The sequence below is a fragment of the Notamacropus eugenii genome, chromosome 6 (genome assembly GCF_028372415.1).
Source record: "Notamacropus eugenii isolate mMacEug1 chromosome 6, mMacEug1.pri_v2, whole genome shotgun sequence".
Taxonomy (NCBI): domain Eukaryota; kingdom Metazoa; phylum Chordata; class Mammalia; order Diprotodontia; family Macropodidae; genus Notamacropus; species Notamacropus eugenii.
This window is the reverse complement of record NC_092877.1, coordinates 1,643,742-1,715,830: the sequence shown is the minus strand read 5'-3', so window position 1 is coordinate 1,715,830 and position 72,089 is coordinate 1,643,742. Positions and strand designations below refer to the sequence as shown.

Below are 72,089 nucleotides of genomic sequence, written 5' to 3'. Positions count from 1 at the left end.
CTCAAGACTGCAGGTTCCCCACTCCTGATTTAAAACCTATAGTCACTGCTTGTTAGTTAGCCTGTAGAATTCCTCAGTCTTTAGTTAAACCTATCTCTCTGTCTTCCTTTATTCTAAGTTCTTACATTATGAATTCAGTCTTTTTCTGTGATTTAAAAAAAATTCTTTCAAATTCTTGCTAATTCTTGGGTGACATCATAGTCTATGCAAATCTGTAGTCTGGATCTTTCATTTAGGAAACTAGAGGAGCAGCCAGAAGCTAACAACATTTTATTGGTGGTGGTGGTGTCCCATTTTTTCTTCAACAGAAATGTTGGTAGTCATCCTAAATATCTAGATAACTCAATCTGCCAAATGTTTTTCCTCATGAAGACATAAGGATACAAAATGAATATAAATCCATCAACACTTTAGCAGGTATAAAACTCATTCTACAGTGTTTAGTAAAGTACTAACAAGTATAATTGTGTCATTGACAAGTTTATCTAATTAGGGGAATATGCTCCTGAGGTCTCATTATTAAAGATGATAATACTTCACAGAATTTACTCTTAAATATGACAAATGATAAAATGGCTAAGAGTCAAGAGGAACACATGTTCTAAATGTGCCATATTAATCAGCAGGAATTTATTGTAGGTGAACCATTCAGTCTCACTATGCAGACCATAACGTCTCTCTTCTCTTCTTCATGTCTCATTTAGTCGACTACCTACTCTCCAAACTAGAGACAAGGGACTCATAGGTGAGAATTTGGGGACAGAAGATGCTTCTTGCTTCAATCATTTAGTTTTAATCTATGATTTAATCTATGACTCCCAATTTCCAATTACATCCCATCTTATCTTTTCATCATTTTTCACTTTTTTGTATAATTAAATTTTCTCTTCTTTTTGTTATATTCTTCAACGTAATGTAGAGAGGAAAAGAAATTAGAGCAGGAGAAAGATGAAGCTGCTTTCAAATGATCACTTGCTAGGTGTTTGATTTTGGAAAAAGTGCTTTATCACTCTGCGGGGAGATGCCTGTATCTCTGAGGTGCCTGTTAATCCAGATAATGTAGCTAACTCCTTCTGAATCAATCAAGCCTGTTCAAATTTCCATTTGCTGGGAAATAATCAAACTGACAGAATTCTCCTAGTATTTACCTAAATTTTTTTTCTTTTTCCTTTTCAAGCACAGAATTACACTTGACAATTTAGGAACAGTTTATTAACTCCTTTTCGGTTTTCTTTGTCATTTGGTCTGAGTGGAAGCTTCTCAGAGACTACTTCATAAATAGGCAAAACTTGATAAAGCCAAGAGCCATCCTTTCATCTCCTGTGCTTAAATAATTCCCCAGAACAAGGAAGAGATGGTAAATGAGCTAAATGGATACAATGTCATATGAATGTCTGTTACAAAACACCTGGAATTTTGAAAAAGTATTTCTTACTTTACATAATAAATATACCACATGAAGATTAGCTATATTTCTATATTCTGTAAGTAATAACATCTTTCCTCTTTCTATATATCTATATCTATAGAGTGTGTGTGTATTTATGTATATATATATATGTATGTCATGCATGTGTATATGCATATATGTATTTGTGTATTGCTATGTGAAAGTAAAATGGTGGGTATTTGGGGTAATCTTAAGAGTCAGTTATGAACTTGTGCTAAGAACACAAAATATCCTTATTAACACCCTGTATTATGCATATTGGGGGTTACCATATTTTGCCTTTGCTTATATCTCTATTTCTATAGCTACCATCCATTCTTCCACCCAGCCATCCAGCCATCCATCATCCATCATCCATCTCTGTTTCTCTCTCTCTCTGTCTCTGTCTCTGTCTCTGTCTCTGTCTCTGTCTCTCTCTCTCTCTCTCTCTCTCTCTCTCTCTCTCTCTCTCTCTCTCTCTCTCTCTCTCTCTCTCCATCTATCTGTTTCTTTGTGTATCATGGCATGGGATTGTGAGTAGAGTGACCCTTGTCATCAGAAAGACCTGTGTCCAAGTCCCACTTCTGACATATACTATCTGGATGAGATTCTAAAAGTTATTTAACTCTTCTTGCCCCCAGACAACACCCAAACAATTTAAGCTACATTAGTACAGGGAGTTTCTGTACCACACAGAAACTTGCTTATATGCTAGTTCCATAAGTCAAGAAAGCCACAGGTCCACTTTGATAGACAGATATACACACATATACATACATCTATATACACCCATATACGTTTTCTATTTATTTGTGATTTTTTTTCTGCATAACAATGTAAAATCCCAAAGGGTAGGGACCTCTTTGTTTACTCGAAATCATATCCCCAAGAGTTAGCACAGGCTAATATTAAACACTTTATCTATGTATCTATCTATCTATCTATCTATCTATCTATCTATCTATCTATCTATCTATCTATCTAGTCATCCATCATCTGTCATTTTCCATCTAAATAACATCTATACTTATGTACCTTCTCTCTGCCTCTTTATCTCTTTGTCTCTATATTTTGTGTTTCTCTGTCTGTGTCTGTTTTCCTCCTTGTTCCCCTCTCCCTCTTCTCTTATCTATCATATAAGTATGTACCATTTTCAATTTAAGTCTCCTAGAACATAACTTTAAATAGTCCCTTGCAAACTGCTCATGTTCTTGTTCACCTTGGCAACACTTTGACATATTTCTTATTTATTTCTCTTTTCTTATGCAGTGTTCTCTGGAGAGATTAAATGATGTGGGAGGCCAGACTCAAATCTCTCCAGAAATGAATTATCAATGGTGGCAGTTGAAATTGGGTGTGGTGAAGAAGAAAGAATTCGATGTTCCAATGGGTTCTGACCAGGTTTATTGGATAATGTAGTATTCTACTTGTTGGGATTGACTGAATTTGACATCAGAAAACTTGGTTCTGTCACCCATGAGCTATATGATCTTGTTTTCTGCATACAGGTATAGTGTGGAAAAAATGGACTGATAAAAGTAGAAAACTTGGGTTCATTAGGAGCTATCTACACTCAGAACCAGCTGACATTTATCTCTGAGCTCTGCACTGGTAAAAAATGTGACATGGAAAACAGGAACAATGTGACTGAATTCATCTTATTAGGTCTTGTAAAGAATCCTGAGGTGCAGAAAGTGTTATTTGTTATATTTTTAATCACTTATATCATCACTGTGTTGGGCAATATTCTCATTGTAATCACCATAACCTCTAGCCAGACTCTCAGTTCTCCAATGTATTTCTTCCTTTCTTTTTTATCTTTAATTGATGCCTGCTATTCATCTTCAATTGTCCCAAAAATGCTTGCAGATTTACTGTGTGAGAAGAAAATAATTTCTTTCAATGGGTGTATGACACAAGTATTTATTGAACATGTTTTGGGTGCCTCTGAGATTGCCCTCCTCATAGTAATGGCCTTTGACAGATATGTGGCTATCTGCAAGCCCTTGCAGTACACTAGTATAATGAATCATCAATTATGTTCTCTCCTGGTAGTATTGGCTTGGACAGTGGGCTTCCTTCATTCAACAGGACAAATTCTCATCACACTGTGGCTCCCATTCTGTGGACCTAATGTCATAGATCACTTCTTATGTGACATTGTCCCTGTTATTCAACTTGCCTGCACAGATACCTTCATTGTTGGTCTGCTAATTGCTGCAAATGGAGGGTTAATATCTATGATTAGTTTTGTTATGTTGATGTGCTCTTATGTTATCATCCTGTACTCCCTGAAAAGTTACAGTTCTGCAGGGAGACGCAAAGCTCTTTCTACCTGTAGTTCCCACATCACTGTTGTCATCTTGTTTTTTGTTCCATGCATTTTCATGTATCTTCGACCAGTGACCACCTTCCCAATGGATAAAGCTGTGACTATATTTTTCACTCTCATCACTCCCATGCTAAATCCACTTATCTATACAGTGAGGAATGCAGAGGTAAAAAATGCCATGAGAAAGTTGTGGAGCAGAAAAGTTGTTTCAGAGTACAAATGAGATAACATAGTCAATCTGAGTTATCCACAGATTCACAGTTGTATATGAATGCGTGTGGGCTGGAGGGTAAAGAGGGAATAAGGCCTATATGGGACCAGCCCAGAAATAACAAAACAGTCAAAGCAATGACAGGATAGACCCAAGGTCATTTCCCAAGGAGTTTACACATGTAGTGCAGATGAGCATGGCTATTGGATATTTAAGGGTTCGTTGTATGTAACATCAACATGTGACAGATGTCTGGTCTAGTTCATGCAACTCTTTGGATTCATATTAATTACATAATTGGGATAAATTCAGGGGAATATGCTATTTGTGAAATAACGAATGTATATGAGAACCTTCAATTATGTTCGTACACCTAGACAGGTTTCTCAAAGCTGTAACATTTTTTAACCAGAGAGACCATACAGAGGAAGTCAAGAATGTCTCTAATGCTTCATTTCCGATAGTGCATCAGTTTCAAGAAATGTTGTTCATTAGGGAGGAAAGTCTACTCTTCTCAGAAGGCTATACATTTGGATGCATAACAGTTGCAGCATGAGGTGAAGATCACACTTGATATAGGCCACTCTACAAGAAAAAGAAATTAAAAGTCAGGGTTGTCATAACTTGGAAAACTGAAATGGGGAATCAGAAGAGGGGGGAAAAAGGAGTAAGAACAGGAGTAGGGGGACAAGAGAAAAGAAGATAGTCAAGGTCGCTGGTTGTGATCAGAGTAGGAGAGGGAAATGAATAAAATTCAAGGTATTACATTTCTACAACACCGGTAGTTATGGGAGAATCCTTCTGACCTGTAACTAAGAGAAGAAGCTACATAAGTTTACAACTTGCTTTATGAAGCTTGCTAAGTGAAACCAAAGTTTCACAATATCAAAGAATTTGAGAGTTGGAGGAAATCTCAACAACTATTGCGAAGTCAAAGACTCCCCCCTTGCGTATATTATCCTAGAAGTTTTCTAATTCTAACCCACCGGTATTCTAAGAAAATATAAGAGATTGAACTTATTTCTCTAATGGTTCAGACGAAACATTAACCATTTTATTCATTTATATATTATTTGTATAGTTTTATGTCTTAATTAAATACTTTTCTTATTGAATCCAAGAGTCTTTGTATGGCATGGTAATAGAAAATGGACTTGATAGGAATGTGAATCAAAGAGATTTAAGAAATCTGCTATAATATATGAAAGGTTCCTGGGCCATAAAAGACCTATGTTACAAGGAGTTGGGGATTTATATACTATTATTTAGGGAAATAACCACACAGAATGATAATTAGGAGAATCATTACTTTTTGAGAATTTGAGAATTCTAGCACAGAAATTTTATCTATTTGTCTTAGAGTTTCTACAGTGAACACAAATTTAATGAAATAAAATTGAATGAAGGGATATCATGCCAAATTTATTTTGCTCTACATTTGATGATCAAAAGAATAATAAATCAACTTCATTTATCTTCTTTGGTTTCAAATTTTATAGAAAGAAATAGACAAGTCATCAGATTACATTTATCATGGACTTTTAAAAATGGTTATTAAAAAAGGTACACAGTTATGAAATGAAGAAAACTTAAAAAAAACACATGCCCAGAATGTTTCATCCAAATGGGGTTTTCCCCTTTAAGTTCTTTAAGGATACTATGTATTTTTTGATGAAGGTGACAGGGGTAACAACATTTCTAGGCTTCTTTTCTAAGTTAATGAAGCACTCTAAAATCTTTGATGGTTTTTAAATACCTTTCATCCTTTGAGATATGATTTGACCTTTGGAATTATCCAAACTTATTTTGGAGCCAATGGATACAATGGGAGTTTCAAATTTGGGAGTCATGTTATTGCTTGATAAAAAAGATATGATTATTAAAAAAGTAGGTACATGCTAAGAGAAGACTTGCACAAACATTGTCTAGTATTACTGAGTGAGAAAAGGCCACTTTTGGGGAGTGGATTATAGACTGACCCCCCAAAAGACTCAAAACATCTAGAGATATGCTGAGAAGTAATTATATCAAGGCAATATTAGGATGGCTTATCAAGGTGATTTATTTAATTTTAAGCAAAATTATTTTCCAAAAACTACAGATAAACAATACTTAAAGAGAATGTATTTGCAAATAAAATCATAAACACTTACACTACTCTACATTTAAAAATATACAGTTTCAATTTGAGATCACAAATCTATAGTATTCATTTAGCAATTATACTATTATAAGATTCAGAACAAGAAGGGAGTTTATATATCACTTAGTACAATCTCCTCATTTTACAAATTAAGGACTCCAATAACTAAAGGGATTTCCCCAAGGTTTCAAGCTAGAAAGTACAGGATCTGGTTGTGGAACACAATTTGAATCTCATTGCACCACTATGTCACCAAAGGTGACTTTCTGGCTCTTCGTTTCCAGGAATTGCTGGAATAGGTGAAAATGCATACACACACTCACACACACACACACACACACACACACACACACATACACATATACAGTATGTATGAATGTGTGTATAATATCTACAATATGAGTGATATGATTTATGGGAAATTAGATAACAATGGATAATTTTATGACAATGATGCTCTTTATGATCATGCTATAACAGAATTTCACCTGATGATTGTCTTTTTGATAGAATGCAATTTGGTCAGAAAAAAGCAGTATGATAATTTTATTGTTGTAAAGACAAGCACATAATTAGAATTATGATGTATTTTTATTTTTAAAAAGAAGAAAAATCAACAATTAATGCTATGACATTTTATCATAACAGTTATAATACTATACTCTTTAACAAGGACACCCTGCATTGCATTTCCCTCCTTTTGAGATGCTCTGTACCCCCAAGTATTCAAACATCTTCTTTAAGCTGTAAAATTTATTATGATAAAACCCTGAAGAGTACTTTCTGCTAATTTTATTGTTTGTAGTTACATTTGTTATGATCTCTTTCTCATTTCCAATTTTGTTCATGTCAGTTTTGTTTCTACCAAATTTCTCATTTCTTAATTATATCACCCAGCCTGCATTGCTCTGCCACCTCTTCTCTGCCTTTTTGTATCTTGTTAGGGGAAGATCTTCTGGAGGCTTGTCTCTCTCTCTTCTAAAATTACTCCATAAAAGAATAAGAGCCCTAGTAACTTAAATTCATTAACATCCATGCATTAGCAATCTGAGTGTATGTTATTGAAACTGCAAAAGTGACCGTAATAACTTTAAGAAAGTATCCTCTTAAAAACTCTTATAACTTCAAAATAGCATAGGGACAATCACTTCATGAAATTCATAAAAAACATCAACCAAAAAGAAGGAAGAAGATTGAGAGTTTCAGAGAACAAGATAAACTGATTAACAAACTACAAAAATTAGAAATCAGCAATAAGTAGACATGGTTTAACTAAGCTACACTAGTGGATGATTAGCTGATACACATCATTGGCTTTGCTCACTGCAACCCAAAGTGTTTTCCCTCTGGAGAGGGACTATGAAACAGTGAAAATACGATAAACAAATCAAATAAACTTTTTGATTAGAATCTCAAGCAAAAGAAGCATTGGTCAAATGAATAAGCCACATAGATTAATTTGTAGAAAAACAGTGATATATAATGAAAATTCAGTCATATAACATCCAAAAGAAACTGTAAAAAGGGCTATCTTGATGCATGTGTGTTTAAATCTTATGTTTAACACTTATTGGTTTTGTGACCCTGAGCCAGTCACTTAACGGTTGAGTGTTTGGGGCAAGTCACTAAGACTTAATTTTCAGAGAATGTTCCAACCTACATCGATAGGAATTTCTTCATGCAGGAGCTGGCTGTATGTACCAAAAGAAAAATAAAATCTTGTCCCGATATCCAGATGTAAATGTGTGTGTGCATGTGTGAAAATGTGTGTTTATGCATGTCTGTATAAGTATGTATGTATAGGTTTCTTTGTGCAAGGGGCGAGGGCCTTGGAGGTGCTAAACAGATGTTCATCAGTCTAGGATAAACGCTGATTATAATAACAACAATAATATGATAATATAGGTTATAACCTTTACATAGCATTTTAAGTTTTGCAAAATGTTTTACATATTGTAACACTTTTTGTCATTGTACTATGATATACACGCTATTATTATACTATTTTGCAGATGGTCAAAGTGAGCCCAAGGAAAACTTGTTGACTTGCCCAGTGTCACATTGCTGTCAAATTTCCCTGTTAGAATTTGCACTAAAATCTGATTTTTTTCCTTAGAATTTCAAGTTATTATTTGCTAAATATACTTACAGACCCCTGGAGATTTCCTTTTAATCAAAGTACATAGACAATAACAACCAAGTAGAACAAAAGTGACTGTTATTTTCACAGATTTCCCAGAAAACTGGGAAGATATTACAGCATAATACAAAAGCTTTCTAACTAAAGTGTGAGGGAAATGCAAAAATCTCTATTTATGGCATGTGGCTATCAAACCAAAATTTGATGCAATTTATTCTAAGACTTGTCATATGCATAAATATGGAGGTTGTCACTCCCTTTAACTCAAAACACTGGTGTTTTTGCACTTGGACTAGATTCATAATCCAGAAAAGATTGTCAGTAACACTGACCAAAGTAGTCTATTGCCTCACTGTTGAACCATAAATCATGACCATAAAAGAATGACCAATTTAATTCAGAAATGTGGGGGTCAATCTACTCATGCTTCTATCTCTTCACATTCATATAAAAAGAAATGAAATAACAGCGATTTTTTTCTTTCAAAAATTCATTGAATGTTTAAATCCTTACTACATAAAATACACAGATTTAAGAACCTCAAAAGGAGTTTAAAATCTAATAAGTGGGACAGCATATGTACAAAAGTGAAAAAGTCACACTTTTGTTGTTGTTGTTCAGTCATTCAGTTGTTTCTGACTCTTTCATGATAGTATATATCTATCTCATCCTTTACAAGCCCCTTTTCTTTTGGCCTTTGCTCTTTCCAAATATCAGGGTCTTTTCTAATGAATCCTGTCTTCTCATTATGTGGCTAAGGTACTTTAAGTTTCAGCTTCAGTATTTGACCTTGCAGTGAATAGTCTAAATGAATTTACTTAAATATCCACTAACTTGATCTCCTTGCTATGCAAGGGATTCTCAAAAGTCTTCAGTACCACAATTTGAAAGATGAATTCTGCAGCTCTAAGGTTTCCTTATAGTCCAACTCTCACAGTCATACCTTGCTGTTGGGGGAAAAAAAAAAAAACCTAAATTTTTGACTACATGAACCTTTGTCAGCAACGTTCTGTCTCTGTTTTTGAGTATGCTGTTTTGATTTGGCATAGCTTTCCTTACAAAGAGGAAACATCAGATCTAAGTTTTTGAAGTTTTTATTTTATTTCATTTTCTCAATTATATGTAAACCAAAGTTTTTAACACTCTTTTTAAAAATTTTTTTACCCCAAATTCCCTTCCTCCTTTCTCCCCTCCTTGAAAAGGCAAGAAATTTATAAAGGTTACATATGTACAGTCATGCAAAACATTTCCATATTAGCCATGCTGCAAAAGAAAATGCAAACCAAAAAAATTCAAAAATATTTTAAAAGTATGTTTTAGTTTCTATTTAAATGCCATCACTTATTTCTCAAGTTGGATACCATGTTTTTATCCTTTATGATTGTCTGGGGTCACTGCATTGCTGAGAAGAGCTAAGTCATTCAGAGCTAATTATCACACAATATTGTCATTACTTTGTACAATGTTCTCCTAAGTTTTGATTCACTTTGCATCAGTTCACGCAAATCTTCCCAGGTTTTTCTGAACGTGTTCTACTCATTTATTATAGCCCATAGTACCACTGCATATACCACAACTGACTCATTCATTCCCCAATTAATTGGCGTCTCCTCAGTTTCCAACTCTTTGCCATCACAAAAGGAGGTGACACAAATATTTTTGTACATATAGGTTTCTTTTTCCCATTTTTCTTTGATCTCTTTAGAGTACAGAACTAACAATGGTATTGCTGGGCTATAGAGTATGTACAGTTTTCTAGTCCTTTGGACATATGGACTCAGATATCTTTGACTCATTTTTGAAAATGCATTGTTCTCGGGGGGCGGAGCCAAGATGGTGAAGTAGAAAGACGCACATACACATAGCTCCGAACCTACAAACCACAGAACGGCAGAGGGGACTAACCCAGGGCGAATTCTGCACCCAGAGACCATGGAATATTGGAGCGAGGGAGATTTCTGTTCCGGAGAGACCTGCAAACCTCTCACGGGGGGTCCTTCGCACCGTGGACTAGGCGCCAGGGCGGGTAGCAGAGATCAACCATACCGCAGCAGCGACACTGTGAGAAAAAGATCCGAGAGGGCTACGGGATGGGATCTCCAGCGGCCACGCGGGTCCCCCCACCCACAGAGGGACCAGCAAACTTCTCGCAAAAGGTCCGTCGCGCTGCAGACGCGGTGCCCAGCCCGGACCTGCGGCGGCGGCGACGGCCGCGGCTCTGAGAGACACAGTTCAGAAAGGGCTCTGGAGGCGGGATCTTCAGCAGCGGCACGGGCCCCCCCACCAACAGGTGACTGACGGGGGTAGGTGAGAGAGTCTCTTTGGCGGGTTGAGAGGGGAGTGAGGTGCCCCCATGGCTCGGGCCCCCCCAGGAGGTGGGGGCTGAGAGGCGGCTGCGGACGGGGTCTCCCCAAGCGAGCGGGAGCCTGGATCCATTGTGGAAGGTCTGTGCAAAAACCACCTGAGGGAATTGAGCCAGAGAGGCAGCCTTGCCCCTGACCTCAGCACCTGAGCTTAATTTAACACTAAATAACAGCCCTGCCCCCGCCAAAAATCCTAAGGTGGGAAGCAGCATTTGAATCTCAGTCCCCAAACGCTGGCTGGGAGGACCAGGAGGCGAGGTGGGTGTGAGGAGAACATTCAGAGGTCAGGCCACTAGGTGGAGAAAATGCCAAGAAAAGGGAAAAGAAATAAAACTATTGAAGGGTACTTTATAGGAGAAAAAAAACTTCCTCCCTTCCTTTCTGATGGGGAAGAACAAGGCTTGCCATCAGGCAAAGACACAGAAATCGAGGACTCTGTGTCCCAGCCCACCCAATGGGCTTGGGCCATGGAAGAGCTCAAGAGGAATTTTGAAAATCAAGTTAGAGAGGTGGAGGAAAGACTGGGAAGGGAAATGAGAGGGATAAGAGAGAAGCATGAAAAGCAGATCAGCTCCCTGCTAAAGGAGAACCAAAAAAATCTTGAAGAAATTGGCACCTTGAGAACTAGCCTAACTCAGCTGGCAAGGGAGGTGCAAGGGGCCAATGAGGAGAAGAATGTTTTCAAAAGCAGAATTAACCAAATGGAAAAGGAGATTCAAAAGCTCACTGAAGAAAATAGATCTTTCAAATCTGGAATGGTACGGATGGATGCTTTGGACTTTTCGAGAAAGACAGATATCTCAGAACATACCGCACAGATTCGAAAAATGGAAGATAATATGAAATATCTTATTGGAAAAACAACTGACCTGGAAAATAGAATCAGGAGAGACAATGTAAAAATTCTGGGACTACCTGAAAACCATGATCAAAAGAAGAGCCTAGACATCATCTTCCATGAAATTGTCAAGGAAAACTGCCCTGAGATTCTAGAACCAGAAGGCAAAATAAATATTCAAGGAATCCGCAGAACACCGCATGAAAGAGATCCAAAAAGAGAAACTCCTAGGAGCATTGTGGCCAAATTCCAGAATTCCCAGATGAAAGAGAAAATATTGCAAGCAGCTAGAAAGAAACAATTCAAGTATTGTGGAAATACAATCAGGATAGTACAAGACCTGGCACCTTCTACATTGAGGGATAGAAGGGAATGGAATAGGATATTCCAGAAGTCAAAGGAACTAGGACTGAAGCCAAGAATCACCTACCCAGCAAAACTGAGTATAATACTTCAGGAGAAAAAATGGTCTTTCAATGAAATAGAAGACTTTCAAATTTTCCTGATGAAAAGACCAGAGCTGGAAAGAAAATTTGACTTTCTAACACAAGAATGAAGAGAACCATGAAAAGGCGAACAGCAAAGAGAAATCATAAGGGACTTACTAAAGTTGAACTTTTTACATTCCTACATGGAAAGACAATATTTGTAACTCTTGAAACATTTCAGTATCTGGGCACTGGGTGGGAGTACACACACACACACATGCACACACGCACACATACATAGAGACAGAGTGCACAGAGTGAATTGAAGAGGATGGGATCATATATTAAAAAAAATGAAATCAAGCAGTGAGAGAGAAATATTGGGAGGAGAAAGGGAGAAGTTATATGGGGCAAATTATCTCTCATAAAAGAGGCAAGCAAAAGACTTATTAGTGGTGGGATAAAGAGGGGAGGCAAGAGAAAAACATGAGGTCTACTCTCATCACATTCCACTAAAGGAAAGAATATAATGCACACTCATTTTGATAGGAAAACCTATCTCATAATACAGGAGAGTGGGGGACAGGGGCACAAGCAGGATTGGGGGGAGGATAGAGGGGAGAGCATGGGGAGGAGAATGCAATACGAGGTCGACACTCATGGGGAGGGAAAGGACCATAAGAAAATAGAAGTAATGGGGGACAGGACAGGATGGAGGGAAATATAGTTAGTCCTATACAACACAACTAGTATGGAAATCATTTGCAAAACTAAACAGATATGGCCTATATTGAACTGCCTGTCTTCCAAGGGGAAGGGGTAGAGAGGGAGGGAGCTAAAGAAGTCGGAACTCAAAGTGTTAGGACCAAATGTAATGTTCTTACCACTGGGTAACAAGAAATGCAGGTTAAGGGGTCAAGAAAGCTATCTGGCCCTACAGGACAAAAGAGAAGACGGAGACAAGGGCAGGGAGGGAGGATAGAGGAGAGAGCAGATAGGTCACAGGGGCAATTAGAAAGCTTGGGTCTGGGGGGGGGGAAGGGGAGAAAATTTGTAACCCAAAATTGTGTGAAAATAAATGTTAAAAGTCTAATAAAAAAAAAAAGAAAATTAAAGAATGCAAATTCTAAGATCAGCCTCACAGAGTGACCAGGAACCTTAGAACAACTCAGATTTGACTTTTTTGTCTCTCAGCCAAGTATCTGATGTTTATCTTCACCTCTGTAAATCAAGCAAAGGTTCTTGTGAAAATCTAATGTTTAAAGACATAAAACAAATTAGAATCATAGCTTTGAGTTTTTGAAATTAGGTATCCATGCAGAATCCTTTTTTTCCCAATGTTGCCCAGTCTCAATCATACATTGGATTTGATTTTGTCAAAATAAAACATCTCTTTTCATTCCAGCAAAAAAAAAAAAAAAGAAAAAGAAAAAAAAAGAAAATGCATTGTTCTCTTCTAGACATAAGCAAAATAGGAAACCCCAATATTTTAGCACTTCCAAAATTCTAGTCTAATGTTTAGTGAAGTAATAAGAACATTTACACGTTCACCAAGTTTATCTAATTAGATTGAAATGCTCTGGAGAACTCATTACCTACAACAGATGAAGATACTTCAAAAAAACTTATTCTGCAAAACAACACGTGTTCTGAAACTCCATAGAAAGACATTTTCTGAAGAAGCCCTTAAAGGTTATGTTCATTAATGAACAGAAGAATTGTAGCTGAGACATCCAACTCTTCATGGGTCACATTTTTTTTCTTCCCACTGTTCACTATAACTCTATCATAGTCAGGTGGCTATCTGGGTAGTGGGCCTAACTGAGGAGCACGGTACGACAGTCTCACAGGTGAAACTTAGAATTAACAAAAGGTAATACGTTTTGACCCTCTAGAGTGAAGATGTAACCGAGCAGATTCTTTACAAGAGACTAGGTAGACACGGTGGTGGATATACAATATTATCCCAGAATATTACAGAGCATTTTATCTTTGCAGGTCTCTCTCCCAGTCTGCTCAGTGATGTTAACAATTCATTAACTGGTGAAGATGTGTGAACAGATAAACATATAAATGTAACCTGAAAGGAGAATTCTTATGTCTTGGGGGTTATATCATATATTTATTTAAAAAGTTTCTTTGTTTTTGTCTTCAGTCAGTACACTTATACCTCTCCTCAGACTGGAAATTCTGGAAACATCACTACCCAAGCACACACACATAGACACCCATACACACATATTTATAATTCTGCTGCTGTAAAAATGTCATCGGTCGAGCTTTGTCATATTACTCAATGATGTGATGTGTGTGTATGTAAGAGAGACAAAGAGAGAGAGAGAGAGAGAGAGAGGGAGAGAGAAAGAGAGAGAGAGAGAGAGAGAGAGAGAGAGAGAGAGAGAGAGAGAGAGAGAGAGAGACATAAAGTGAGTGAGAGAGAGAAGAATGCATGGGGGCATAGGGCAGAAGATCCAATTAAAATCGTTTGTCCAAGGTGACCTTGACAAGTCGTTTTTCGCTGAATCACCTTTTCGTCATCTATACAATTGAGGTAGCCAAACTTATACTTATCTATATTGATCACAGAATTTCAAGACAGAAGGGCACTTAGAGATCATTTATTCATTTAAAAGATGAGGAAGGAGAAGCCCAGAGAGATGAAATGATTTTTTCCCAAAGATATAAAGTTACACAGTCATTGTTTAAACCCTTTAAGGCTTCTAATTTGAGTCTACTTTTTTTCTTTTCAATCCCTATTTCTACTGTTAAAGTGACTGAAAGACTTTGTAAATTATTAGAAAAAATAACAACTACAAAATGCCAGTAGCTGATCAGTATTATTGTTTTGAACTTCTAAACACTGTTTTATACTTAATGCAGAAAGGACCTGTTTGGAAGCCAAAAAGAGAATGAAAAAAGTGCGTGTATGAGCATGAATTTAATCATGATTGATATCCAGTTAGTTCTTTGTTCATTTGTCTTTGAAAGGCAAAAGAATAGCAAAAAAAATAATAACTTTTTAATAAAAAGTTAATTTTAACTCTGCCTTGCTTTGAGAAAAAGAGGGAAATTGATTAAATGAATTGGTTACTTGACTATATTGGGTTTTCTCCACTCTAATCTCAAGCTGGAATTACCCAAGAGACAGAAATGGTAGAGTATTGATGATAAGGAAAGGCAGAGAAGAGAAGGTTTGAAAACAAACAGTGCAGAGACAAGAAAGGAGTGGGGTTGCAGGCTGAGAACTTGTCTGATGGATAAGATGGTTGATTCATAAAATAGTACAGCAAATAATTAAAAAACAGTTAGTGTGTGTATTGGGGGCAGCTAGGCAGTGCAGTGGACAGAGCTTCAGACCTGGAGTCAGGAAAACCCCACTTCGGTATCTTTGCAAAGAAAACACGAAATGAGGTCACAGAAAGTCAGACAATATGGAAATAATTCAAAAGTATATAGAACTCTTCTATAAGTAATCATATTTAGACATAAAAAAGTACCAAAAACCCGTTAGAGAATGTCCTTCCACTGGAAGGAGTAACAATTCAATATTTAGGTATTGCAATTCTATTGTACAATGTAATTTAGGGTATTGTATCGTACAATACAATTTAGTAAATACATTTTTATTTAAATATAATTATGTTAAAAAGGAAATTTTGCAATAGAGTTCAAAGAGTTGTAATCTTGTGTAAACAGAATTTATCCACATTTTCCTCATGATGTTCTCTTTTCTTATTAAACTGAAATTAAAAACTCAGCAGATAGTGACTACATTCAGTTTTATTTTTATGTATCTGCAAAGAAACACAATAATGAGCTACCAGTTTACTTCTGAGAATAAAACTGAAAATGGGAGGTTTCTATGTATTCTTTTCTTAAAGTATATTAACTCTTTAATCTCCTTATGATTCTCTAAAACTAAAATAAATGCTTAGGACTCCACTGGCTTGAAAGAAACACTTGAAGAATTGGGAAGCACTTCACCTTATTTGATTCTGGGAACAACTATGAGATTATCCTACATTTCCAGATGAGGAAACTTACATGGAGATATAGAAAATCACTTTAATATGTACCTCATACGTGTCTGACACAGTATTTGAACCCAGGTCATCCTGACTACAGGTCTCTCCACTATGCCATCTAGCTGGTGGATTAGTGTCTTACTTTTAGACCAGAAACTAGGGTGCAAGATTCTCTTAAAGGTCAAGCTAAGAGCAAATGATAAATTGGGAGAATTTTCCTCATCCTTTATTGCTTTAGTTCACTCTTAAACTCATATATTATCCCTAAGAGATGCTGTAAACCAAATGGTTTTGTTTAAGAGATCAAGAAACTGAGGCTCAGAGAGACCAGCTTAATTTTCCAAGATTTCAATGCTAGTTAATGGAAACCAAGGTCCACACTTAGCTTCTCTGGTTTTAAGGCCAGTGTACTTTCAATTGTGACAAAGTAAGTGCCATACTTTTCAAGGAGTGCCACAGAATGAAAGCATGAAGGGTAGTGAATGTAAGCAGGAGAAGAATGGTGTATAAAAACTAAGAAACAAAACTCTTCCTACTTCAGAATTTAGAGATTGACATAACGCACTGGAAAAAGTGAGGATTTAAGAATCACACATCCACAGTTCAAATGTCAACTCTGTGTAACTTACTGGTTTGAATTAACTTGCTTAAGTTGCATAATGTATTGGGCACCCAATTTCCTCTTCTACAAAATGAAGTTAGGCTCCATGCTTTATAAGATCCTTATGAACTCTTAAATTAGGACCCTGTGATTTCTGTCCTTTGGAGAATCAGACTATGGCACAGATGTCATTAATCAGGTATGTGTTCCCCTCTTTCTAGGTAGACTGGTTTTCACTGAAGTCTTCCTTCCCTGAATGGAACACTCTGACTCTCCAAACAATGTGACAGAATTTATCCTCCTGGGACTTACCCAAAACCCACAGCTGCAGAAAATATTCTTTGTTGTATTTTTATTCATCTTCCTCTTCACTGCCATGGCCAACCTGTTCGTAGTAGTCACCATTGCTTTAAGCCCCACCCTTTCAGCTCCCATGTACTTCTTCCTTACTTATTTGTCCTTTATTGATGCCTGCTATACCTCTGTCACCACCCCTAAGATGATTATCGACTTGCTTTATCACAGGAGAACTATCTCCTTCAATGGTTGTCTCACTCAGCTATTTGTGGAGCATTTACTTGGGGGCTCAGAGATCATCCTCCTCATTGTCATGGCCTATGACCGCTATGTCGCCATATGCAAACCCTTGCACTACACGACTATTATGTGTCCTCGTGTATGCCACCTGTTGGTCTCAGTGGTCTGGGTGGGTGGCATAGTACATGCCACTGCTCAGATCCTCTTCATGATCCACCTACCCTTCTGTGGCCCCAATGTCATCGATCACTTCATGTGTGACCTCTTCCCATTGCTGAAACTTGCCTGTACTGAAACCTACGTGCTGGGGATGGTTGTGGCTGCTAACAGTGGAGTCATGTGCATGCTGATTTTTTCTATGTTGCTTGTCTCCTATGTTGTCATTTTGTGCTCCCTAAAGACACACAGCTCAGAGGGGAGGCACAAAGCCCTCTCTACCTGTGGTTCCCATTTCCTTGTGGTTGTCTTGTTCTTTGTGCCTTGTATCTTCACCTACACACGACCTGTGTGTACCTATCCTATAGACAAGTTAGTCACTGTGTTTTTTGCTATTTTTACCCCCATGTTAAATCCTATAATATACACAGTGAGGAACACAGAAGTGAAAAATTCCATGAGGAATTTGCTTAAAAAAAAGGGTCACTTCTACTTCCCAGTGATTCTAAGGGACTGTTTGCATTTGCATAAATACAGACAGATAATACTCTGTGATTATAATACACAAAAAACAGTCATTTGGGGGAGAATATCCAATAAAAACTAATTTTGAAGTTGATTAAACAGAATCAAGATTTTGGCCATATAGATATGGGATCGTGGAGTGGGCTAGAAACCCGTTGCATTCTAAAACGATTGCACCCTATTGTCAACTATCCCATTACCTGTTTTGTGAATTAAATAAAATTTAAATCAAATTAAATAGAATTAAATTATTTATATTTATTATTAATGTATAATATATATACATACATATGTTTATATTATAGACTTAAATAGATTATTAAAGCTGACAGTCATTTAAGGAATCACTTTCTGCCCATTACCTTATTTCACAAATAAGAAAATTGAGGCCTTAAATCACATTACTAACTCATGAACATAAAGTTAGGAAGGGACATGCATTAGTACTATGACCTTGGCATGTCACTGTCCATTTCTAGACCTTTCTTTCTTATCTTGTACTTGTATATTACCTGGCACATAATAAACACTTTCAAGCTATTTTATGACAATTAAATGTAAGAACTAGAAGAAAAAATTCCAATCTCAGCACTGCGATTTGCATGCCCAAGACTTCGGGTAAATATTTTACCACTCCAGGTTGGAGTGATCCTATGACCCTAAGAATGTTTTGAAACTCAGATCTGTGACATTGCTTTGAAGGGAGAATTTTATAACCAACCACAGCCAGTTTAATATGAGGCTTTATTATGTATTGGCAGACTAGTGGAAAAGAAAGTAGAAGTTCTTGGGTAGTAAGGAAGGGTAGAGTGAGGCAATATACTGCCTCTTTTCTAGTAAAAATGAAAGCTTCCCACAGGGATAGATGGAAGGTTATATAAATAACCCATTAACCTTTTCCCCCAAAGAGAAAAATTTTTAAAAATCATGTTTTCTCTAAATAGCTTCATGACTTCCATTAAATTACACATGTATATCTGTATCTGTTTCTGTATATGCATCTGTAGGGTGTTACCTCCCTCTAAATGAGTACCTGAAAAGGTCATCTTAAAAAGGCCAAGGTCTCCTATTGCATCCTGGGCTATCTCCAGTCATTCTGATACAATGATAAATATCTGGTCATTGGACCCAGATGGCTCAGGAGAAGAAAGTGAGATTAGTGACTTTGCACAGCCCTCCCTCACTCAAAAAAAAGTCAAGTGCAAGTAACGATATCATTTCTCTAATGCCATGGTCTTCTTAAACGAAGGACCAACACAGACAGACAGACTGTATGTATATGTACATACATACATACATACATACATATATATACATATATATACATATATATACCTCTACATACATATATATAATATATATATATATATATATATATATATATATATATATATATATATATATATACCTGTGTGGTGTGTGTGTGTGTTTCCATGTCAGTGTGTTTATGTCTATCTACCTATCTCACCAAGTAAAAAGAAACTGGAAAATATAGGCTGACGGGGTTTGGCCCTGTCATTCATAATTTGTTTTTTCAAGAGAGCAACACATTTCTAAAATTCATGGTTAACTTTCAGGGAAAGGGCTATTTCTGCAACTAGGCCAAATCCATTATGCTATAATCTAGACATGGAGTGTTGAATTTCCAAAAGAGTAAGACTGGAAACTGAGGATACAATGTTGAAAAACTGATTCTGCCTCTTCCTAGCTCTATGAATTTAAACAAATCATTTTCTTCTCTTGAGTCTCAGTTACTATGCTATCATTCTTACATTATGATACAATGGAAACATAGTTTCAGCTGAGAATCTAAAGTGAATGAGTGCAAACATTGTTTCTAATAAAAGCCTTGGGTATTTTCTACTGCCTGTTCCTAGAATTGTTACTTGGCAGACAGGTATTTAATAAATTGTTTTGGGTTCAATGAATGATTCTTATGCCTGGAATTCATACTGTACCTTAAGAATTATTTGTCTAGGGGGCAGAGCCAAGATGGCAGAGTAGAAAGACATACAAATGCAGGCTCTCCAAACACAGCCCAAAAAATACCTGTAGAGAGGGACTATCAACAAATTTTGGAGCACCTGAAGTGGAGAACAACAGAATGAAGGAGATTTCCAGTCCAGGATGACCTGAAAGGCCTACAGGAAAGGTCTGTTGCACTGGACACAGAGCAGAGCCCAGCCCAGCCTTCACCGTGAGGCACAGCACACCAACAGCCTTTGGGGGCAGAATCTCCAGTTGCAGAATCGCCAGTCCCAGTAGCAGCTGTTCCCAGATCCCTCAACCCACAGGTGCCAAAGTCAGTGAAGGGTTTTTTCAGCTAGCTGGGGAGGGAGAAGGGCCTTCCCATATCTCTGGTCTCAGGCAGCAGCTGGCAGCAGAAGCCACATCTGGCAGGCAGTAGCAGTTCTCACAGTGGCCAGCATCCATTGTTGGATCATAAAAAACCCTGGGGGCACTGAGGAGCTGAATATTACCTCAGCCCTGTGTAGAATCCATAAGGGAGCTGGCAGAACTAGAGGTCAAGTGGCTGTGGAGAGGAAACTGCTAAGATTCTGGGCACAAAAATCTCTTCCTTCTCACAGACCAGAGTACACGCTGGACTGTGCCACTTTGGAGGAACTGAGATCTTACAGATTCCCAGAGTATACCATACTCTTGACAAAGAACCCAAAAGTCAAGTAACTGGTTGGGAAAATGCACAAAAAGGGAAAAAATAAGACTATAGAAGGTTACTTTCTTGGTGAACAGATATCTTCTCCCATCCTTTCCCATGAGGAAGAACAATGTTTGCCATCAGGGAAAGACATAAAAGTCAAGGCTTCTGTATCCCAAATATCCAAAATAAATATTCAGTGGTCTCAGGCCATGGAAGAGCTCAAAAAGGATTTTGAAAATCAAGTTAGAGAGGTGGAGGAAAAACTGGGAAGAGAAATGAGAGACATGCAAGAAAAGCATGAAAAGTGGGTCAACATCTTGCTAAAGGAGACCCAAAAAATGCTGAAGAAAATAACACCTTTAAAAATAGGCTAACTCAATTGGCAAAAGAGGTTCAAAAAGACAATGAGGAGAAGAACGCTTTAAAAAGCAGAATCAGCCAAATGGAAAAGGAGGTTCAAAAGCTCACTGAAGAAAATAGTTCTTTCAAAATTAGAATGGAACAGATGGAGGCTAATGACTTTATGAGAAACCAAGAAATCACAAAACAAAACCAAAAGAGTGAAAAAATGGAAGATAATGTGAAATATCTCATTGGAAAAACAACTGACCTGGAAGAAAGATCCAGGAGAGACAATTTGGAAGTTATGGGACTCCCAGAAAGCCATGATCAAAAAAAGAGCCTAGACATCATCTTTCATGAAATTATCAAGGAAAACTGCCCTGATAGTCTAGAACCAGGGGGCAAAATAAATATTGAAAGAATTCACCAGTCATCTCCTGAAAGAGATCCAAAAAGAGAAACTCCAAAGAACACTGGGGCAAAATTCAAAGTTCCCAGGTCAAGGAGAAAATACTGCAAGCAGCTAGAAAGAAACAATTCAAGTATTGTGGAAATACAATCAGGATAACACAAGATCTAGCAGCTTCCACATGAAGGAATTGAAGGGTGTGGAATATGATATTCCAGAAGGCAAAGGAACTAGGACTAAAACCAAGAATCACCTACCCAGCAAAACTGAATATAATACTTCAGGGGAAAAATGGTCTTTCAATGAGATAGAGGATTTTCAAGCATTCTTGATGAAAAGACCAGAGCTGAAAAGAAAATTTGACTTTCCAACACAAGAATGAAGAGAAGCATGAAAAGGTAAACAGCAAAGAGAAATCATAAGGGAATTACTAAAGTTGAACTGTTTACATTCCTACATGGAAAGACAATATTTGTAACTCTTGACACTTTTTTAGTATCTGGGTTTTTTGTTGGAATACACACACACACACACACACACACACAGAGCACAGGGTGAATCGAATAAGATGAGATTATATCTTAAAAAATGAAATTAAGCAGTGAGAGAGACATATATTGGGAGGAGAAAGGGAGAAATGGAATGGGGCAAATTATCTCTCACAAAATAGACAAGTAAAAGACTTTTCAGTGGAGTGAAAAAGAGGGGAGGTGAGAGAAAAACATGAAGCTTACTCTCAGAACATTCAACTACAGAAAGGAATAAAATGCACACTCATATTGGTATGAAAACCAATCTTACAATACAGGAAAGCGGGGGAGAAGGGGATAAGCAGGGTCGGGGGATGATGGAAGGGAGGGCAGTGGGAGGAGGGAGCATTTAGAAGTCAACATTGTTGAGGAGGGACAGGATCAAAAGAGAGAGTAGAAGAAATAAGGGGAAGTATAGGATGGAGTGAAATATAGTTAGTCTTACACAACATGACTATTATGGAAGTCATTTGCAAAACTACACAGATATGGCCTATGTTGAATTGCTTCCCTTCCCAAAGGGAATGGATGGGGAGGGAGAGATGAAGACAAGTTGAAACTCAAAGTTTTAGGAACAACTGTTGAGTATTGCTTTTGCAACTAGGAAATAAGAAACACAGGTGATGGGGTATAGAAAGTTTTCTTGCCCTATAGGACAAAAGAGAAGGTGGGGATAAGGGAAGAGAGGGATGTTAGAAGGGAGGACAGATTGGTGATATGGGTAATTAGAATGCTCGGCATTTTGCGGTGGGGGAAGGGGAGAAATGGAGAGAAAATTTGGAACCCAAAATTTTGTGGATATGAATGTTGAAAACTTAAATAAATTTAAATTTAAAAAAGAAATTTAAAAAATAGTACAAGAAGTGTTAAAGTTTAGAACGAACTGACACTGGTGAAGAGATCTAAGAACAACAAAAAAGGCACTTTTCAATAGTTATATTAGAGAAAGTAGATCAAAGAAAGAATATAACGACTTGTTGTGGCTGATGGGATAACTCATGACAGAATTCAGAGCAACTCACCTTTTGTGTCTATTTTCTCTAAAAAAGAGAATGATCTTTAGACTAGAAAAGAGCACACAAATGATTAAAAAGGAGTAGATGCATAAGTAAGGAGAGAGAAAGATGGCATCTTGTTGCCTTTGATGAGTCCAGTTTACAAAAACAAGATGAACTACACTTTAAAGTACTTTTTAAAAAAGTGGTAGCTATCATTACTGTCACTATTAGTGATTTCTTCAAGATTATAAAGATTGGTAGAAATATTCCTACAGAAGTGTAAATAACAAATATCATGATTTTTAAGATAAAGAAAGTAAAATTACAGGGAGAAAAAATTACAGAATATATTTTTAAAGGAATAGTGAATATCTAGAAAAAAAATGATGGTCACCAAAAGCCTACATAATATCATCAAGATCAAGCCAGAATAACCTCATTTCTTTTCTCTTTTCTTTTGACTGGATTCAAGTTACATTTATGGCTTACTGAGATTTTATCAAAGTAGTTAGTAATCTTTCACGCCATTCTTGTAGACAGATACAGAGGAAAGGTGTCAGACACAATGTTGGCAAGTACTAAGGCTTGAATCAAATTCAAATGTAATTAGGAAATACTTAACAAAGTAAATAAAAATAAAATAGAACATAAAAAAGAATTATTTTTCTAATAAGAAGGAAAGAGGTATTCTTAGCTTGAAGTACTAGTTATATCTATATCTATATATATAGACATACATACATGCCTCCTCACACACATATATGCACCTATTAATTTTTTAATCAACTCATTTATTGACTAATAGCTTAATATTGCTCTTCAATCCAGAATGTCATCTATTGTAATATATAAATGTAATATATATGTATATATGTGCATACGTGTATACATATGTAATATATAAATACATATATAAATGATTGAATGGCAAAAGAAGGAAAGGCAAATAGAGAGTTAGAGACAGAAACATATAAGGAAAGAGTGACAGAGATTGAAACAGAGACATTGAGAAAGACAGACAGAGAAAGCTGGGGGGAAAGAGAGAGAGCGAATGAGAGAGAGAGAGAGAGAGAGAGAGAGGGAGAGAGGGACGGAGGGACGGAGGGATGCAGATATGAGCCTTTTCTACAATTTATAGTCTCATTAACTTACTTAGACTATAAGTTAAATGACCCATCCATTATCCATCAGCTTGTATCTGTCAAAGCATGAAGGAGAAATAACAATTTCAATGGATCTAGGTCTTCTGGGTTTCAAGGTCAACTCTGTAGTCACTTCTACAGGCAAATGGTAACTATAGTGGTGGAAGAGGTGGTCATAGTAGTGAAGGAATTTAGCAAAACTAAATAAGAAATAGATTTTTTCTGAGAGAGCAGGAACAGGAGGGGGCACTTTTGCAGACATACTATCTTTCAAAAGTGTGAAAGGAGCTATTCTTGATAGAGATAAAAAAAAATTACATCATAATAATGAAGGAAACAGGAATTTATTAAATGCCTACTATCTGCTAAGTGATTAACAAATATTATCTCTTTTTGTCCTCTCTGTGAAGGGAATTCTTTTAAAGTTTCATTTATTGTTTGCTTGCTGGCTGGTTTGCACCAAATCCAGATTTGTCTCTCTGGGAATCCATCCTATTTTCCCTATTTCTACCCTGTAGATTCAAATAGTAAATCTTTATCCTATTTCATTCCAAGTTCCTTTCAAATGCTTGCTAGTACCAGTTTTGTTTTCCTGATAACTTCTGTTCTCCAGTCTATATTTCACCAGTTCCCACAAACAATCTTCCTAGGAAAACATCCTGAGACCTTTTGCCACCTCAATTACTTTCCTTTTTGAGTTTAGCAATATTCCAATGCCTGTCAAAATGTCTTTTCTGAATTGAATACACGTATCCAGATATTTTGTCAGCAGGGTGGTTTGCATCATTATCACTTTTCTGTTTCCAAATATGAGTGCAATGAAGCACAAGATCACTTTATCTCATGTGGCTGCCGAATGATAATTCATTCATAAAGAGTTCGTGGTCCACTGAAATCCAGAAAAACATTTGGGGCAGAAGTGTTGTCTAACTAATGCTCCCATGTTCTGTATTTCGAAATTGCATCTTGATCATGAACGAAAGACTTCACATTTTTAACATTACAGAAATTGTCTCATTATTGACCTGTAAGGTCATAAAATTAATTTTCCTAAAGATCAGATTTGACCATGTTATTCCTCTACTCAATAAATTTCAGTTTTTTTCCTATTATTTCTAAGATCAAATAGAATCCGAGTTTGCCAATGTATATTCCCAGGCCGTCTTTTCCTTTCTGTCTACAATGTGCCTTGATAACCTCCTTAGTTCCCATGAGTTTAACTCTTATTTCTATGTAGATTACTCACAGCTATCTATATCATCTGCATCTATTTTTTCTCTATCTTCTATCTGTCTCTGTATTGACCAGAGTTATTTTTCACGAATTACAAAGTTATTTGTATATTGCTTTTATTATATTAATTCTCTTGATTTAGCTCATTTCATTTCTCATCAGCTTATGTATTTTTTTCAAAATTGTTTAATATATAGCATTCATATTATAGTAAAAAGTATTCTTCTGGTTCATCTGGCTTCACTTTGCCTCAGTTTATAAAAGCTTTTTCATGTCTCTATGAATCCCCTTACTACCTTATTTCTTACAGCAAAGTACGATGCTATTTCATTTGGTATTCACAATTTGCTATGCCATTCCTTAATTGATGAGCATCTACTTAATTTCATTTTTCTTTTTCCTCCCAACAGAATAACTAGTGTGGAATCTTATATAAGTATTTTTGTACACATATAACTTTTTCCTCTTTCTTTCTGGGTGCAAGTGTATGCATTATTCAGTAACATTTTTGTGTATAGTTCAAAATTGCTTCCCAGAATGATTGAATCAGTTCACATGTTCACAAAAAGTGTATCAACGTATCTGGTTTGTTTTTTTCCATATCCCTTATAACATTCAGCCCTTTTCTCCACTCAAAAGTACTACCTTGCTCATGACATTGCAAACTCTCCCCTACATTACTGCAATGTTTTCCTCTCTACCTCAAGTCTAAAAAACTTTTCTGTTTCCTATACACTGCTTCCAGTGGGTTTTTTTTTTTTACTTATTTACAGAATACCATACACTAAGGTCCTTACTCGAACTAAATTGCCAAGTATTGAAACTCTACTGTAGAGAATACAACTCTAATGGAGTGTTCATATTGGTACAATGTCAAACGTATGCTTCCCTGAAAGACTATTTGGTGGAGAACTCACACAAGGCAAGTGCTTAGATGGCAGTCAGGAAAAAAAAGCCATACATATACACTTCCAAGGTCTCTCTTAAAAACTTTGGAATAGATTGTTGGACATGGGAGACACCAGAACAGGATTGGAGTGCCCTAATCAGAGAAGGTATTGTGTTCTATAAGCAAGGCAGATTTGGTACAGGTCAAAAGAAATATGATATATACAAATTTAGAGAATTCACTCTCAATGTTCACAAGGACTCTTTGTGCTGAGCTTGAAGTAAGGCTTTCCAAGCTTATTTAAGTCTGATTAGTCACAGTCAACTTTGCCAGTTGACTTTACAATAGTGACATTTTGGTCCTCTTCCATAAAGGACAACAACTAATCATGTCAATCAATTGGCAGAGATAGCAATAAGAATAGCAATATGTTAATCCCTCCTTCCCTACCACCATGATCATCAGTCATGTTTGCAAGTCTGTCCCAGAAGCCATATGTCCAAGAAAGTAAGCCATGCAGAAATGCAATCTGGCAAATGCTCATTCAAGTACTACTTCCTTTTCTCCTCAGCTTCCACAGTAAACAGAGGAAATTTCATTTCTCCTCATCAAAATCCCTAACACTCTCAAATGAATCAGCAGAAGAAAGAAATGTGGTTTTTTCAATGTAAATGACATTAAAGATGAATTACAATTCACTTTAGTGCTGCAATTTAAGAATCTGAGCAAATTTCTACCTGCTTTGCGGGTGAACCTTCCAATATTTTCTTCTCTACGATAAAATTTAAAAATAGAGAGTGTTTTGTTTACTATGCATAGTGCTTGACATGTAAGAAGCACTAAATAAATCTATTCATTCATTCATTAATTCACTCATTTATTCATTCATGTCTATCACCAATTGCTAGCACAGTGTCACAGACATAGCAGTAATTTAAATATTTCTTTGATTGACTGATTCATCTCACATTTAGAAGTCTTTATAATCAGGCCCACCCTACATTTCCATAATGATTATATATTATTCCTCTTTGCACACTGTACAAGTATAATCAAAATGTCTTTCTTACTGCCCCTCATACACAATATATCATATCCTCTTTCTGTACCTTTTGCACTGAGTATCCCAAATGACTAAATTGCACTTGTTCCCCTTCTTCATCTCTTGTAATCCCTTGACTTCCTTCAAAACCTAGCTGAAAACAACATTCTGCATGAGACCTTTCCTGGTCTTCCCAGCTTAAAGTTTTGTTTTGTTTTTTACCTCCCAAAGTTACCCACTAGTGCCCTCTAGGACCCTCTACATTTCCTCAGTTTTGAATATGTATGTTGATAAAAAACATGTAGATATGGATATATCAGGATGTAGATATATGGTTAAATTATATATGAAGTCTCCACCTTAAATTATAAGATCTCTGAAGAGAAAGACTGTTTTGTTTTCATCTTTGCATTTCTATTGCTTTGCATAGTGACTCGTTTGAATCAGATATTCACCACATATTTGTTCATTGGCTTATTCCCTATTAAGTTTTTATCAGGATAGACACAATAGTTTAGCTTGTTTAATTTCTTCCTTCATTTCCTGTGTGTCATTCAATGTATTTGCTTGCCTTTCTTTGTTTATGTTGTGTCCAAATTTGGTAAACATGCTATCTGTGTGCATGAGATGAATAGCTATGTTGCCCCAGAAAACTTCTATGGAAGAATTCCCAAAATGCTAGAGGTCTGCTTGTTTTAATATTTCAAAAATATTATTACAGCATTGATGTTCTTGATTTACACTAATCCACCTTATTGTCCAGTCTTCCTTTTTGTTGAGAGATTTTAATGGTACTTATTTAATGCATCTATTTTGGGGAATTTGCTGCAAGCCAGTAGTACTCACTGTATTCTACCTCTCCAATTCTCTTTGGTTGACTTGTAATTTTGAAACTTTTAAAATAATGATGGTATAGATAAGGAAACTGAGGCTGTGAGAAATTAAAATATTTTACTGGAGACAAGACCCTTAGTTTCTAAAGTATTAATCTGAATTTAGATCTTCCTGGCTCTAACTCAATGCGTTATGAAAGCTACAATCAAAGGGAACTTTGTTATCATCCTAATGGACTTCATTGGTTTTGACTAATTGATTGTGAATAGTTTTGCAAGCAATGATCAGATTCTATGGAGGAAGTTTGGAGGAGATATGAAAGATGAATCTCCAAATGAATCTTCTCTGTTGTTAAAATGTCTCCAAGATGTCAACCCAATATCATTACGGATAACGTGAATCCAATATTTCTCTATGAGTTCCACCATATTTTATTCACCTTTCAACTTTTGTAGCATAGCAAAGTATTAGACAAGTGTGGTGATTTTTTTTTCTTTTGTCACTTTTAATGTTCGCTTTATCTAAGTGATGCTCTCTCCCTTCCTGACTCATTGGAACGCTGATTAACTGAGTATTCAGTAGATATATAGCCTCGGAGGGACCCCCTATGAATAATGCAACATTATTTGGTGTTATTGCTATCAAAAGAGATATTACTGCACGCACTAGTCATTTCCAGGTTCACCACAGAGAGAACATTATTGTAACTACATGTCATTGTGAAAATAGGTTCCTTATAAATCTAAACTATAGTTAACTATAAACTTTGGTGAGTAGCACCCCCAAAATTTTTCATACTCCTACCTTTTTTAAAATTCCCTGTGAAAAAGGATTATTTAAATCTTCTGCATCTATATGGTAGGCTTCTATACTACGTCTCTGTGATCCTATCAATTTTTGCTGAAGGTAAGCTTGTCATAAAACCTATAACAGAGGGAGATAATATCCTATTCAAACCCATTTCAGATAAGGAACTGAATCTTAGAGAGATATAGTTTGTTCAAAGTCATATAGTCAGGGAGAAGTAGAGCTGGGACTGTGACTCTTAAGGCAGAATAAAAGACAGAACTATCTAGACCAAAGAACTACGTACCCCAGAGAATGGATACAGCCTTTCTGATAATCTGCAGTCATAGAGAGATGCAAAGGGATGGTGCTTGTGTTTCTTGAAGGAAAATAACTTCAATCCTGAGCATATAAATTTGGGGAAATGGAGAAGAGCTCTTAGGTGCAAAGAATGTTGAGCACCTGAGGCAACAGATGATCATGCTGTTGACAGCTACTCCAAATACCATGAGGAATATTTTTCTGCTCTCCGTATTTTAATGTTTTAAATGAAAGAAGTTCTAAGGGAAATCAGAGCTTAGAAAATAATACTATTTACAATAAGGGGACTTACAAAAAGTTACAGGGGAAGGGGAGTGAAATGAAGTAAGTGAATTTTTTATTTTGAAATTTTGAAGCTTGCTCGAAGATTTCTTTTTCAGATATAATTTCATATGCTCATTGATTGAGAAATGGAAGGGACTTTAAAGGTTCCTTTGTCTAGCCTTCTCATTTTACAGATGAGGAAATCAAAGACCACATAAATTGAAAGATTTGTCCAAGACAGGCATGCCAAATGTTCTGTGAAGTTTGAATTCAATCAAAGGGCCACACTTGAGGACCTAGAGGGTTACATGTGGCCTATAGGTCACAAGTTATCCACCCATGTTCAAAGATTTTAGAGCTTGTCAGTAATGATAAAGCCAGTCCTACTATTGGGCTAAATAAAATAAGAAAATCAAATTTAAAAGTGTATAGCACAGGACAGAATAGTTTTGTTTTGTTTTTTATGAAACAAAAATGGAAGCAGAGGGAGCTCTGGTTGTTTTTAGTGGATTGAAAACTCCCTATAACTTGTAACAACCAAAATAACAAAGGAAAACTTAGCCTTCCTTGAGAGTAGGGCCATGGTTTCTATGGTTAGTGTTATGGACAATTCCACTGTACTCTGCTTTTGTGAAATCTCATTTGAAGTAATGGGTTTTGGTCTGGACACCATGGTTTACAAAGTATCTATGTGAGAGCAATTCAGAGTGTGAGGGACTTAAACCCACAAAAATTAAGAATTAGGAGACAGAAAAAGATGTTAAGGCTGGAGAGAAAGGTATATTGAGATAAATGGTATTTTAAATCAGTTATTTGTGGGGATGTCATGGATAAAAATTATTTAGTTTACTCTCTAAGGGTCAATGGTCAACAATAGGGAGATGTGGCAAAAAGTATAATTTTGACTTGATGTAAGGGAAATAAAATATAAACCAAACAGAAAGGAAACAGAAGTCTCCCTTTCAATTTGAGTTGTCCAAAAGCAAAATCGAGGAGGGTGGAGCCAAGATGGCGGAGTAGAAAGACACACATATACTGGCTCCTAACCCACAGCCCATAAAATATCTGTAAAAAAGAACTACCAACAAATTCTGGAGAAGCAGAAGCCACAGAACAATGGAGCAGATGAGATTTCTGTTCCAGAGAGCCTGAAAACCTCTTGCAAAAGGTCCTTTGCTCTGCGGACCCGGAGCCCAGCCCAGCCCTGCGTTGGCCACGTGGCACCGAGAGGAGCGGATCCAAGCAGGTTTCAGGGATGGAATCTCCAGCGACCGTACGGGTCCCTCCATCCACAGGTGACAAGGGTAGGTGAGAGGGTCTCTTTGGTGGGTCGAGAGGGGAGTGGGGTGCCCCCATAACTCAGGCCCCCTCGGGAGGCAGCAGTGGGGGCGGCAGTGGACAGGGGCTCCCCAAGCAGGCAGGAGCCTGGATCCATTGTTGAAGGTCTCTACATAAACCCCCTGAGGGAACTGAGTCTGTGAGGCGGCCCTGCCCACACCTGAGCACCTGAACTTAATTTCACACTGAATAGCAGACCTGCCCCCGCCCAAAGCCCTGAGGCTGGGAAGCAGTATCTGAATCTCAGATTCCAAGCGCTGTCTGGGCAGACCTGGAGGCGAAGTGTGTGTGAAGAGAATACTCAGAAGTCAAGTCACTGGCTGGGAAAATGCCCAGAAAAGGAAAAAAAAAAAATAAGATTATAGAAGGTTACTTTCTTGGTGAACAGGTATTTCCTCCCTTCCTTTCTGATGAGGAAGAACAATGCTTACCATCAGGGAAAGGCACAGAAATCAAGGCTTCTGTATCCCAGCCCACTCAATGGGCTCAGGCCATGGAAGAGCTCAAAAAGGATTTTGAAAATCAAGTTAGAGAGGTGGAGGAAAAATTGGGAAGAGCAATGAGAGACATGCAAGCAAAGCATGAAAAACAAGAAAACACCCTGTTAAAGGAGACCCAAAAAACACCCTGAAAAATAGGCTAACTCAATTGGCAAAAGAGGTTCAACAAGCCAATGAGGAGAAGAATGCTTTCAAAAGCAGAATTAGCCAAATGGAAAAGGAGATTCAAAAGCTCACTGAAGAAAATAGTTCTTTCAAAATTAGAATGGCACAGATGGAGGCTAAGGACTTTATGAGAAAGCAAGAAATCACAGAACAAAGCCAGAGGAATGGAAAAATGGAAGATAATGTGAAATATCTCATTGGAAAAACAACTGACCTTGAAAATAGATCCAGGAGAGACAATTTAAAAATTATGGGACTACCTGAAAGCCATGATCAAAAGAAGAGCCTAGACATCATCTTTCATGAAATTATCAAGGAAAACTGCCCTGAGATTCTAGAACCAGAGGGCAAAATAAGTATTCAAGGAATCCACAGAACACCGCCTGAAAGAGATCCAAAAAGAGAAACTCCTAGGAACATTGTGGCCAAATTCCAGATTTCCCAGGTCAAGGAGAAAATACTGCGAACAGCTAGAAAGAAACAATTCAAGTATTGTGGAAATACAATCAGGATAACACAAGACCTAGCAGCTTCTACATTAAGGGATCGAAGGGCATGAAATAGGATATTCCAGAAGTCAAAGGAACTAGGACTAAAACCAAGAATCACTTACCCAGAAAAACTGAGTATAATACTTCAGGGGAAAAACTGGTCTTTCAATGAAATAGAGGACTTTCAAGCATTCTTGATGAAAAGACCAGAGCTGAAAAGAAAATTTTCCTTTCAAACACAAGAATGAAGAGAAGCATGAAAAGGTAAACAGCAAAGAGAAGTCATAAGGGACTTAAAAAAGTTGAACTGTTTACATTCCTACATGGAAAGACAATGTTTGTAACTCTTGAAACTAGTCAGTATCTGGGTACTGGGTGGGATTACACACACACGCATAGAGACAGAGTGCACAGAGTGAATTGAAGAGGATGGGATCATATCTTTAAAAAATGAAATCAAGCAGTGAGAGAGAAACATATTGGGAGGAGAAAGGGAGAAATGGAATGGAGCAAATTATATCTCATAAAAGAGACAAGCAAAAGACTTATTAGTGGAGGGATAAAGAGGGGAGGTGAGAGAAAAACATGAAGTTTACTCTCATCACATTCCACTAAAGGAAGGAATAAAATGCACACTCATTTTGGTATGAAAACCTATCTTACAATACAGGAAAGTGGGGGATAAGGGGATAAGCAGGGTGGGGGAGATGATGGAAGGGAGGGCATGGGGAGGAGGGAGCAATATGAGGTCAACACTCATGGGGAGGGACAGGATCAAAAGAGAGAATAAAAGTAATGGGGGGCAGGATAGGATGGAGGGAAATATAGTTAGTCTTATGCAACACGACCATTATGGAAGTCATTTGCAAAACTACACAGATTTGGCCTATATTGAATTGCTTGCCTTCCAAAGGGAAGGGGTGCGGAGGGAGGGATGAAAAGAAGTTGGAACTCAAAGTTTTAGGAACAACTGTCGAGTATTGTTCTTGCCACTAGGAAATAAGAAGTACAGGTAAAGGGGTATAGAAAGTTATTTGGCCGTATAAGACAAAAGAGAAGATGGAGACAAAGGCAGAGAGGGATTGCAGAAGAGAGGGCAGATTGTTGATAGGAGCAATTAGAATGCTCGGTGTTTTGGGGTGGGGGGAGGGGACAAAAGGGGAGAAAATTTGGAACCCAAAATTTTGTTAAAATGAATGTTAAAAGTTAAAGAAAGAAAGAAAGACAGAAAGAAAGAAAGAAAGAAAGAAAGAAAGAAAGAAAGAAAGAAAGACAGACAGACAGACAGAAAGAAAGAAAGAAAGAAAGAAAGAAAGAAAGAAAGAAAGAAAGAAAGAAAGAAAGAAAGAAAGAACATTGAGGATTAAAAAAAAAAAAAAACAAAAGTAAAATCAAGTGTCTAGACTGTTTGGGGATTCCCCATTCCAGAGGTCTTTATTTAGGAGCTCCACCATCATTTGTCAAGTACGTCATTGGGAAGAATCTTTAAGGGACGATTTTGACTAGCAGGATGCTTAGGTCCCTTTATACCCTCAAATCCTGGGATTTTGAAAACTATGAGTTCTTTCCCTCTTAGAATTTCTAACTTTGTTCAAAGCACAAATCAAATGGCATCTCCTACATAAGGCAATTTCTAATTTACCCAGTTGTTACTGTTCAATCCTTTTTAATATTACTTGGCATAATCTCCATCTATTTTATATTTGCTTGCATATGGAAGGTTTTTTTTTTTTTTTTAACGAGAAGTCAAGTGACTTGCCCAAGGTAATACAGCAAGTAGCTTTCACAACTAATAGTACAACTGTTGATTATTTAGTGTGATAAATATGCATTTTCAACATTGAGCAGTAGTTTCATCAAGACAGCAGCTTTTGGTTATGCCCTTTGCGTTTGGTAGCCAGAGATCATACTATATCTATAATTTCATAGAAAAATCCTAGAAAGTTTCTTGAAAAACATAGAAGTCAAGACATTCGTTCAAGGTCACAGAGTTACTAAGCATTAGAGCTGAGATGATAATTTGGGAATTCCTAAATGTCCAACAATCCATCCTCTATAATAATCTGCTAAGAAAGATTCATTCATTAATTTATCCTTCAATAATTTATTGAATTTTTAAATGAGAGGCACTATACCAGACAACGGCTCTACAAAGGCATTTATATAATGGGTTTCAGCCTTAAAGAATTTCATAATATAATGTGCAGTGGGGGGGGTCAGGGTGAAAATGTGGTCAGTAAATGCATTATTTATTTATTTATTCATTTATCTATCCAGGAATTCATTTATCTGTTTGTGCTTACAACAGATAGTAATTGAAAGAGATAAGTAAGAAAGTCAAGGATATGAGAATACATCCATAAATTAAAGTATATATCAAGTGATTCCCAGGGAACTGGAAAAATAACAACTATGCGAATTAGGATAGGTTTCTCACTTAGAGGAAATTAAAGTTTGTAAGAGAGGAAATTAAGAAGGAATTCATTTTAAGCATGAAGATCATCCGATGCAAATGCACAGCAGTTAGAAATGGAGTATCTTGAATGCGGAAGAGTAAACTGTCCAGTCTGTATGTATTATAGAGTCTATGATAGGAAGTAATATCTAATCATCCTGGAAAGTCAGATTGGAGACAGATTTTTAAAGACTTTAAGAGCCAAAGACATGACTTTGAATTATGAGTGTGTATCAACATGAAGAGGAAACTATTAGGTCTTTTAGTTTGGGAACGATGTGGAATGACACTAGGAATTGTGTTTTGGGAATGTCAATTAGATAATTTTATGAAGGAGGATAGCTTGTAGAAAGGAGAAAACAGAGATGGGGGATCCATTAGGAATCCATGTCAATACTAAAAATCAAGAGATTCTAAAAGCTGAAAGGTATATTAGGATGGCAGCAATTAAATGGTGACAAAAAGATAGATTTAAAATATGACATGGAGATATAACTAATAAGATATTACAACTGATCAGATGGGAAAATGAAAATGGGTTATTATTGAAGAATTACTCTGAGACTGAGAAACTGGGGGACTAGAGGGATATCGATATTCCCAAAAGATAGTCTAGAAAGCTAAGAAAAACTACATGGGTTGAGAAGATTAAAACTGATCCTGTAGCATTTATTTATTGATCCTATTTATGGTTAACTGATTTTGTCCTATAGCTACTTTTGTCCTGTAATCACTTAAGTCATAGTTCTTTGTATCTGAACTTAGTTCAGAATTCAACTGACCTGAAAGGGGTTTGTTGTAGAAATTCAACTTTCCTCCTAATCATTGATCTGTTCTTGCCTCAAGTGATCTTGTTAATCTTAGGGAATATTTGCCAACATTTCAGGAGTCAGCTCTGATATCTTTACTCCACCAAGTTATACTTCAATGATACCTGGCTTGCTCTCCAAAAGTCTGGGCCACCATTTTAAACAGGGACTCAAACAAAGAACCTTTTGAGTCTCATGAGAGAAGAAAGAGGATCATTGCTAGACTCCATTACCAAATTTCAAATCAGTCATATTGTACCTTGTGCCCTCGCTCTGTAACCAATCACGTTTCTCTCAATCCCATAACAATTCCCTGCCCTTTTATGTATTCTGTATTACCCAAAATGTATCAAAGGAAGTTTTTGCTTAGGGTGTTTGGCATAAATGGAGATAAGGCATTGAACCACTTATTGACAGGAAGCATGCCCCTGCTAATAAATGTTATCTTGCTTGAAGATTTGCCTCACCGTCTTTCTATCAAACTTTATTCAAGGAAGTCTGTAAAGGAAAGATTATGTGTTAGTATAATCTGTTTTGGACATGCTAATTTTGCAAGGAATTGCCTATTTTAAAAATTATTCTTAGAAATAGGAGATAATTTAAGGAAATAGCAGTAAATACAAGAATACAAAACTGCATTTTACACTATCTGTGTCTCTCTGTCTCTCATGCTGACTCTCCCTTTATCTGTCTCTCTCCCTTTCTCTCTCACACATATGAACACACACATGTATATTGAAGAGTGGTCAACATATTACAGGTTGATATATTTATTATGATCCTGCAAAGGAAATTGGTTAGTCCTTGGAGTATCATCAAGAAAGCCAAATCATCAAAATTAAAGTGGAAAAGTATAAGCTATTCTGGAGGTGATATACGTCAACAGTAACAAGTGCAATAGAATTGATGGCCATGGATAGAGAAAAACACTGTAAGTAAAATTATAATTAAAATATTTTGTAACTTTGGAAGGAAAGATTCAACTGAGTGAGAAAGTCAGAATACAGATTGCAAAGGATTTTGAAGTGAGTGAGAGGAGAGGAAGTGAAGCAAAAAATACAGATGAATTTTAGTAGCAGTTTGGCTGATAAAGGGAGAAAACACAATAGGGTCACAAATTGAGAGAATGGCGTCAGATGAATTTTTTTTTCTTCAAATATAAGATATATTTGGATGTCACTAGAGGAAACAAGGAAGGAACCGGTATGAAGAGTTTGAAAACTGTAGGAAAACATGTTGACTTTAAGATCAAAATCTGAACAAGATAGGAGGGCTTAAAATTAAGAAAACAAGTAAAGATTTTGGCCTTATTGACCATATGATTCTCCTATTCTTGAGTAACTGAAATAAAGGAGAAAATAATGGAAAATAATATTTGGAAGATTAGAGATTTAGAGTAGAGGAGATGGAAAGGTGAAAATAGATTCCTTTTGTTAAGTATGAAAGGTTAGCATTGAAGAGAGAGAGAGAGAGAGAGAGAGAGAGAGAGAGAGAGAGAGAGAGAGAGAGAGAGAGAGAGAGAGAGAGAGAGAGAAATAATGATGGCAAGTAGTTTGAGGTACCTAGGTGGTATAGCTTATAGAGAATTGGACCTGGACTTAGGAAGATTTGAGTTTAAATCTGACTTAGCCACTCACCATCTATGTGAACCTAATCATTCTTTTTAGATGCTTGCATCCTCAGTTTCTTCATCTAGAAATAATGGGGATATTAATAACAAGTATTTATCAGAGTTATCATACAGATCAAATTAGAAAACATGGGTATAATATTTTGCAAATATTAGCATTCTTTAGGAACATTACTAGAAATTATTTTCATCAAATAGAGGAAATTATTTCCTGTAAGCTCCATAGTGAATTAACTAAATTCAATTCTAGAAGAATAAAATTATTGTCTTTCAACAGCTAGAAACCTGATGCAATCTGAGGAAAAATCTATTAAGGTTGCAATAACTCCCTTCACTGTTTTAAAATAATGTTAATTAAAATTATTTTAAGAAGCTGAGAAGGAAGATGGATGAAATAATTAGAGCAGCAGTTTATCAAAGTCTGAGAGGAAACAGGAGAAGAGGATAAGTAATTCCAGCATTAAGGGTAGATAAACCAGATTACTACAGAGGGAAAATTGAGAAGAGATGATAGTGAAATTCAAATACAGTGAGGTAAATAAAGAAGAAAAAGAAGAAGAAGAAGAAAAGTGAGGGAGAAAGGGTGGAAAGAAAGAACAAAGTAAGAAAGGAGGGAAGGAAGAAGGAAAATCAGGAAGGAAAGAGAAATAGAAAAAGGAGGCAGAGGAGGAAGAAGGAAAAAAAGTTTGAAGAAAGAAGACAGCAATAAATGCCTGCATGTGCTGGACACAATTTGGGGAAGTAGCATTGCCATTGCATATCAATCAACAACCAATTAGTATTTATTAAGCTCTTATTATGTGTCAGACACTGTGCCAAGACTAGAGATACAAAGAAAGATTTAGACTGAAAATCAATTGCTATTGTACACTCTATTTCAATGAGGAGGTTTTTTTTTTTATCGCCTTGAGGTTTTGTTTTGTTTTTTTGTTCGTTTGTTTGCTGTTTTCCCCCCATTCACTGTTCCTTGACTACTTTCCTCATTCATACCTATTATGGTGACAAAGGATTGGCAAACATCAGGGATGAGTAGTATAGGTTTGGGGAAAAAAAACTGTTTGGGGCAGAGCCAAGATGGCAGAGTGGGAGGGACCTGCTCTAGCTCTACTCCCATATCCCATAAAATAACTGTAAAAAATGACTCTAAACAAATTCTAAAGAAGCAGAAGCCACAAAAAGACAGAATGAAAAATAGTTTCAGTCCAATACAGCCCGGAAGGCCAGCAGGAAATGTCTATCACACTGGGCTCAGAACAGAGCGCAATCCATGGAGCACAGCACAGCCCTGTTCCTGCAGAGTGGCAGCGACAGGACTGGAGCAGGCTTTAGGGCATGGATCATGGGAAGCAGCTGTGTTTTCCAGATTTCTTAACCCACAAGCGCCAAGACAGCTTTCAAAGTTAATGCAAAAGCCCTTTCACCTGAGTGAGAAGAGAGTAGGGTCCGTTCTCATCCTCGATCCCAGGGAGACAGCAGCCACTGCCACAGCAGCTTCCATTTTTGGAGCCCTCGGTCCAAAGACCATGGGGGAATCATGGAGCTGATCTGGATCTCTGCCCTGAAAGGCAGCCCTGGGTTGAGGTATAGTGCTGGTGTGGTGGAGCTGGTGAAGACTCTGTAGAGGGAATTGTACTCACAGATCCTGGGCAGAAAAGCTTGTGGTTGTTTTCAGACAAGAGCACAGGCCAGTAGAGGAGTAAATTCCTCTGCCTTCATTGTGCCACCTAGGAGGAACTGATAATTTACATGTCCCTAGAGTATACCCTCCACTTGTCAAAGAACTCAAAAGTCAAGTAACAGGCTGGGAAAGTGTCCAAAAAAGGAGAAAATATAAGACTATAGAAAGTTACTTTCTTGATGAACAGGTATTTTCTTCATCTAATCGGTTGAGGAAGAACAATGTATACCATCAATGGAAGACATGAAAGTCAAGTCTTCTGCATCCAAAACCTCCAAAAAATGCAATGACCTCAGGCCATGGAAGACCCCAAAAAGAATTTTGAAAATCAAGTAAGAGAAGTGGAGAAAAATTGGGAAGAAAAACAATAGCCATGCAAGAAAATCATGACAAGCATGTCAACAGTTTGCTAAAGGAGACCCCCCAAAAATGCTGAAGAAAATAACACCTTTAAAAATAGACTAAGTCAAATGGCAAAAGAGGTCCAAAAGGCCAATGAGGATAAAAATGTTTTACAAAGCAGAACTAGCCAAATGGAAAAGGAGGTTCGAATGCCCACTGAAGAAAATAGTTCTTTAAAAATTAGAATGGAGCAGATGCAAGCTAATGACTTTTTGAGAAACCAAGAAATTATACAACGAAACCAAAAGAATTAAAAAATCAGACAATGTGAAATATCTCATTGGAAAAACAACTGACCTGTAAAATAGATCCAGGACAGACAATTTAAAAATTTTGGGGGGGGGCGGAGCCAAGATGGCGGAGTGAAAGCAACAACTCACCTAAGCTCCTGGACAAACTCCTCTGGATATCTCTGAAAGGAAAATCTGACCAGACTTTGGAGGTGTAGAATCCAGTGGGTGACAGACTTTGACAGATTTGGAGCCCAGGTTGGACTGGAAGGTCCACGGGAAGGATCTGTTCTGCGGGGGTAAGCCCCCAGCGCACAGCACAGCGTGGTCAGTGCAGCAGGGCAGAAGGGACCTGAGAAGCCCGAGAGTGGTGGGCGAAACCAGCGGAGCAGGAGAAAAGCCAAACCGAGCTGGTGAGAGCCGCTGAGCACCACATATCAGCGCAGCAGCCCTTGAAACCTTCAGCCTGAAGACTAAACTTCAGTAAGTCACCTACTTGAACTTCCGGGAGCTAGGATGGCAGAGTGATCAGTAAATGCTCTCTCCTCCCCCCTGATGACCGTGAAAGAACCATAAAATTCTTACCCAGATAAATCCTGGATCAGAGGGAACAGCAGAAGGGGGCAAATAGTCTCATAACACCAGAGGCTAGAAAAATAGCAAAGGGGGATTCTTCCTACTGTGGCGGAGGCCATCTGGAAGGACAGATGACCCAGGTCAGAGAAAATTCGGACTGAGACCCAGGCAAGCCTCAGAGCCAGGAGACAAGCCCCAGAAGGGGCGGGAACACGCATTAGCTTCTAGGCGTGCCCCAGCCCTCCAGGGGAAAAGGGAAGACAATAAGGAAGCTGGGATCACCATCCCCTGACCTTGCCTTTGCCTCAGGTCAGCTGAGAAGATCTCCTGAGACCAGACCATCCCTCCCACACACCTAACAAGCTAACTCCAGGGTTGATCTGGGAAACAACAACAACAAAAAAAAGCCTGCTTTTAGCCTAGACACACATCAGCTCAACACAAAGTTCTGTACCTTCTGACTGAAAGAACCAGAAGCTACAACACTCAGCCAACATCATGAATTGGAAAAAACAGACGAAAAGTGAAAAAAACCATAGAATCTTTCTATGGGGATAAGGACCAAAACACAAACACCAAAGAGGTCAGAGCTGAGACTGTACTTCCATCTGAAACCTCAGATGGGATTTTGAATTTCTCGCAAGCACAACTAGATTACCTGGAACATCTGAAGAAGGATATAAAAGAAAAACTGGCCAATGATTTTATAATTATAAAAAAAGAATTCACTGATGAGAACATCACTCTGAAAAGGAAAATTGAACAAATGGAAAGGGAAGTTCAAAAATTAACTGGAGAGAATAATTCCCTAAAAGGAAGAGTTAATCAAACGGAAAAGGAAACCCAAAGCCTAATTGGGAAAATTGATCAGATGGAAAAGGAAACCCAAAACCTAACTGGGAAAATTGGTCGAATGGAAAAAGAAGTACAAAAATTAAATGGAGAAAATAGCTCCTTAAAGGGAAAAATTGGTCAGATGGAAAAGGAGATGCAAAAGCTAACTGAAGAAAACAATATGATGAAGATTAGAATTGGGCAAGTAGAAACTAATGACTCAATGAGGCAACAAGAATCAGTCAAACAAAATCTAAAGAATGAAAAGATAGAAGAAAATGTAAAATATTTAATTGGAAAAACAACTGACCTGGAAAATAGATCCAGGAGAGAAAATTTAAGAATCATTGGCCTGCCAGAAACCCATGATGAAGAAAAGAGTCTGGACAATATCTTCCAGGAAATCATCAAGGAAAACTTCCCAGAAGTACTACTCAGAGGGCAAAATAGTCATCGAAAGAATCCACCGTTCCCCTCCCTAAAGGGATCCTAAAAATTTTGGGACTACCTGAAAGTCATGATCAAAAGAAGAACCTAGACATAATCTTTCATGAAGTTATCAAGAAAAGATGCCCTGATATTCTACAACTAGAGGGTAAAATAAATATTGAAAGAATCCTCTAATCACCTCTTGAAAGAGATCTGAAAAGAAAATCTCCTAGGAATATTGTAGCCAAATTTCAGAGTTCCTGAGATCAAAGAGAAAATATTGCAAGCAACCAGAAAGAAACAATTTGAGTATTGTGGAAATACACACAGAATAACACAAGACCTAGCAGCTTCTACATTAAGGGACTGAAAGGTTTGGAATATGATATTCCAGCAGTTGAAGGAACTAGGATTAAAGCCAAGTATCCCCTACCCAGAAAAAGTGAGTATAATATTTCAGGGGAAAAAATGTTCAAGCATTCTAGATGAAAAGATCAGAGCTGAATTGAAAATTTGCCTTTCAAACACAAAAATCAAGAGAAGCATGAAAAGGTAAATAGGAAAGAGAAATCATAGGGGGCTTACCAAGTTGAACTCTTTACATCCCTACATGGAAAGACCGTATTTGTAACTCTTGAAACTATTCTCAATATTTCGGTAGTTTCAGGGATTATATACACACATACATACATATTATATATACATATATACATACATACATACATATGTGTATGTATGTATGTATGTGTATATATATGTGTGTGTATGTGAGTATATATATGTATAGACAGAGGGAACAAGGTGAGTTGGATAAGAAGGGATGATATCTTAAAAATAAAATTAAGAGGTGAGAGATAGGAAAATATTTTGAGAAGAAATGGAGAAATGCAATGCGGCAAATTATCTCTCATAAAATAGGTAAGAAATAGCTTTTTCAATGGAGGGGAAAAACCGGGAGGTGAGGGGGAATAAGTGAAGGGTACACTCATTACATTTGGATTAAGGAGGAAATAACATTCACACTCAATTTGGTATGAAAATCTATCTTATCCTGCAGGAAAGTAGGGGAGAAGAGGATAAATGGGGAGTAATGATAAAACAGAGGGAAAATGGGAGGAGGGTGTAATTAGAAGTAAACACTTTTGGGAAGGGACAAGGTCAAAACAGAGAACAGAACAAACCAGGAGCAGGATAGGATGGAGGGAAATATAGTAAGTGTATCAAAACGTGACTATAATGGAAGTCTTTTGCATAACTACATAGATAGATAGATAGATAGATAGATAGATAGATAGATAGATAGATAGATAGATAGATAGATATATAGATATAGATATATACATCCTATATTGAATTACTTGTTTTCTCAGTGGGGATGGGTGGGGAGGGAGGAAGGGAGAGAAGTTGAAACTCAAAGTTTTAGGAAGGAATGTTGAGAAATGTTTTTGCATGCAAATGGGAAATAAGAAATACAGGCAATGGGGTATAGAAATTTATCTTGCCCTACAAGAAAAGAGAGAAGATGGAGATAAGGGAAGGGAGGGAGGGGTGTGATAGAAGGGAGAACAGACTGGGGAATGAGGCAATCAGAATTCATGATGAATTGGGGTGCCAGGAGGGGAGAGATGAGGAGAAACTTTGGAACTCCAAATCTTGTGGAAATGAATGTTGAAAAGCATAAAGAAAATGAAAATAAAAAAGAAAATAACTGTTTGTTCTAGTTCATACATTATGAGAAAGAATCAGATAGATTAAATTAAACCCTGAAATCTATTCCTTTCCCCTCTTCCCCGTACCCCATTCATTTCGCAATTCTTTCTTAGTTGTAGTAAGGAAATGTGGCAATTTTCTGAAGAGCAATGATTAATATTCTACACCTGACATTGAATAGAAGAGCAGGGAAGGAGAGTGAGGAAAATGTTACAATGAGGAAAAATTTTAGCTACACCTAATAAATTTCACTACAGTGGAAAGGGATTGACCAAATATATACTATGAAAGTTTTAAATCTCACAATACTAGAAGTTTATAATAGAATACACACATACATACATACATACATACATACATACATACATGCATACATGCATGAATACATATATATGTGTGTGTACTACTTGCTGCTTCTCATTGATTTTGTTTAATCTTGTTACTTTCCCTCCAATACTCCTTTAGGAATAACACTTAATGATATCCACAAGTTCACGAAAATTTAAATTATATGCTTTTAGCATGAAATAATTTAAAATTTTACCTAAATGATATATTTACCTGTTGCATTGTAGTTTTCAACAGAAATGCAGATTACACATATTTCACTCCGTTGGGCTTCCAAATCAGAGGCTTGCTGACGTCAAAGGAAATAAACTCTATTCCTTAACCACGAAGATGTGTGCAGTACAAAATATTTCCCAGAAAAAATTCCAGTCTCATGCAGAGTACTGAACACTGTCTGAAATTTGGATTCAATCAACTAGAGTTTTATTAAGAGTAATAATAATAACTGGCAGATATATTGTACTTTAAAATGTTCAAAAACCACTTCATATGCAATATGTCATTTTTTCCTCACAACTCTGTGAGGAACAGGATTGAACTATCCTCCTTTTACGAATGAGGAAACTGAGGGTGAAAGAAGTTAAATGATTATCCAGGCTGAGAAAACTAAGTGTCTGGAGAAAAATCTGAATTCTGGTAATCCTTACCTCAAACACAGGACTCTAGGAATCGAGACAAAGAAGAAAGAGAAATAAAAGAGAAAACAAAAGCAGATGAGAATAATCCAGAAATTGATAGAAGAATAATCAAATGGAAAATACAAACAATGTAACTGAATTCATTTTGCTAAGCCTTAAACAAAGTTGAGAACTTCGAAAATTTTTTTGTCATTTTTTAAATCAAATATGTTGTCGCTGTCACAGAAAATCTACACATTGTTTTAACCATGACTGTCAGCCATATTTTGAGACCATCTATGTACTTTTTTCTAACCTTCCTATCCATCATGGATGCTACCTACTCTTCCATGATTGCTCCTAAGATGATTGTGGATTTACTGTTTGAAAAGACAACCATCTCCCTGAAATATTGTCTGACCCAGCACTTTGCAGAACACTTGTTGGTGGTGTAGGCATCATCCTCGTTACAGTCATGGCTGATGATCACTTTGTGGCCATCTCTAAACCCTTACACTACATGATAATCATGAATCCTCATGTATGCCACCTGCTGCTGGCTTCAGCCTCTGTGGGAGACTCCATACACGCCATTATACAAATGTTCTTCATGGCCCATGTTCCCTTTTGTGGCCCTAATACTATTGATCACTTCATGGATGATTTGTTCCCATTGCTGAAACTGGCCTGCATGGATACTCAGGTACTTGGCCTTTCAGTCATTGCTAACAGTGGAGTGATGTGCTTGTCAATCTTTCTCATACTAACTGTCTCCTATGTAGTTATCCTCTGTTCCCTGAAGGGTGGTAGCTCAGAAGGAAGGCAGAAGGCTCTTTCCACCTGCAGCTCTCATTTCACAGTGGTAGTTTTGTTTTCTGCTCCCTGTATATTCTTGTATGTGAGGCCAGTAACCATCTTTCCTATAGATAAAGCTGTGGCTGTATGTTTTACTATGATTACTCCTATGTTAAACCTCTGGATCTATATATTTAGGAATACAGAGGTTAAAAATTTCATGAAGAAACTGGTTCATATAAATACCTTTGTTATGGACTGCTAATTGAAAATCATTCAAATGCAGCAGAAGAATATACATGTATTGATAAAATAATACTTTATTTAGTGCACATATTACTTTTACTAACAAAGGTCATAATCCTTTCATAAATTTCCTCTCTGAATTTTCCCATGCCATTTTTTTTTCCTATAAATCTCAGAGAAAGGTTAGAGTTGACATGTTAGGGGCAGATAGTTGGCACTGTGAATAGAGCACCAGCCGTGGAGCCAGGAGGACGTGAGTTCAAATCTGGCCAGAGACACTTGGCACTTACTATCTACGTGACCTTGGGCAAGTCACTTAACCAAAATTGCCTTTACTTCCCCCTCCAAAAAGAGTGATTGAATAACTTAAATGTCAAAGACATAAGAAACCCAAATATGAACTGAACCTGAAGGTATATAGAGTATCTCATACTCATAGTCTTCCATCTATTAACAACAATGATAGTCAATGTTTTCATTTCATAAGGTTTGCAAAATGCTATAGATACAATTTCTCAAAGCACTTTACAAATATTATTTCATTTTGTCCTTAAAACATCCCTCAGAGGTAAGTGTTCTTATCCTCCTTTTAGAAACAAGGGAATTTAGGCAGATATAGTATATAACCTAACAACCCATATGATCCCTCACACAGTCATTGATAAAAGAAAAATCAAACTGATATTTTGATGATGTAAGTGCAGTGTTATTTCTCTTAGTAAAAGCTGTTACAGATTTTTTGATCTGCTTTTCCAAAAGGAAAGGCCACTTTTGAGGGATTAACAATAACTTTAATCAAGCACATATATCATTCACTTAGTTATAGGGAAAAAGTCAGCACCTTGAACTTCACAGAAAATACAGAGAAATAAAGATCTACAGGCTTCCAACTGTCTGACCATAAGGAAGACATAGATCACAGACCAACACGTAGATGCAACTGTTTGTTCATACAGAGACAGTTACCAGAGAGAGAAGCACCAAAATCAGGGTTTTCAAAACCAGAGGGCTGCTTAGTGGCTTCCCAGAGTCTCATCTGGCACACAAACCTTCTTCCAAAAACTAAACCCCAAAATAAAACCTCATCTCAGAGTATTTATACATTTTTCAGAGCCACAGAGCATCACAACCTTTGAAAACCAATGCCTTAGTAAAAAAAAAAAAATGTCGGCCTTCCTACAGATCTTCCCAGACCCATTAATGAGTAGGGACAATCTTCCCATTAAGAAGCAAAATTATATTAACAATAAACAAAAATGCATTATCAATATACTCTTCTACCCCGACCTTTCTCCAGTTAGGTCTCAGCAGAAAAGGGAGAGAAGTACATTTCCTCAAATTCTCTCTGGGAGTGCAATGATATATTTTTCACGTTTTTCATTTTGTTTTTCATATTAGATTTCTGTTTCAAAGTGACAGTAAATACTGTTTTTCTCATTAACTGTGCTTCATCCATAAATATTCCCATGATTTTCTGATGATTTCACATTTCTAATGTTTAGAGCATAGTACTAACCTTTTGCATATTCTATTCTTACATCATAATTTCTCTAGCCATTTTTTCAATCAATATGATGTACTTTATTTCTTATTATTTGCCCCTGTGAAAATGCATTATGCCCAGGTAACTCCCCTCCACTTTTATCTCCCTTTTTACGTGTTAGCGTATCTCAATAATACATAAGGCCCTCAAAGATAAGAACTGTCTTTTTTTTTCTCCTTCTAGCTGTACTTAGAGAAGACTCCCTGGAATAAATGAAGTGCTTAATACATTCTTAAAAACTAAAAGGCTGATTGCTGTACTGGGATTTCAAGATCATTCTCACTGACAGTCTAAGTTTAACCTTCCATCCCTAGACAAAAGTGTGGTCCCTGAAATGTAGTTGATACCTAATAAATGGTTGCTAAGTTATGGTTTAATTTGTCTCCCTACCTTAGCATGGTGATGAGAATGATGGGAAAGCTTCTACTTCAAAGACTAAGGGAATATAAAAGCACTCACCCTTGAATCATTCCATTTCTTTATTAGAAAACTGTGATGACGAGAAATTGTTGCTGCTATTTTTCCCTGTCATAAAACCTGCATTGTCTAATTATGATTTCCACCTATCACTCCCAGAGCAGTCTCCTGGAGAAATAAATGGAAGAGATTTAGTTCATATTATTTCTCTTCCACTTGACATCCCTTCTAAAACTGAAAAAAAAAATAATTGTTTCTATTCCACCTCGCCCCACAGCATACAGCATCATCCCTTTAGTCTCACCTTAGAGGTTGCGTGATGTTGTGATAGGGAAATGGAAACTGAGTCAGTAGGATTTGGATTCAAAGCCTGACTCTGTCCAATTTTCCTCCATCTGTGAGTCTTATTTTTGGATCTGTCTTATGCGGATAAAATTATTTAACAAGCACAGATTCTGTCACAGTCAATAAGTAATTATTAAGGACTTATGTTCCAGGAGTCTTTTTTTTTTCAATTTATGCTAGTGTATCATTGACTATCACCAACTGCTACAAAGGAAAACTTTATTCGGAATGCATAATTTTGAGTGGAAAAAATTGTATTACCTCAGGACTTGTGTTTCGTTGGATTTAGTGCATTGATATAGCTAGAGACTGTAGAGGTTCTTGAATTTGGAGATCTAGTGAAGACAGCTTTTTCCTTCATTGGCAGATAGGATTTACTTTGTTAAAATCTTTACTGAAAGAGAAACCCCACTTGGAATGAAGAAAAAGGACCACTGGAACGTTACTAAGCTTGAAACAATGAAAAAGAATTACCAGTATTCAGGAAGTCAAAGAAAATCGGAAAACTACAAGAGGGTGTAGATTTCCGTGAAGCTGGTTCCATTTACGAGGAAGCCTTCTCTGCCTGAACATGTTTTACATTAAAGGAAAGAAAGCTACAGAGCTGTGCTGATTTTCATTGAGACTAAGGAAAATTTGGGCCCTCTGCGTCTTACACTGGATGCCAATAGGCTGCCCTTCTAAACAGTGTTAGAAAACTTCCAAGAAGAATCTTAGATAATCTACCGAGTTAAAGCTGAAAAAAAAAAAAAAAAAAGCAAGTAAAAAGACAATTTTTAAACTCAAGGTACCCATGTTCTCATGGGTGAGATAATATGTAAATATTTTGCTATTTAGAAGAAGTAGAAAGGAATTGGAAGGAAATCTCAAATGAGAAGGGAAGATAAGGAAGGACTAGGAAAGGAGTGATGAGGATGGTAATGATGATGATTCTGATGATTGGCTTGGCATCATGGGTCTCCAGTCTGGAAAAAGACATCAGTCCCTAAGTCTTCTATGACATTCCTCCAGAGCTCGGCCAAAGTTATAAAGCACCACAGTGGTATGATGGCATATTTGGAACTGAGCTACGGGAAGAAAAAAAAAGAATGCATACACTTTTAAATTTAATCTTCATTATTAACACTTTCTTAAGTCTAAACAAGGAACAAAACCGCAGATCAAACCATTCCTGAAGAGCCATTTTCTCATTGAAAACTTAACAACCCTCTTTCCACAAGACTGTTAGAGCTGGCCTCAAATGTAGCCCTTGTACCTGCACCATCTCTTATTTCCACTGCAGTAAATTTGATGAATGCATTTCCTTTCAACTAGCTCCACTCTACTGTATCTCCCCATTAGATATCAAGCTACCAGAAATTTCTTGCATATTTACATTGATGAGTGGATTTTAAGAAATTTGTAAGAGTCTTCTGTCTACATAAATGCCTAACACACAATATCATCTATACAGAGGCATAAAATTGCTGCACAAAGCCTGAACTAGGAGTTGTCTTATAAAAGCAAATTCAAATGCAATAAAACATTTTAAAGACCAAGATGCAATATATTTGTTCCACAAGAAATAAAAATGTTGCTCTCCCCTGAAAAGGTAACAGAATAGAAGGCAAAGAAATTTTTGTTTCTATTCAGATAATGTGTACTTGAACCCTTTCTCTCTATATTTACTGCCTAACATTTCTGGAGCAATTTACTTAACTCTTGTGAATTGTTACTCATATACTTCCCCTACACATCTTCTGGGTAGGATTGGTATACATAAATGATGATTTTATCCGATTAATTTATATCTCCATATATATCTCAATATACATGTACATCTATGGATGCATCTTTATCTATCCCTTTATTTTTCCATGGTTTTTGCTTTTTATTGCTTTTTCACATGTCCAAAATGGAAATATATTTTAGATTTCTTCATATCAATAATTGATGTATTGTTTGCCTTTAAAATGGATGGGTGGATGATGGCGGAAAGAGAAAATGGAGCTCAATTTTATTTTGAAACATTTATTACATCTCTTCATTTTTCTATGAACATTTTACTGTTTCATTTTTTGTTAATTTATTTCTTTTTAGTTTTCAACATTCATTTCCACAACATTTTTAGTTCCACATTTTCTATCCATAGGTCCCCTCCACCCCACCCTAAAAAGCCATGTATTCTGATTACCCCTTCCCCCAATCTGCCCTCCCTTCTACTACCACCCCCTCTTACCTCTTTACCTCTTACTTTCTTGTAAGGCAATACAGATTTCTATACCCAATTGTCTGTATATCTTATCTCCAAGTTGCAAGTAAATACAAATTTTAAGATTTGTTTTTAAAACTTTTAGTTCCAAATCTCTTTCTTCTTCCCTTCCCACCCACCCTAACTGAGAAGGCAAGTAATTCAACATGTGATATACATGTGTAGTTATGAAAAATACTTCAATAATAGTCATATTATGAAAGACTAGCTGTATTTTCTCCATTCTATCCTGCTCATTCTCTTATTGCATTTTCTCCTCTGACTCTGTCCCTTTTCAAAAGTGTTTGCTTCTGCCTGGCACCTCCCTCAATCTGCCCTCCCTTCTATCATACTCCCTTACCACCTTCCTCCTTTCTTTCCTGTAGGATAAGATAACCAGTTGAGTGTGTATGTTATTCCGTCATTAAGCCTAATATAACGAGAGTAGAATTTATTCATTCCCTCTGCCCTCCACTTTTTTCCCTCCTTTGTGAAATCTTTTTCTTTCCTCATTTGTGTGACGTAATTTACCTCATTCTATCTCTCCCTTTCTCCTTCTCCCAGTATATTCCTCTCTCACCCTTTAATTTTATTTTTTAGATATCATCCCTTCATATTCAACTCACCTTGTGCTCTCTTTACTTCTCTCTTCCCTCCTTCCTTCCTTCTTTCCTTCTTTCCCTCCTATCTATCTATCTATCTATCTATCTATCTATCTATCTATCTATCTATCTATCTATCTATCTATCTATCTACCTATCTCTGTAGTGATCCATCATCTGTCATTTTCCATCTAAATAACATCTATACTTATGTACCTTCTCTCTGCCTCTTTATCTCTTTGTCTCTATATTCTGTGTTTCTCTGTCTGTGTCTGTTTTCCTCCTTGTTCCCCTCTCACCCTTCTCTTATCTATCATATAGGTATCTACCATTTTCAATTTTAAGTCTCCTAGAACATAACTATAAATAGTCCCTTGAAAACTATTCATGTTCTTGTTCACCTTGGCAACACTTTGCCATATTTCTTATTTATTTCTCTTTTCCTATGCAGTATTTTCTGGAGAGATTAAATGATGTGGGAGGGCAGACTCCAAATGTCTCCAGAAATGAATAATCAGTGGTGGCAGTTGAAATTGGGTGTGGTGAAGAAGAAAGAATTCGATGTTCCAATGGGTTCTGACCAGGCTTAGTGGATAATGTAGTATTCTACTTGTTGGGATTGACTGAATTTGACATCAGAAAACTTGGATCTGCCACCCGTGAGCTATATGATCTTGTTTTCTGCATACAGGTATAGTGTGGAAAAAGTGGACTGATAAAAGTAGAAAACTTGGGTTCATTAGGAGCTATCTACACTCAGAACCAGCTGACATTTATCTCTGAGCTCTGCACTGGTTAAAAATGTGACATGGAAAACAGGAACAATGTGACTGAATTCATCTTATTAGGTCTTGTAAAGAATCCTGAAGTTCAGAAAGTCTTATTTGTTATATTTTTAATGACATATATCATCACTGTGTTGGTCAGTATTCTCATTGTAATCACCATAACCTCTAGCCAGACTCTCAATTCTCCAATGCATTTCTTCCTTTCTTTTTTATCCTTAATTGATGCCTGCTATTCATCTTCAATTGTCCCAAAAATGCTTGCAGATTTACTGTGTGAGAAGAAAATAATTTCTTTCAATGGGTGTATGACACAAGTATTTATTGAACATGTTTTGGGTGCCTCTGAGATTGCCCTCCACATAGTGATGGCCTTTGACAGATATGTGGCTATCTGCAAGCCCTTGCAGTACACTACTATAAAGAATCACCAATTATGTTGTCTCCTGGTAGTGTTGGCTTGAACAGTGGGCTTCCTACATTCAACAGGACAAATTCTCATCACACTGTGGCTCCCATTCTGTGGACCTAATGTCATAGATCACTTCTTATGTGACATTGTCCCTGTTATTCAACTTGCCTGCACAGATACCTTCATTGTTGATTTGCTAATTGCTGCAAATGGAGGGCTAATCTCTGTAATTAGCTTTGTTATGTTGATGTGCTCTTATATTATCATCCTGCATTCCCTGAAAAGTTACAGTTCTGCAGGGAGACGCAAAGCTCTTTCTACCTGTAGTTCCCACATCACTGTTGTCATCTTGTTTTTTGTTCCATGCATTTTCATGTATCTTCGACCAGTGATCACCTTCCCAATGGATAAAGCTGTGGCTATATTTTTTCAGTCTCATCATCTCCATGCTAATTCCACTTATCTATACAGTGAGGAATGTGGCGGTAAAAAAAATGCCATGAGAAAGTTGTGGAGCAGAAAAGTTGTTTCAGATTACAAATGAGATAACATAGTCAATCTGGGTTATCCACAGATTCACAGTTGTATATGAATGCGTGTGGGCTGGAGGGTAAAGAGGGAATAAGGCCTATATGGGACCAGCCCAGAAATAACAAAACAGTCAAAGCAATGACAGGATAGACCCAATGTCATTTCCCAAGGAGTTTACACATGTAGTGCAGATGAGCATGGCTATTGGATATTTAAGGGTTCGTTGTATGTAACATCAATATGTGACAGATGTCTGGTCTAGTTCATGCAACTCTTTGGATTCATATTAATTACATAATTGGGATAAATTCAGGGGAATATGCTATTTGTAAATTAATGAATGTATATGAGAAGCTTCAAATGTGTTTATACACCTAGACAGGTTTCTCAAAGCTGTAACATTTTTTAACCAGGGAGACCATACAGAGGAAGTCAAGAATGCCTCTAATGCCATATGTATGAGTGTGTGTATAATATCTACAATATAAGTGATATGATTTATGTGAAATTAGATAACTTAATGGATAATTTTTAGGATTATCTTTATAATATTTATCTTTATAATTTTCATCTTTATGATCATGCTATAACAGAATTTCACCTGATGATTGTCTTTTTCATAGGATACAATTTGGTCAGAAAAAAAAGCAGTATGATAATTTTGTTGTAAAGGTTAGTATACAATTAAAATTATGATGTATTTTTTGTTTTTAAAAAGAGGAAAAATTATCAATTAATACTATGACATATTATCATAACAGTTATAATACTATACTCTTTAACAAGGACCCTCTGCATTGCATTTCCCTCCTTTTGAGATACTCTATACCCCCATGTATTCATACATCTTCTTTAAGGTATAAAAGTTATTATGATAAAACCATGAGTAGTACTTTCTGCTAATTTTATTGTTTGTAGTTATATTTGGTATGATCTCTTTTGCATTTCCAATGTTGATAATGTGAGTTTTGTTTCTTACTTTGTTTCTACCAAATTTCTCATTTCTTAATTACATTACTCAGCCTGCATTGCTCTGCCACCTCTTCTCTGCCTTTTCGTGTCTTGCTAAGGGAAGATCTTCTGGATGTTTGTCTTTCTCTCTTCTAAAATTACTCCATAAAGAATAAGAACCCCAATAATCTCCCAAATTCACTAACATCTATGCATTAGCAATCTGAGTATATATTATTGAAACTGCAAAAGTGACCATAATAGCTTCAAGAAAGTATTCTAATGAAAACACTTATAACTTCAAAATAGCATAGGGGCAATCACTCCACGATATTCATAAAAAAGATCAACCAAAAGGAAGGAAGAAGATTGATAGAGTTTCAGAGCCCAAGATAAACTGATGAACAACCTACAAAAATTAGAAATCAGCAATAAGTCGACATCATTTAACTAAGCTATCCTAGTGGATAATTAGCTGATACAAGTCATTGGCTTTGCTCACTGTAACCCAAAGTGCTTTCCCTCTGAAGAGGGCCTATGAAACAGTGAAAATATGATAAACAAATAAATTTTTTGATTAGAATCTCAAGCAAAAGAAGCATTGGTCAAATGAATAAGCCACATAGATTAATTTGTAGAAACAGAGGCATATATAATGAAAATTCAGTCTTATAACATCCAGAAGAAATTGTAACAAGGGCTATCTTGATGAATGTGTGTTTAAATCTTATGTTTAACACTTATTGGTTTTGTGACCCTGAGCCAGTCACTTAATGGTTGAGTGTTTGAGGCAAGTCACCAAGATTTAATTTTCAGAGAATGTTCCAACCTACATCGATAGGAATTTCTTCACGCAGGAGCTGGCTGTACCGAAAGAAAAATAAAATCTTGTCCCGACATCTAGATGTAAATGCGTGTGTGCATGTGTGAAAATGTGTGTTTATGCATGTCTGTATAAGTATGTATGTATAGGTTTCTTTGTGCAAGGGGCGAGGGCCTTGGAGGTGCTAAACAGATGCTCATCAGTGTGGGGTAAATGCTGATTATAATAACAACAATAATATGATAATATAGGTTATAACCTTTACATAGCATTTTAAGTTTTGCAAAATGTTTTACATACTGCAACACTTTTTGTAATTATACTACGGTATACATGCTATTATTATGACTATTTTGCAGATAACCAAAGTGAGCCCAAGGAAAACTTGCTGACTTGCCCAGTGTCACATTGCTGTCAAGTTTCTCTGTTAGAATTTGCATTAAAATCTGATTTTTTTCCTTAGAATTTCAAATTATTATTTACTAAATATACTTACAGACCCCTGGAGATTTCCTTTTGATCAAAGTACATAGACAATAACAACCAAGTAGAACAAAAGTGACTGTTATTTTCGCAGATTTACCAGAAAACTGGGAAGATACTACAGCATAATACAAAAGCTTTCTAACTAAAGTGTGAGGGAAACGCAAAAATCTCTATTTATGGCATGTGGCTATCAGACCAAAATTTGATGCAATTTATTCTAAGACTTGTCATATGCATAAATATGGAGGTTGTCACTCTCTTTAACCCAAAACACTGGTGTTTTTGCATTTAGACTAGATTCATAATCCAAAAAGGATTATTAGTAACACTGACCAAAATTATCTGTTGCCTCACTGTTGAATCATAAATCGTGGCTCTAAAAGAATGACCAATTGAACTCAGAAATTTGGTGGTCAGCCTACTCCTGCTTCTATATCTCTTGACATTCATATGAAAAGGAATGAATAATAGTGATTTTTTTCTTTCAAAAAGTCATTGAATGTTTAAATCTTTACTACATAAGATACACTAAATTTAAGGACATCAAAAGGAGTTTACAATCTAATAAGTGGGATAGCATATGTACAAAAGTGAAAAAGTCACACTTTTGTTGTTTTTGTTCAGTCATTCAGTTGTTTCTGACTCTTCCATGATAGTATATATCTATCTCATTCTTTACAAGCCCCTTTTCTTTTGGCCTTTGCTCTTTCCAAACATCAGGGTCTTTTCTAATGAATCTTGTCTTCTCATTATTTGGTCAAAGTACTTTAAGTTTCAGCTTCAATATTTGACCTTTCAGTGAATAGTCTAAATGAATTGATTTAAATATCCACGAACTTGATATCTTTGCTATGCAAGGTACTCTAAAAGTCTTTAGTACCACAATTTGAAAGATCAATTATGCAGCTCTAAGCTTTCCTCATAGTCCAACTCTCACAGTCATACATTGCTACTGGGGGAAAAATGTCAATTTTTGGCTACATAAATCTTTGTCAGCAAAGTTCTGTCTGTGTTTTTTAGTATGCTGTCTTGATTTGGCATAGCTTTCCTTACAAAGAGGAAGGAGCAGATCTTATTTTTTTTTTTAAAGTTTTTATTTTATTTTTCTCAATTATATGTAATCCAAAGTTTTTAACGTTCTCTCTTTTTTTTTTTATTTTGAGGCCCAAATTTCCTTCTTCCTCTCTCCCCTCTTTGAGAAGACAAGAAATTTTTAAGGTTACATATGTACAGTTATGCAAACATTTCCACATTAGCCATGTAGCAAAAGAAAACACAGACCAAAAAAAATCAAAAATATTTTTAAAAGTATGTTTTAATTTCTGTTTAAATGCCGTGACTTATTTCTCAAGTTGGATACCATATTTTTATCCTTTAGAATTGTCTGGGGTCACTGCATTGCTGAGAATAGCTAAGTCATTCAGAGTTAATTATCACACAACATTGTCATTACTTTGTACAATGTTCTCCTGAGTTTTGATTCACTTTGCATCAGTTCACCCAAATCTTCCCAGGGTTTTCTGAATGTGTTCTACTCATTTATTGTAGCCCAATAGTACCACTGCATATATCACAACTGACTCATTAATTCCCCAATTAATTGGCATCTCCTCAGTTTCCAACTCTTTGCCATCACAAAAGGAGGTGACACAAATATTTTTGTACATATAGGTTTCTTTTTCCCATTTTTCTTTGGTCTCTTTAGAATACAGAACTAACAGTGGTATTGCTGAGCTATAGAGTGTGTACAGTTTTCTAGTCCTTTGGACATATAGACTCAGATATCTTTGACTCATTTTTGAAAATGCATTGTTCTCTTCTAGACATAAGCAAAATAGGAAACCCCAATATTATAGCACTTCGAAAATTCTAGTCTAATGTTTAGTGAAATAATTGAACAATTACATGTTCACCAAGTTTATCTAATTAGACTGAAATGCTCTGGAGAACTCATTACCTACGACAGATGAGGATACTTCAAAAAAACTTATTCTGCAAAACAACACATGTTCTGAAATTCCATAGAAAGACATTTTCTGAAGATGCCCTTGAAGGTTATGTTCATTAATCAACAGATGAATTGTAGCTGAGACATCCAACTCCTCAGTGGCCACATTTTTTTCTTCCCTCTGCTCACTATAACTCTATCATACTCAGCAGGGTACCTGGGCAGTGGGCCTATCTGAAGAGCCTGGGCTCCTCAGGTGAGGCTTAAAATTACGAAGTGGGCTCACAGGTGAGACTTAGAATTAAGAAAAGATAATATGTTTTGACCCTCTAGAGTGAAGATGTAACTGAGCAGATCCTTTAGAAGAGACTAGGTAGACAGGGTGGTGGATGTACAATATCATCCCAGAATATTACAGAGCGTTTTATCTTTGCAGGTCTCTCTGCCAGTCTGCTCAATGATGTTAACAATTCATCAACTGGTGAAGATGTGTGAACAGATGAACATGTAAATGTAATCTGAAAGGAGAATTCTTATGTCTTAGGAGTTCTATCATTATTTATTTAAAAAGTTTCTTTATTTTTGTCTTCAGTCAGTAGACTTATACCTCTCCTCAGAATGGAAATTCTGTAAACATCACCACCCAAACACAGACACATACACACATACACACATATTTATAACTCTGCTACTACAGACATGTATTTGGTGTACCTTTGTCATATTACTCAATGATGTGATGTGTTTGTATGTAAGAGAGAGACAAAGAGAGAGAGAGAGAGAGAGAGAGAGAGAGAGAGAGAGAGAGAGAGAGAGAGAGAGAGAGAGAGAGAAAGTGAGTGAGAGAGAGAAGAATGCATGGGGGCATAGTGCAGAAGATCCACTTAAAATCCTTTGTCCAAGGTGACCTTGACAAGTCGTTTTTTCGCTGAATCTCCTTTTCATCATCTGTACAATTGAGGTAGCCAAACTTATACTATCCATATTGATCACAGAATTTCAAGACAGAAGGGCACTTAGAGATCATTTATTCATTTAAAAGATGAGGAAGGAGAAGCCCAGAGAGATGAAATGATTTTTTCCCAAAGATATAAAGTTACACAGTCATTGTTTAAACCCTTTAAGGCTTCTAATTTGAGTCTACTATTTTTTCTTTTCAATCCGCATTTCTACTGTTAAAGTGACTGAACAACTTTGTAAATTATTAGAAAAAAATAACAACTACAAAATGCCAGTAGCTGATCAGTATTATTGTTTTGAACTTCTAAACACTGTTTTATATTTAATGCAGACAGGACCTGTTTGGAAGCCAAAAACAGAATGAAAAAAGTCCGTGTATGAGCATGAATCTAATCATGATTGATATCCAGTTAGTTCTTTGTCCATTTCTCTTTGAAAGGCAGAAGAATAGTAAAAATAATACTTCTTAATAAAAACTTAATGTTAATTCTCCCTTGCTTTGAGAAAAAGAGGGAAATTGATTAAATGAATTGATTGCTTCACTAGATTGGGTTTTCCCCACTCTATCCTCAGGCTAGAATTACCCAAGAGACAGCAATGGCAGAGTACTGAAGATAAGAAAAGGCAGAGAAGAGAAGGTTTGAAGACAAACAGTGCAGAGACAAGAAAGGAGTGGGGTTGCAGGCTGATAACTTGTCTAATGGATAAGATGGTTGATTCATAAAATGCTAAAGCAAATCATGAAAAGACAGTTAGTATGTATATTGGGGGCAGCTAGGCAGCGCAGTGGACAGAGCTCCAGACCTGGAGTCAGGAAGACTCATCTTCGCGACTGTGAACTAGCTATGTGAACCTGGGTGAGTCATTTAACTTGGTTTACCTTAATAACCTCACGTGTAAAATGAGCTGGAGAAGGAAATGGCAAACCACTCAGTATCTTTGCAAAGAAAACACCAAATGAGGCCACAAAAAGTCAGACAATATGGAAATGACTTAACAGCTATGTCAACAGTATATATAATTTTTGTAGAAGTAATCATATTTGGACATAAACAACTACCAAAAACAAATTACTGAATAACCATCTGTTGGAAGGAGTAACAATTCAATATTTAGGTCCTGTAATTCTATTGTACAATGCAATTTAGGGTATTGTATTGTGCAATACAATTTAATAAATGAAATGTTATTTAAATGTAATTATTTTAAAAGGAACATTTTACAATAGAATTTAAAGAGTTGTAATATTATGCAAACAGAATTTACCCATATGTCCCTCATGATTTTCTCTTTTGTTATTAAATTGAAATTAAAAACTCAGCAGATAGTGACTACGTTCAGTTTTATTTTTGTGTACCTGCAGAGAAATACATAATAATGAACTACCAGTTTACTTCTGAGAATAAAATTGAAAATGGGAGGTTTCTATGTATTCTCTTTTTAAAGTATATGAACTCTTTAATCTCCTTGTGATTCTCTAAAACTAAAATAAATGCTTAGGACTCCACTGGCTTGAAAGAAACACTTGAAGACTTGGGAAGCACCTTATCTTATTTGATTCTGGGAACAACTCTAAGATTATCCTAAATTTCCAGATGAGGAAACTTACCTGGATATATACAAATGACGTTAATATATACCTCATACGTGTCAAACACAGTATTTGAACCCAGGTCATCCTGACTACAGGTCTCTCCACTATGCCATCTAGCTGGAGGATTAGTGTCTTACTTTTAGACCAGAAACTAGGGTGCACGATTCTCATAAACGTCAAGCTAAGAACAAATGATAAATTGGGAGAATTTTTCTCATCCTTTATTGCTTGAGTTCACTCTTAAACTCATATAATGTCATCCCTAAGAAATACTATAAACCACATGTGTTTGTTTAACAGATCAAGAAACTGAGGTTCAGAGAGATCAGCTTAATTTTCCAAGATTTCAATGCTAGTTAATGGAAATCAAGATCCACACTTAGCTGCTCTGGTTTTAAGGTCAGTGTATTTTCAATTGTGATAAAGCAGGTGCCATACTTTTCAAGGAGTGCAACAGAATGAAAGCACGAACAGTAGAGAATGTAAGCAGGAGAAGAGTAGTGTATAAAAACTATGAAACAAAACTCTTCCTACTTCAGAATTTAGAGATTGACATATTGCACTGGAAAAAGTGATGATTTGAGAATCACACATCCACAGTTCAAATGCCAACTCTTTGTTACTTACTGGTTTGAATTAACTTGGTTAAGTTGCATAATGTATTGGGCGCCCAATTTCCTCATCTATAAAATGAAGTTAGGATCCATGCTTTACAAGATCCTTATGAACTCTTAAATTAGGACCCTGTGATCTCTGTCCTTTGGAGAATCAGACTATGGCACAGATGTCATTAATTAGGTATGTGTTCCCCTCTTTCTAGGTAGACTGGTTTTCACTGAAGTCTTCCTTCCCTGAATGGAATACTCTGACACTCCAAACAATGTGACAGAATTTATCCTCCTGGGACTTACCCAAAACCCACAGCTGCAGAAAATATTCTTTGTTGTATTTTTATTCATCTTCCTCTTCACTGCCATGGCCAACCTGTTCATAGTAGTCACCATTGCTTTAAGCCCCACCCTTTCAGCTCCCATGTACTTCTTCCTTACTTATTTGTCCTTTATTGATGCCTGCTATACCTCTGTCACCACCCCTAAGATGATTATCGACTTGCTTTATCACAGGAGAACTATCTCCTTCAATGGTTGTCTCACTCAGCTATTTGTGGAGCATTTACTTGGGGGCTCAGAGATCATCCTCCTCATTGTCATGGCCTATGACCGCTATGTCGCCATATGCAAACCCTTGCACTACACGACTATTATGCGTCCTCGTGTATGCCACCTGTTGGTCTCAGTGGTCTGGGTGGGTGGCATAGTACATGCCACTGCTCAGATCCTCTTCATGATCCACCTACCCTTCTGTGGCCCCAATGTCATCGATCACTTCATGTGTGACCTCTTCCCGTTGCTGAAACTCGCCTGTACTGAAACCTACATGCTGGGAATTGTTGGGGCTGCTAACAATGGAGTTATGTGCATGCTGATTTTTTCTATGTTACTTGCCTCCTATGTTGTCATTTTGTGCTCCCTAAAGACACACAGCTCAGAGGGGAGGCACAAAGCCCTCTCTACCTGTGGTTCCCATTTCCTTGTGGTTGTCTTGTTCTTTGTGCCCTGTATCTTCACCTACACACGACCTGTGTGTACCTATCCTATAGACAAGTTAGTCACTGTGTTTTTTGCTATTTTTACCCCCATGTTAAATCCTATAATATACACAGTGAGGAACACAGAAGTGAAAAATGCCATGAGGAATTTGCTTAAAAAAAGGGTCACTCCTACTTCCCAGTGATTTGAAGGGACTGTTAGTATTTGCATAAACACAGACAGATAATACTCTGTGATTATAATACACAGAAAATAGTCATTTTGTGGAGGATATCTAATGAAAACTAATTTGGAAATTGACTAAATAGAATCAAGATCTTGGCTATATAAATATGTGGGGTTGTGGAGTGGGCTAGAAATCCAGTGCATTCTAAAATGATTTGTCTCTATTGTCAACTATCCAATTACTTGTTTAGTGAATTAAATGAAATTTCAATTAATTAAATAGAATTCAATTATTTATACTTACTATTAATATATGGTATATATACATATAGATGTTTATATTATAGACTTAGATAGATTATTAAAGCTGACAGTCATTTAAGGAATCATTTTTGGCCCATTACCTTATTTCACAGAAAAGAAAATTGAGGCCTTAAATCACATTACTAACTCATGAACATAAAGTTAGGAAGGGACATGCACTAGTACTATGACCTTGGCATGTCACTGTCCATTTCTAGACCTTTCTTTCTTATCTTGTACTTGTATAAAACCTTGCACATAATAAACACTTTCAAGATGTTTGATGATCATTAAATGTAAGAGGTAGAAGGAACAATTCCAGTCTCACCACTGTGATTTTCCATGCCCATAACTTTGGGTAAATATTTTACCACTCCAGGTTGGACTAAATGATCCTATGAATACTTTCAAACTCAGCTATGTGATATTGCTCTGAAGGGCGAATTTTATAACCAACCAGAGGCAATTTAATATGATGCCTTATTGTGCATTGGCAGACTAGTGGAAAAGAAGGTAGAAGTTCTTGGGTAGTAAGGAAGGGTAGAGTGAGGCAATATACTGCCTCTTTTCTAATTATAATGAAAACTTTCAACAGAGATAGAGGGAAAGTCACATAAATAACCCATTAACCTTTTCCTCCAAAGGGAAAATTTTTAAAAATCATGTTTTCTTTAAATAGGTTCATGACTTCTATTAAATTATGCATGTACATCTGTATCAGCATATGCATATGCAACGTGTTACCTCCCTCTAAATGAGTACCTGAAAAGGTCACCCTAAAAAGGCCAAGACCTCCCATTGCATCCTAGGCTATCTCCAGTCATTCTGATGCATTGACAAATATCTAGTCATTGGACCCAGATGGCTCAGGAGGAGAAAGTGAGATTAGTGACTTTGCACAGCCCTCCCTCAGTCAAAACAAAGTCAAGTGTAGGTAATGTCATCATTTCTCTGATATCATGATCTTCTTCAAAAACGAAGGACCAGCACAGGCAGACAGACAGACCACATATGCATATGTGTGTGTATGTCTATGTATACACACACACATATGTATGTGTGTGTGTCCCTGTGTCTGTGTTTTCATGTCTATCTATCTGTCTCGCCAAGTAAAATGAAACTGGAAAATGTAGGCTTATAGTGTTTGGCTCTGTCATTCATCATTTTTTTTTTCAACAGAGCAAAACATTTCTAAAATTCATGGTTAACTTTCAGGAAAAGGGCTATTTCTGCAACTAAGCCAAATCCATTATGCTATAATCTGGACATGGAGTGTTGCATTTCCAAAAAAGTAAGACTAGAAACTGAGGATATAATATTCAAATATTGATTCTGCCTCTTCCTAACTCTGTGAAGTTACTATGCTATCATTCTTATCTTAGGATACAATGAAAGTATAGTTTTAGAGAATCTAAAGTGAATAAGTGCAAACATTTTTTCTAATAAAAGCCTTGGATGCTTTCTACTGCCTGTGCCTAGCATTGTTACTTGGCAGATAGGTATTTAATAAATTTGTTTGGATTGAATGAATGTTTCTTATGCCTGGAATTCATATTGTACCTTAAGAATTATTTGTCTCATAAGGAGGAAAAAAGGCCTTGAGACATATTCCTAACTTGAAGAATTAGTTATGTATATATATATATATATATATATATAGACATACATACATGCCTACTCATACACATATATGCACCTATCAATTTTTTAACCAGCTCATTTATTGACTGATAGCTTAATATCCCTCTCCATTCTGGAATGCCATCTATTGTAATATATAAATGTATTATATATATATATATGTACATACATGTATACATATGTAGTATATAAATAAATATATAAATGAGTGAATGGCAAAAGAAGGCAAGGCAAATAGAGAGTTAGAGACCGAAACATATAAAGAAAGAGTGACAGAGATTGAAACAGAAAGACATTGAGAAAGAAAGACAGACAGAGAAAGATAGAGGGGACAGAGAGAGAGAGAGACAGAGAGAGAGAGAGAGAGGGAGAGAGAGAGACAGAGGATGCAGATATCAGCCTTCTCTACAATATATAGTCTCATTAAGTTACCTAGACTATAAGTTAAAGGACCCATCCGTTATCCATCAGCTTGTATCTGTCAAAGCATGAAGGAGAAATAACAATTTCAATGGATCTAGGTCTTCTGGGCTTCAAGGTCAACTCTCTAGTCACTTCTACAGGCAAATGGTAACTATAGTGGTGGAAGAGGTGGTCATAGTAGTGAAGGAATTTAGCAAAACTAAATAAGAAATAGATTTTTTCTGAGAGAGCAGGAACAGGAGGGGGCACTTTTGCAGACATACTATCTTTCAAAAGCGTGAAAGGAGCTATTCTTGATAGAGATAAAAAAATTACATCATAATAATGAAGCAAACGGGAATTTATTAAATGCCTACTATGTGCTAAGTGATTAATAAATATTATCTCTTTTTGTCCTCTCTGTGAAGGGAGTTCTTTTAAAGTTTCATTTATTGTTTGCTTGCCTGGCTGGTTTGCACCAAGTCCAGATTTGTCTCTCTGGGAATCCATCCTATTTTCCCTAGTTCTACCCTGCAGATTCAAACAATAAATCTTTATCCTCTTTCATTTCAAGTTCCTTTCAAATGCTTGCTAGCAGAAGTTTTGTTTTCCTGAAAACTTCTGTTCTCCAAGCTATATTTCACCAGTTCCCACGAACAGTCCTCTCTGGAAAACATCCTGAGACCTTTTGCCACCCCAATTACTTTCCTTTTTGAGTATAGCAACATTCCAAGGCCTGTCAAAATGTCTTTTCTGAATGGAATACACATATCCAGATATTTTGTCAGCAGGGTGGTTTGCATCATTATCACTTTCCTGTTTCCAAATATGAGTGCAATGAAGCACAAGATCACTTTATCTCTTGTGACTGCCAGATGATAATTCATTCATAATGAGTTCGTGGTCCACTGAAATCCAGAAAAAGATTAGGGGCAGAACTGTTGTCTAACTAATGCTCCCACATTCTGTATTTGGAAATTGCATCTTGATAATGAGTGAAAGACTTTACACTTATATTATTATAGAAAGTGTCTCATTATTGGTCTGCAAGGCCATAAAATTGATTTGCCTAAAGATCAGAGTTGACTACGTTATCTCTCTACTCAATAAATTTCAATTATTTCCTTATTTTTTCTAGGATCAAAAAGAATCCCAGTTTACCAATGTATATTCTCAAAGGTTCTGTCCCATGCCCTCTTTTCCTTTCTGTCTACAGTGTCCCTTGGTAACCTCCTTAGTTCCCATGAGTTTAACTCTTATTTCTATGTAGATTACTCACAGCTATCTATATCATCTGCATCTATTTTTTCTCTGTCTTCTAACTATGCATGTACTGACCAAAGTTATTTTTCATGAATTACAAAGTTATTTGTCCATTGCTTTTATTATATTAATTCTCTTGATTTAGCTCATTTCATTTTTCATCAGCTTATGTATTTTTTTCAAAATTGTTTAATATGTAGCATTCATATTATAGTAAAAATTATTATTCTGGTTCTTCTGGCTTCACTTTCCCTTAGTGTGTAAAAGTTTTTTCATGCCTCTAGGAATCCATTTACTTCCTTATTTCTTACAGCAAAGTACTATGCTATTTCATTTTGTATTCACAATTTGCTATGCCATTCCTTAATTGATGAGCATCTACTTAATTTCATTTTTCTTTTTCCTCCCAACAGAATAACTAGTGTGGAATCTTATATAAGCATTTTTGCACACATATAAGTTTTTCCTCTTTCTTTCTGGGTGCAAGTGTATGCATTATTCAGTAACATTTTTGTGTATAGTTCAAAATTGCTTCCCAGAATGATTGAATCAGTTCGCATGTTCACAAAAAGTGTATCAACGTATCTGGTTTGTTTTTTTTCCATATCCCTTATTACATTCAGCCCTTTTCTCCACTCAAAAATACTACCTTGCTCATGACATCGCAAGCTCTCCCCTACATTACTGCAATGTTTTCCTCCCTACCTCAAGTCTAAAAAACTTTGCTGTTTCCTATACACTGCTTCTAGTGGTTTTTTTTTTTTTTTTTACTTATTTACAGAATACCATACACTGAGGTCCTTACTCGAACTAAATTGCCAAGTATTGAAACTCTACTGCAGAGAATACAACTCTAATGGACTGGTCATATTCGTGCAATGTCAAACGTATGCTTCCCTGAAAGACTATTTGATGGAGAACTCACACAAGGCAAGTGCTTACATGGCAGTCAGGAAATAAAAGCCATACATAAACACTCTCAAAGTCTCTCAAAACCTTTGGAATAGATTGTTGGACATGGGAGACACCAGAACAGTATTGGAGTGCCCTAATCAGAGAAGGTATTGTGCTCTATAGGCAAAGCAGATTTGATACAGGTCAAAAGAAATATGATATATGCAAATTTAGAGAATCTACTTCCAATGTTGCCAGGGATTACTTGTGCCAAGCTTGTGGTAAATCATTCAGAACGTGTTTGGGTCTGATCAGTCACAGTGGGATGCACTGTAACTTTGCCAGTTGACTTTGGAATAGTGACATTTTGGGCCTTATTCATAAAGACCAACAACTAATTACCTCAATCAACTGACAGAGATAGCAATAAGAATTGCAATATATTAATCCCTCCTTCCCCACCACCATGATCATCAGTCATGCTTGCAGGTCTGTCTCAGCAGCCATAAGTCTAGGAAACAAGCCATGCAGAAATGCAATGTGGCAAATGCTCATTCAGGTACTACATCCCTTCGTCCTCAGCTGCCACAGTAAACAAAGGAAATTTCATTTCTCCTCATCAAAATCCCTAACACTCTCAAATGAATCAGCAGAAGAAAGAAATGTGATTTTTTCAATGTAAATGACATTAAAGATGCATTATAATCCACTTTACTGCATCAATTTAAGAATCATAAGAAATTTCTACCTGCTTTGCAGGTGAATCTTCCTGTATTTTCTCCTCTACGGTAAAATTTGAAAATAGAGAATGTTTTGCTTTGCTATACATAGAGCTTGACATTTAAGAAGCACTAAAGAAATCTCTTCATTCATTCATTCATTGGTTCATTCATGTCTATCCCTTGTTGCTAGCACAGTGTCACAGACATAGCAGCAACTTAAATATTTGCTTGATTGACTGATTCATCTCACATTTAGAGGTCTTTATAATCAGGCCCACCCTACATTTCCATAATGATTACATATTATTCCTCTTTGCAAACTGTACAAATATAACCAAACTGGCTTTCTTACTGTCCCTTATACACAATACACCATATCCTCTTTCTGTACCTTTTGCACTGAGTATCTCAAATGACTAAATTGCACTTCTTCCTCTTCTTCACCTCTTGTAATCTCTTGACTTCCTTCAAAACCTAGCTGAAAACAACATTCTGCATGAGACCTTTCCTGGTCTTCCCAGCTTATACTTTTGTTTTGTTTTTCACCTCCCAAAGTTATCCACTAGTGCCCTCTAGGACCCTCTACATTTCCTCAGTTTTGGGTATGTATGTTAAGATACAAACATGTAGATATCGATATATCAAGATATAGGTATATTGATAGGTTATATATGAAGACTCCACCTTAAATTACAAGGTCTCTGAGGAGAAAGACTGTTTTGTTCTCATCTTTGCATTTCTATTACTTTGCATAGTGCCTGGTTTCAATCAGATATTCACCAAATATTTGTTTATTGACTTATTCCCTATTAAATTCCTTTTTATCAGGATAGGCACAACAGTTTAGCTTGTTTAATTTCTTCCTTCATTTCCTGAGTGTGATTCAATACATTTGCTGTCCTTTGTTTGTGTTGTGTCCAAATTTGGTAAACATGTTATCTCTGTGCATGAGATGAATAGCTATGTCCCCCCAGAAACCCTCTATGAAAGAGTTCACAAAATGCTAGAGGTTTCCTTGTTTTAATATTTCAAAAATGTTATTACAGCATTGATGTTCTTGATTCAAACTAAACCACCTTCTTGTCTAGTCTTCCTTTTTGTTGATAGATTTTGATGACACTTACTTAATGCATCTAATTTTGGGGAATTTGTTGCAAGCCAGTAGTATTCACTGTATTCTACCTCTCCATTTCTCTTTGATTGACCTGTAATTTTGAATCTTCTTAAATAATGATGGTATGCATAAGGAAATGGAGGCTATGAGAAATTAAAATATTTTACTGGAGACAAGACTCTTAGTTTCTAAAGTATTAATCTGAATTTAGATCTTCCTGGCTATAACACAATGGGTTATGAAAGCTATAACCAAACGGAATTTTGTTATCATCCTAATGGAGTTCGTTGGTTTTGGCTCATTGGTTGTGAAGAGTTTTGCAAGTAATGATCAGATTCTGAGGAGGAAGTTTGGAGGGGATGTGAAAGATGGATCTCCACATAAATCTTTTCTGCTGTTGGAATGTCTCCAACATATCATCCCAGCATCATTGAGGATAATGTGAATCTTATATTACTCCCTGAGTTCCACCATATTTTATTGACCTTCACCTTTTATAGCATAGCAAAGCATTAGACAAATGTGGTGATTTTTTTTCCTTTGTCACCCTTAATGTCCAACTGATCCAAGCGATGCTCTCTCCCTTCCTCACTGAAATGATGAACTCATTGGAATGCTGATTAAATTAGCAGTCAGTAGAAATATAGCCTAAGAGGGATCCCCTATGAATAATGCAACATTATATGATGTCATGGCTATCAAAAGAGATATTACTGAAAGCACTAGTCATTTCCAGGTTCACCACAGAGTGAACGTTATTGTAACTACACGTCATTCTGAAAATAGGCTCCTTATAAATCTAAACTATAGTTGACTATAAACTCTGGTGAGTAGTACCCCTCAAATTTTTCATACTCCTACCTTTTTTTTAAAATTCCTTGTGGTAAAGGATTATTGAAATCGTCTGCAACCATGTGGTAGGCTTCTATACTACGTCTCTGTTTCTATCAATTTCTGCTGAAGGTAAGCTTGTCATAAAACCTATAACAGAGGGAGATAGCATCCTATTCAAACCCCTTTCAGATAAGGAAATGAATCTTAGAGAGATATAGTTTGTTCAAGGTCACATAGTCAGGGGAAAGCAGAGCAGTGATTGTTACTCTTAAGGCAGAATGAAAGGCAGAACTATCCAGACCAATTAACTATGCACCCCAGAGAATGGATGCATCCTTTCTGATAGTCGATGCAGGGGAATGGTGCTTGTGTTTCTTGAAGGAAAATAACTTCAATCTGGAGCATATAAATTTGGAGAACTGAAGCAGAACTCTTAGGTGCAAAGAACGTTGAGCATCTCAGGCAACAGTTGATTATTCTGTTGACAGTTACCCCAAATACTGTGAAGAACATTTTTCTGCTCTCCATTTTTTAATGTTTTAAATGAAAGGAGTTCTAAGGGAAATCAGAGCTTAGAAAATAATACTACTTGCAATAAGGGGACTTCCAAAAAGCTACAGGGAAAGGGGAGTGAAATGAAGTAAGTGCATGTTTTTTTTTTTTTTTTTGAAATTTTGAAGCCTGTTTGAAGTTTTTTTTCAGATACAATTTCATATGCTCATTGATTGGAGAAATGGAAGGGACTTTAAACGTCTCCTTGTCTAGCCTTCTCATTTTACAGATGAGAAAATCGAAGCCCACATAAATTGAAAGATTTGTCCAAGACAGGCATGCCAAATGTTCTGTGAAGTTTGAATTCAATCAAAGGGCCACATTTGAAGACCTAGAGAGTTACATGTGGCCTATAGGAAACATGCTATCCACGAACTGTTCAAAGGTTTTAGAGCTCTTCAGTAATGATGCAGCCAATCCTATTATTGGGCTAAATAAAATAAGAAAATCAAATATAAAAGTGTAAAGCACAGGAAAGAATAGTTTTGTTTTCTTTTTTTATGAAACACAAAAGGCAGGAGAACGTGAGCTCTGGAGCTCACTATAACTTGCAACAACCAAAACAGCAAACGAAAACTTGGGCTTCCTTGAGAGGAGGGCCATGGTTTCCACGTCTAGTGTGATGACAGTTCCATTGTACTCTGCCTTTGTGAAAACTCATTTGAAGTAATGGGTTTTGGTCTGGACACCATGGCTTACCAAGTATCTGTGTGAGAGCAATTCAGAGTGTGAAGGGCCTTGAACCCACAAAAAGTAAGGATTTAGAGACAGAAAGAGATGTTAAGGCTGGAGAGAAAGGTATATTGAAATAAATGGTATTTTAAATCAGTTATTTCTGGGGATGTCATGACACTGAAGGATAAAATTTATTTACTTTACTCTCTAAGGGTCAAGGATCAGCAATAGGGAGATGTGGCAAAGAGCATAATTTTGGCTTGATGTTAGGGAAATAAAAGACAAACCAAACACAAAAGAAACAGAAGTCTCCCTTTCAATTTGAGCTGTCCAAAAGTAAAATCGAGTGCCTAGACTGATTGGGGATTCCCCATTCCTAGAGATCTTTATTTAGGAGCTCCACCACCATTTGTCAGGTATGTCATTGGGAAGAGTCTTTAAGGGATGATTTTGACTAGCAGGAGACAATGTGAAATATCTCACTGGAAAAAGAACTGACCTGTGAATTAGATCCAGCACAATTTAAAAATTTTGGGACTACCGGAAAGCCATGATCAAAAAAAGAGCCTAGACATAATCTTTCATGAAATTATCAAGAAAGAGTGCTCTGATATTCTACAACTACAGGGTAAAATAAATATTAAAAGAATCCACTAATCACCTCCTGAAAGGGATCTGAAAAGAAAATCTCCTAGGAATATTGTAGCCGAATTTCAGAGTTCTGAGATCAAGGAGAAAATATTGCAAGCAACCAGAAAGAAACAATTTGAGTATTGTGGAAATACAACCAGAATAGCGCAAGACCTAGCAGCTTCTACATTAAGGGATTGAAGGGCTTGGAATAGGATATTCCAGAAGTCAAAGAAACTGGGAATAAAACCAAGAATCCCCTACCTAGAAAAACTGAGTATAATACTTCAGGGGAAAAATGTTCATTCAATGAAATAGAGGACTTTCAAGCATTCTTGATGAAAAGATCAGAGCCGAATTGAAAATTTGCCTTTCAAACACAAAAATCAAGAGAAGCATGAAAAGGTAAATTTAATCTTCATTATTAATACTTTCTTAAGTCTACACAATGAACAAAACCATAAATCAAACCATAATCTGATTGCTAATTCCTGAACTGTAAATTTTCTCACTGAAAATTTAGCAAGCCTCTTTCTATAAGACTGTTAGAGCTGGCCCCAAATGTAGCCCTTGTACCGGCACTGTCTCTTATTTCCACTGCAGTAAATTTGATGAATGCATTTCCTTCCAACTAGCTGCATTCTAAAGTATCTCCCCATTAAATGTCAAGCTACCAGAAATTTCTTGCATATTTACATTGATGAGCGGATTTTAAGAAACTTGTCAGTGTCTTTTGTCTACATAAATGCCTAAAACACACTGTTCTCTATACAGAGACATAAAATTGCTGACACTCAGGCTGAATCAGGAGTTGTCTTATAAAAGGAAATTCAAATTCAATTAAATATTTTAAAGACCAGGATGCAAAGTGTTTGTTCCACAAGAAATAAAAATGTTGCTCTCTCCTGAAAAGGTAACAGAGTAGAGAGCAAAGAAATTTTTGTTTCTATTCAGATAATGTGTACTTGAACTCTTTCTCTCTATATTTACTGCTTAACATTTCTGGAGCAATTTATTTAACTCTTGTGAATTGTTATTCATATGCTTCCCCTACTCATCTTCTGGGTAGGATTGGTATACATTAATAATTATTTTATCCAATTACTTTACATCTTCATATCTATCTCAATATACATCTACATCTATGGATGCATCTTTATCTATCCCTCTATTTTTCCATGGTGTTTGCTTTTTATTGCTTTTACACATGTCCAAAATGGAAATATATTTTAGATTTCTTCATATCAAATATTGATATATTGCTTGCCTTTAAAATGGATGGGTGTATGATGGGGGAAAGAGAAAATGGAGGTCAATTTTTTTTGAAACATTTATTATATCTCTATTTTTCTATGAACATTTTGTTTTTTTTTAATTTTTGTTAATTTATTTATTTTAGTTTTCAGCATTCATTTTCACAAGATTATTGGTTCCATATTTTGTCTCCATCTCTCCCTTCCACCCCACCCTGAGATGGCATGCCTTCTGATCACCCTTCCCCCAATCTGCCTTCTCTTCTACTACCACCCCTTCTTATCCCTTTACCTCTAACTTTCTTGTAAGGCAATACAGATTTCTATACCCCATTGTCTGTATGTCTGATTTCCAAGTTGTATGTAAACAAAAATTTTAAGATTTGTTTTTAAAACTTTTAGTTTCAAATTCTCTTTCTTCTTCCCTCCCCACCCACTCTCATTGAGAAGGCAAGCAATTCAACATGTGATATACGTGTGTAGTTATGCAAAATACTTCCATAATAATCATATTATGAAAGACTAACTGTATTTCCTCCATCCTATCCTCTTCACTCCCTTATTCTATTTTCACCTTTGACCGTGTCCCTTTTCAAAAGTGTTTGCTTCTGGCTGGCACCTTCCTCAATCTGCCCTCCTTTCTACCATCCCCCCTTATCACCTTCCCCCTTACTTTCCTGTAGGATAAGATGACCAATTGAGTTTGTATATTATTCCCTTGTGAAGCCTAATATGATGAGAGTAGGATTTATTCATTGCCTCTCCCCTCCCACCTCTTTCCCTTCTTTGTGAAATATTTTTCTTTCCTCATTTCTGTGACATAATTTACCTCATACTATCTCTCTCTTCCTCTTTCTCTTTCTCCCAATATATTCCTCTCTCACCCTTTAGTTTTATTTTTTAGATATTATACCTTTGTATTCAACCCACCTTGTGCTCTCTTTATTTCTCTCTTCCTTCCCTCCTTCCTTCCTTTCCTCCTATCTATCTATCTATCTATCTATCTATCTATCTATCTATCTATCTATCTATCTATCTATCTATCTATATCTATATCTATATCTATATCTATATCTATATATCTTTCTGTCTGTCTGTCTCTATATTTCCTCCAACTATTCTAATATAGAGAAAAGTCTCATGAGTTACAAATCTCATCTTTCCATGTAGGAATGTAAATGGTTCAACTTTAATAAGTCCCTTGGGATTCCTGTTTCCTGTTTACCTTTTAATGCTTCTCTTGATTTTTGTATTTGAAAGTTAAATTTCAATTCAGCTCTGATCTTTTCATCAAAAATTCCTGAAAGTCCTCTATTTAATTAAATGTTCATTTTTCACCTGAAGTATTATACTCAGTTTTGCTGGATAGGTGACTCTCGGTTTTAATCCTAGGTCCTCTGACCTCCAGAAGATTGTATTCCAAGCGCTTCAACCCCTTAATATAGAAGCTGCTAGATTTTGTGTTATTGAGATTGTATTTGTACAGTGCTGGAATTGTTTCTGTTTGTTTGCAATATTTTCTCCTTGACCTGAGAATTCTGGAATTTGGCTACAATATCCCAAGGAGTTTTCATGTGAGAATCTTTTTCAAGAGATGATCGATGGATTCTTTCAATTTCCATTTTACCCTCTGGTTCTAGAATATCAGAGCAGTTTTCCTTGATAATTTCTTGAAATATGATGTCTAGGATCTTCTCTTTTTGGTCACGGCTTTCAGGTAGTCCAATAAGTTTTATATAATCTCTCCTGGATCTATTTTTCAGGTCACTGATTTTTCCAATGAGACATTTCACATTTCATTCTTTTGGTACTATTTTTATAATTTACTGATTTCTCACAAAGTCATTAGCTTCCATTTGCTCAATCTAATATTTAACGAATTAATTTCTTCAGTGAGCTTTTGGATCTCCTTTTTGCCTTTCTGCTTTTTAAGGCATTCTTCTCCTCATTGACTTTTTGGATCTCTTTTGA

At 36.5% G+C, this 72,089-nt stretch overlaps 3 protein-coding genes and 2 pseudogenes across 5 annotated transcripts; all 5 read left to right on the top strand.

Annotated features, from left to right (window-relative positions):
- Window positions 1-3,054: 3,054 nt before the first annotated feature.
- LOC140511528 (olfactory receptor 4C12-like) lies at window positions 3,055-6,311 on the top strand. 3 transcript variants are annotated; one of them, XM_072620660.1, is made up of 2 exons: window positions 3,055-3,966; window positions 6,300-6,311. In XM_072620660.1, the coding sequence occupies exons 1-2, from the start codon at window positions 3,055-3,057 to the stop codon at window positions 6,309-6,311; spliced, it is 924 nt and encodes a 307-aa protein (XP_072476761.1). The 3 variants fall into 3 exon arrangements, with proteins under 3 accessions (XP_072476761.1, XP_072476760.1, XP_072476759.1); XM_072620659.1 differs by lacking the exon at window positions 6,300-6,311 and adding an exon at window positions 6,015-6,032 and having other exon boundaries at window positions 3,055-3,963; XM_072620658.1 differs by lacking the exon at window positions 6,300-6,311 and having other exon boundaries at window positions 3,055-3,984.
- A 10,455-nt stretch (window positions 6,312-16,766) lies between these two features.
- Window positions 16,767-26,115, top strand: LOC140510993 (olfactory receptor 4C3D-like). The gene is made up of 2 exons (XM_072619964.1): window positions 16,767-17,664; window positions 26,030-26,115. The coding sequence occupies exons 1-2, from the start codon at window positions 16,767-16,769 to the stop codon at window positions 26,113-26,115; spliced, it is 984 nt and encodes a 327-aa protein (XP_072476065.1).
- Window positions 26,116-43,525: 17,410 nt separating this feature from the next.
- On the top strand, window positions 43,526-44,452 carry LOC140510992 (olfactory receptor 4C6-like; annotated as a pseudogene).
- Window positions 44,453-50,378: 5,926 nt separating this feature from the next.
- LOC140511527 (olfactory receptor 4C12-like) lies at window positions 50,379-51,311 on the top strand (annotated as a pseudogene).
- Window positions 51,312-58,915: 7,604 nt separating this feature from the next.
- LOC140511526 (olfactory receptor 4C3D-like) lies at window positions 58,916-59,854 on the top strand. Its single transcript, XM_072620657.1, has one exon. It carries the CDS (start codon window positions 58,916-58,918, stop codon window positions 59,852-59,854), a length of 939 nt encoding a protein of 312 aa, XP_072476758.1.
- The last annotated feature ends 12,235 nt before the right edge of the window (window positions 59,855-72,089 follow it).

Coding starts and splice junctions, on each gene's coding strand:
- LOC140511528 (XM_072620658.1), top strand. CDS start 3,055: ATGGAAAACAGGAACAATGTGACTGAATTCATCTTATTAGGTCTTGTA.
- LOC140510993 (XM_072619964.1), top strand. CDS start 16,767: ATGGAACACTCTGACTCTCCAAACAATGTGACAGAATTTATCCTCCTG. Junction 17,665..26,029: donor AGAAGTGAAAAATTCCATGA/GGAATTTGCTTA, acceptor AAGGTCTCTCTT/AAAAACTTTGGAATAGATTG.
- LOC140511526 (XM_072620657.1), top strand. CDS start 58,916: ATGGAATACTCTGACACTCCAAACAATGTGACAGAATTTATCCTCCTG.